The sequence below is a fragment of the Osmerus eperlanus genome, chromosome 2 (assembly GCF_963692335.1).
Source record: "Osmerus eperlanus chromosome 2, fOsmEpe2.1, whole genome shotgun sequence".
Taxonomy (NCBI): domain Eukaryota; kingdom Metazoa; phylum Chordata; class Actinopteri; order Osmeriformes; family Osmeridae; genus Osmerus; species Osmerus eperlanus.
The window spans coordinates 23,236,014-23,304,151 of record NC_085019.1 but is presented as its reverse complement, the minus strand read 5'-3'; the positions used below and the strand labels follow the sequence as shown (position 1 = coordinate 23,304,151).

General features: G+C 45.4%; 8 protein-coding genes, 1 long non-coding RNA gene and 1 other non-coding gene across 13 annotated transcripts in view; 5 read left to right on the top strand and 5 right to left on the bottom strand.

Annotated features, from left to right (window-relative positions):
* eif1 (eukaryotic translation initiation factor 1) overlaps positions 1 to 2,306 on the bottom strand; it is a 2,772-nt gene extending 466 nt beyond the window's left edge. The window contains exons 1-4 of the mRNA XM_062481977.1: positions 2,120 to 2,306; positions 762 to 925; positions 516 to 617; positions 1 to 364 (exon numbers count right to left, since the gene is read on the bottom strand). The exon at positions 1 to 364 is cut by the window's left edge and continues 466 nt beyond it. Of these exons, the coding sequence (XP_062337961.1) occupies positions 320 to 364; positions 516 to 617; positions 762 to 925; positions 2,120 to 2,150 (342 nt within the window). The 5' untranslated portion in view covers positions 2,151 to 2,306 and the 3' untranslated portion in view covers positions 1 to 319. The remainder of the gene's footprint in view (positions 365 to 515; positions 618 to 761; positions 926 to 2,119) is intronic.
* Positions 1,068 to 2,112, bottom strand: LOC134036922 (uncharacterized). The gene is made up of 2 exons (XR_009932463.1): positions 1,495 to 2,112; positions 1,068 to 1,450 (listed from the first exon to the last, which is right to left on the bottom strand). It is a non-coding gene; the product is annotated as an uncharacterized LOC134036922 (long non-coding RNA).
* Positions 2,307 to 5,195: 2,889 nt separating the features above from the next.
* LOC134038563 (keratin, type I cytoskeletal 19-like) lies at positions 5,196 to 9,036 on the top strand. The gene is made up of 9 exons (XM_062484019.1): positions 5,196 to 5,464; positions 6,095 to 6,223; positions 6,498 to 6,580; positions 6,746 to 6,902; positions 7,102 to 7,263; positions 7,393 to 7,518; positions 7,836 to 8,056; positions 8,189 to 8,932; positions 9,030 to 9,036. Exons 1-9 carry the CDS (start codon positions 5,249 to 5,251, stop codon positions 9,034 to 9,036), a joined length of 1,845 nt encoding a protein of 614 aa, XP_062340003.1. The 5' UTR covers positions 5,196 to 5,248.
* An 11,714-nt stretch (positions 9,037 to 20,750) lies between these two features.
* On the top strand, positions 20,751 to 23,348 carry LOC134036179 (keratin, type I cytoskeletal 13-like). Its single transcript, XM_062480998.1, has 7 exons — positions 20,751 to 21,252; positions 21,541 to 21,623; positions 21,739 to 21,895; positions 22,032 to 22,193; positions 22,469 to 22,594; positions 22,718 to 22,938; positions 23,132 to 23,348. The coding sequence occupies exons 1-7, from the start codon at positions 20,791 to 20,793 to the stop codon at positions 23,238 to 23,240; spliced, it is 1,320 nt and encodes a 439-aa protein (XP_062336982.1). The 5' UTR covers positions 20,751 to 20,790; the 3' UTR covers positions 23,241 to 23,348.
* Positions 23,349 to 25,045: 1,697 nt separating this feature from the next.
* On the top strand, positions 25,046 to 27,999 carry LOC134036269 (keratin, type I cytoskeletal 13-like). Its single transcript, XM_062481132.1, has 7 exons — positions 25,046 to 25,519; positions 26,113 to 26,195; positions 26,447 to 26,603; positions 26,858 to 27,019; positions 27,152 to 27,277; positions 27,496 to 27,716; positions 27,809 to 27,999. Exons 1-7 carry the CDS (start codon positions 25,145 to 25,147, stop codon positions 27,891 to 27,893), a joined length of 1,209 nt encoding a protein of 402 aa, XP_062337116.1. The 5' UTR covers positions 25,046 to 25,144; the 3' UTR covers positions 27,894 to 27,999.
* A 1,893-nt stretch (positions 28,000 to 29,892) lies between these two features.
* On the bottom strand, positions 29,893 to 30,083 carry LOC134015797 (U2 spliceosomal RNA). Its single transcript, XR_009929260.1, has one exon. It is a non-coding gene; the product is annotated as a U2 spliceosomal RNA (small nuclear RNA).
* An 8,059-nt stretch (positions 30,084 to 38,142) lies between these two features.
* On the top strand, positions 38,143 to 44,354 carry LOC134036170 (keratin, type I cytoskeletal 13-like). Its single transcript, XM_062480987.1, has 7 exons — positions 38,143 to 38,654; positions 38,793 to 38,875; positions 38,984 to 39,140; positions 41,039 to 41,200; positions 41,485 to 41,610; positions 41,929 to 42,149; positions 44,156 to 44,354. The coding sequence occupies exons 1-7, from the start codon at positions 38,181 to 38,183 to the stop codon at positions 44,262 to 44,264; spliced, it is 1,332 nt and encodes a 443-aa protein (XP_062336971.1). The 5' UTR covers positions 38,143 to 38,180; the 3' UTR covers positions 44,265 to 44,354.
* A 2,702-nt stretch (positions 44,355 to 47,056) lies between these two features.
* Positions 47,057 to 50,223, bottom strand: si:dkeyp-113d7.1 (uncharacterized protein LOC407709 homolog). The gene is made up of 2 exons (XM_062480849.1): positions 49,958 to 50,223; positions 47,057 to 48,767 (listed from the first exon to the last, which is right to left on the bottom strand). Exon 2 carries the CDS (start codon positions 48,606 to 48,608, stop codon positions 47,082 to 47,084), a length of 1,527 nt encoding a protein of 508 aa, XP_062336833.1. The 5' UTR covers positions 48,609 to 48,767; positions 49,958 to 50,223; the 3' UTR covers positions 47,057 to 47,081.
* A 3,149-nt stretch (positions 50,224 to 53,372) lies between these two features.
* On the bottom strand, positions 53,373 to 63,859 carry si:dkeyp-113d7.10 (myeloid zinc finger 1). 2 transcript variants are annotated; one of them, XR_009932389.1, is made up of 5 exons: positions 63,325 to 63,859; positions 60,828 to 61,136; positions 58,579 to 58,857; positions 56,238 to 58,076; positions 53,373 to 54,431 (listed from the first exon to the last, which is right to left on the bottom strand). XR_009932389.1 is itself a non-coding variant. In XM_062480892.1 (4 exons), the coding sequence occupies exons 1-4, from the start codon at positions 63,671 to 63,673 to the stop codon at positions 57,592 to 57,594; spliced, it is 1,422 nt and encodes a 473-aa protein (XP_062336876.1). In that variant the 5' UTR covers positions 63,674 to 63,859; the 3' UTR covers positions 54,988 to 57,591. The 2 variants fall into 2 exon arrangements, 1 of the variants encoding a protein (XP_062336876.1); XM_062480892.1 differs by lacking the exon at positions 53,373 to 54,431 and having other exon boundaries at positions 54,988 to 58,076.
* Positions 63,860 to 65,869: 2,010 nt separating this feature from the next.
* Positions 65,870 to 67,847, top strand: LOC134015487 (putative nuclease HARBI1). Of its 3 annotated transcripts, none has more exons than XM_062455039.1 (7): positions 65,870 to 66,173; positions 66,253 to 66,288; positions 66,387 to 66,666; positions 66,772 to 66,941; positions 67,011 to 67,126; positions 67,223 to 67,334; positions 67,429 to 67,847. In XM_062455039.1, exons 3-7 carry the CDS (start codon positions 66,470 to 66,472, stop codon positions 67,797 to 67,799), a joined length of 966 nt encoding a protein of 321 aa, XP_062311023.1. In that variant the 5' UTR covers positions 65,870 to 66,173; positions 66,253 to 66,288; positions 66,387 to 66,469; the 3' UTR covers positions 67,800 to 67,847. The 3 variants fall into 3 exon arrangements, with proteins under 3 accessions (XP_062311023.1, XP_062311017.1, XP_062311009.1); XM_062455025.1 differs by having other exon boundaries at positions 65,871 to 65,931; positions 66,000 to 66,173; positions 66,387 to 66,941; XM_062455033.1 differs by having other exon boundaries at positions 66,253 to 66,941.
* Positions 67,848 to 68,138: the final 291 nt, after the last annotated feature.

Genomic DNA, 68,138 nt, shown 5'->3' with positions numbered 1-68,138 from the left:
ACATGAAACTTGCACCCTTTGTGTGGCACAAGAACTAAAAAGGAAAAATTACCAAGAGGGGTGGGTGGGGGGGGAGGAGGGGGGGTAAAATAAAATCACCACTCATCGCGCATCATTAGTGGAGCTGTGAGTCCAAGTTTGTACAGGACTGCCCCCTGGCAGAGGGGAGGTAAACTGCTAGTAAAGAGTCTCAGATTAGAGGCGGTCATGATGGATGGCTTGAGGCACCGCTGCGGGTCGCAGGGCAGGATGGAGCACGGGCCAGCTTTGCCGTCTGAGGGGTGAGGACGGGGGGGAGGAGGGGGGGCACTGGACGCCTCTAGAACCCGTGGACCTTGAGTTGCTCCTCTTTGGCCAGGCCGATCTGGAGGGGGGAGGGGAGGGAGGGAGTCAGACAAAAGGCCAATCCACCCCAGTCAGCAGTCACTGCTGTGGTAGCCGCAGTGTTTACAAACACGAGGCGTTTGACAACAGCACAGCCGACCGCGTTCAGACGTAAAAAAAAAAAAACCTACCTCAGTCAGGAACTGGCAAATATTTTTGCGCTGGTCTCCCTGCAGCTGAATCACTTCACCATACTCTGGGTGCTCAATCACTGTCCCATTGCAGGCAAATTTCTAACAGAGACAAAAACACAATCACAAACATATCCTTCAATATAACACATAACCACCAAAAACTTCCTTAAACTGATAACCAGCAACACATCTGATCAGGTTCTGAAACCCTCCGAAATCGACCATGTTGTCATAGCGACGTACCTTCTTGAAGGTCTTGACTAGTTTCTTCTTGTCATAGTCCGCGGCTATGCCCTGGACCGTGGTCAGAGTCTTCCTGCCGTTGCGCTGCTGGATTCTTATGTGGATGTAGTCCTCAGTCCCGGCAGGGAGCCTGTCATCACCCTTGGTTGCATCAGCAAAGGGGTCTGCGCGACAAGGAAACGGTTAATTGACGTCAGATTTTAATGAACTTGAATGTAACCGCCAAAGTTAGTTAATAAAGATGTTGTGGACAATTTCGCTAGCAGGTCTGCGGCAACTCGCTACAATCACGGCTTAAGACGTCTCGGTTTCCGTTTAATTTCTTACACTGCTCTCGTTCAACACTCCTGTTCTTATTTTATTTTTTTATGTAACGCTTTGTAAATGGTATTTAATACGTTTTTAGAGGTCTGGAATTGATGCCATTTATGTATTATTTGAAGCACTTATAATTGTCCTGCTATACAAATAAGCGGAAGCAACCAGCTTGATGACCAAATATGAGAAGCTACTAGTAGCTAGACGAAGTCTGTCCTGGCTGGAGAGCGGGGCCTACACCTCGTGAACAACCGGTCTCGACTGGCCTTGTTTAACGTCGATGATTGTGTTCCTGTTGTTGATTGCTAGTTAGCTAGCCTAGCTAACGCTGAGAACGTCTGTAGCTAAAATAGACTACAATCGCAACTCTGCTACCTAGATGTGGCAAGACGACTCGTATTACTGAAGGGATTACAGTACTCAATTTACTTTCGCACTTTCCTTTTGCGATGCAGGGATACATTTATGAGCCAAGGCCACTGACTTGACGGCCTTCTGAATCTGTGGCCATAAGCCATTGATCGACGTGGTTATTCGACGTTAGCTAAAGCTAGCTTGTTGACTGCGTTTTTGGTAGTCTAGCCATTTTGCCAAATCAGGAATATCGCTCAAACGTATAGAAAACGAGTCTCCAAGACAGGCTGATGTCGAAATGACGATGAAGACGGGCTAGCCGTGCCAGGTTTCGTAACGAAGGCAACACTTGGCTCTAGTCCTAGAAGTTGGCTAACGACGTCGGCTAAGCTAGCGCTAGCTTTTTCTTGGAGAAAACCTTACCTTCGACTAACAGCAAATCGGTTTAAAATGTGATGTACATTTTTTAAATACCGTAAGCGTCGTTACGGCTGGATGAACTGAAACATCGATACTTAGTTTAGTGCTAGCTCGGGCAGATTAATGAAGACGGGAGATCGTTAAAAACGTAACTTTAGCCGGCTACCTCCTGCCCATCCCCCACCTCTTGTGTGCGCTAGCAACTTAGCTAGCAAACACTCGCTAGCTGGAAAGCTAGGCTAGTTGTTGTTTTTTTAAATGCTTACCGAAAGTTTGGAGGTTCTGGATAGCGGACATACGATAAGATTTGCTTTCCTTTCGGACAATAACGGGTTAGCGAGCAACTGGTCTGCAAATTTGAAGTGTACAATAGTCTTTTTGGATCCTCCGGTTTACGGGGCTCTTGGTGGAGCTGGAAAGGGTTTCACAAAATGGAGATTGCGAAGCTCGCAGAGAGGAAAACAACCTTTTATAGCTCCTCCCTGGTTCGGCTTCGATAGTGACGCGCGCCGCACCTACAAATTTCTCAAACTTTACCGGAAAGATTACGTCATTATGAAGTAGCTGAGAACATTATTATTTTTTTTGTTGCTGTTACCGTAACATCATAACCGATTTGTTGTAGTTACACTGGCGCTAAACCGAACTACGACGCGACTGGGTAAAACATTATCTGAAATAAATTTGTTTTTTATATGAGCACCCTTTTCTCAACCTGTAAAACCTATTTTTAACTACGACTGAATGGACATTTATTTTACTTTAGCTACTTTTAAAGGTCTCTCTCCTAATTTGAACAGAAATCCATGTGAAACTGTAGGGACCTTGCCAGAGATTATTAGGGGCCATTTAGGAAACAATTCAAATTGTCCTTACTGAAACACATGAAACATATACACATTCACATGAAACGTTCACACACAGCCAAACTACTGAAAACTCACATCCACATATGTGAAATGCTCGCATAGACATATGAAAAGCATTCACATGTGAAATGTTCACGTGTACACGCATTCATACTACTGAAAACTTACATATACATACGAAATGGCATTTCAGTATATCCGGAAGTCAGTAGTTTAGCAATTTTACAGAAAAAGGAGCAAAATAGCTTTAAGAAACAACAGCACAAACATTTTTTAATACTGGGTGCTAGAGATGGGAAGTAACGAATTACAACTCCTTTGTTACTGTACTTAAGTAGATTCTTCTGGTGTCAGTAGGCTACTTTACTTCACTATACATTTTTCTGACAACTTTTTACTTTCACTCCTTAAATTATTTACACACATCTGTATTTTATACTTCCTAAATGTTAAAGCCAGGCAATTTTTTATATGTGAAGTTTTCAAAGGTTGAAAAAATACTTTCTAAAAACGTTTGGAAAAAAAAAAAAAATTGGGGGAAAAAAAGTTTGCTTAATGAGGACTCTACTGTACTTTTCTCTGCTTTACTCAGTTTTAGGCTTCTCTGTTCTCATCTCCCCACTCCTCCTCTGTACTCTCCTTTCACTGTGTATGTGGGGAAAAAAGTTTAGATATTTATTTTTTTTACTTTAGAAAAAATAGTTTTGAAAGCTTGAAAAAATAATTTCAAAAAAATAATTTCACAAAAATAATCCAATAATGCATATTGGATTATATGCATATTTTTTTAGTAATTATAATTGACTCGAGTTTGTTTGAAACAGTTGTGTGGTGAGTTGGCCGAGCCCTGCATGCCATCTACATTTCCAAATGTAACTTCTAGATATTGAAGAATTCCTCTTTGGTCTAGTTTGGAAGGTTCCGGTGTGAATGATTGATGATTCAAAATTACATAGGGCCTACCAATTCAGTTTTACCCTAGTCTCAACACCCTCGATTTCGAAACGTTTACAAATGAAATATTCCCTTGGTTTGGATTGTTCAATGTAACTGTCTTTACGTCCTTTCCCCTCTGCTCTTCTCCCTGTACACCAACAGCTGCACCTCCAGTCATCCGTCTGTCAAACTTCTGAAGTTTGCGGACGACACCACCCTCATTGGGCTCATCTCTGACGGGGATGAGTCTGACTATAGGTGGGAAGCTGACAACCTGGTGACCTGGTGTAGCCAGAACAACTTGGAGCTCAATGCTCTTAAGACAGTGGAGATGGTTGTGGACTTCAGGAAGAATACAGCCCCACTCATCCCCATCACCCTGTGCGACTCCCCAGTCAACACTGTGGAGTCCTTCCGCTTCCTGGGCGCTATCCTCTCCCAGGACCTCAAGTGGGAACTGAACATCAGGAGGCGAGGAAGATTGTGGCCGACCCCTCCCACCCTGGTCACTCCCTGTTCCAGCTACTCCCCTCTGGCAGAAGGCTGCGGTCCATCGGGACCAAAACCTCACGCCATAAGAACAGTTTCTTTCCATCCATATTATAAGTCCATCTAATGGCAATTCAGTATGCATAAGCCACTTTATCTCAGTATCCGATTGCACTATGTTAATCATTCACGCTGCTCATTCTATTCTTATTTTTATATATATTTTATTTTATATTTAAATTGTTGTATTCTTAGATTGTTTAGTTCTTAGAAATAGTTAAACTTTTGTACTTTTACTTAATTTAAGATCTGTATATGTTTAGTGTTTTGCACCTCCCTGCCACAGTAAATTCCGTGTTTGTATAACATACATGGCGAATAAACCGAATTCTGATTCTGATTTAAAACACATTTTCTATGAGGTAAATGAAAGCTGTTGTATGAAGATTCAATTACATTAACTTAATTTGAAATGGTAAAACATACAAATTGGAAAATACCTTTGGAGTGCCTCCTCTGTACAGTAGTACCCGCCTGGTACCCATCCTCTAAACGTTTTCCCAAATAAAAAAGGAAACGTCCCTAACCCTTAATGTGGAATGGATACAACCACACTTGAACACTGTGTAGCCTAAGAACCACAGAAACAGACATGTTAACATGGTTCATCTTTTCTTTACCGCTCAGAGACAAGTTCTGAAGATCATCTGGGTCGGAACACATCCAAAAGGGGATTAACAACAGTTGAAAGTTAAATACCTGTTCAGGCCTGTATAGGTCAGGCAAGTCTGAAACTGTTCCTGTGTGATATTTAAATGTCACTCCACTAAAGTGAACAAACGTATGCTTGTGTTTGGTATGACCTTTTGAAGCAGCCTTATTTTGCCTCTAGCCACATCGACACAGTATAGCTACACCATAACCCCTCCACTCTTAAGACGTTTTCCCAAACAATACAGTTCATGTCTGTGGTCTGAGTTTCAACTTGTCTGCACCTGCTTTATAACGTTTTAGAAAAGCAAAACTCAAGCCACTCTTCACAAATGTCTCTACTGGAATGTTAGGGAGCTGACAGCTAGCTAGCATCGGTCTGCAGGTGACATGGCACAATGGCAGATGTTGCGTGTCGGAGGTTCCCTAACAGCTGAAGATAGAAGAAGGGGTCAGTCTCAGTATCCTCATGCTTATGGCACACAGGTCTCAATGGAATACCCACCAAATCCTCTTTTGAGGGACCACGCTTTCTCAGTAATGCCAGTAGATGGGAAGGTGACCTTGCAGGACCTGAATGAACGTCTGGCATCCTATATGGATAAGGTGAGCAAACTTAAACATCTCAGTGTTTTTTAAACGTATTGTATTATTTTTTTTACAGTAGCTCTAATACCACACATAAATGTTACAAATCTAAAATGTTACTTTTTTTTGGAAGAATAATTTTGTAATAGGTTTATATTTAAAACTAGGCCTATGTTTGAAAAAGTTGTGGTATCATGGTATTTATTCTTTACTGTAAATTCCATGTGGGGAAGAGATTAGATTTATTTTTATTAGGATATATCTTGGTGTTTTATGTTGGTGGGAAAAATAAATGTTGTATACTGTCTGCTGTGTAGTGCAGAGTTTACTTGATCTGGTGGAACATCCTATCTGCTGACACATCAAATATATTGCAGAATCCCTGTAGATTGTATATCCCTATTGTGAAAGCTGCAGGGGCCCCAGGTGCTTACCTGTGTTTTCATCTGAATACGCTGGTTTCAAATGTCGACTTCACTCTTTGATACTCTTATTATGCTGTGAGAAATTCATCACATTCAACACACTTTCACACGGCATGCAACACAAATAGTTGAAAGGTTGAAGTTGACGCTTTGTGAAAATGTTTATCACGGAACTCTTCTCATACAACACTAATGGACAATAAAAAAAATCAAATTCAATCAGGTCAAAACTCTGGAAGCAGCCAATCATCAGCTGACCCTGCAGATCAGAGATCATCTGGAGAACAGCTACCCTGCAGACTTCCGAGACCTGGACACCCACCTGAAGACAGTGGAAGACCTGAAGAAACAGGCATGTTAATGTCGTTTATCCTGGCTTCATGCCTTACAGACCAGGTGATCTGGTTCAGGGGCATATAACTGTTGAAAGTTAAAGATGGATAGGGTTTAGGTGAATGTAGGTCGGGCAAGTCTGTGCCTGCATCTGTGTGATCTTTAAATGTCACTCGACTCACACGTCAGTGCCTACATTCACTGCATCACTGACAAGGTTATAAACATGTCTGACAATAGTTCAGAACGTATGAGTAATTGGATCTTTCTGTCTCCCTAATCTCCACTCCCAGATCAGTGAGCAGCACATCTTTCACAGCCAGCTCAAACTGCAGACAGTCAATACGGAACGAGAGGCCCATAACTACAACACCAAGTTAGTTCTGTTTGGTCATTAGACGCTTTACATTACAGGTGAACACGTTGCGACTCAAACGTGCTCTACTTTTAAACATACAAACACACACTCTATCTCACACACACACGCACACTCTCTACACCTCACACACACAGTAGCGTCATGCTGTCCTGTGTGGTGTAGATATGAGGAGGAGCACAGGCGCTGGGTGGTTGTGTCTTCGGAGTTGGACTTCCTGCAGAGGCTCCAGGGGGAGCTTCTGTTCTTGAACAGACACCTGCATCTCCAGCTTGACCAACGTGCCGAAGATCTGGATCTCCTCAAGACCGACCACGAAGAGGTGAGGTCACTCTGGAACACGCTCTGTGAAAACCCATTTAAAAAGTCCAAACGATCAGTTTCAGTTGTTCCGGTAACAAATCATCACACAATCCAAAGGGTGAACCAGAACGTATTACCAGTACTGCTGGTGTTATACAGTAGACAGGGTTCTCCTGCCTGAGTAAGAGAGTGCTTACTGCGTGTCCATGTTCCTCCAGGTGGTGCAGGAGGTTCTGTCGTGGGTGTCTGAACCCGTTGCTGTTGAGATGGACTGTGCTCCTTCAGCAGACCTCACACAGCAACTGGATAATCTCCACACCACGTGTCTGGCGCTGGTCCACAAGAACCAGGCGGAGGCTGAAACCTGGTTCCACAGACAGGTGAGAACATCTGAGATGTTGTTATCTTCACCACCATCAATTCCAACATAGATATGTGTGTGAGTATTGAAACCTGTCTTACTGTGTCCGTAACCTCGGGCCGTGGTCTGTTCCGTCCGGGTTCCACAGGCAGAACTGTTGAGACACCAAGCGAGTGTCTGTCCAGCGGGCTCCGAGGAGGGTCTGGTAGAGCGGAGGGAGCTGAAGAGAGCCAGGCAGGCCCTGGAGGTCACCCTCCACAAGCAGCAGGCCCAGGTACACAACCCTACTTCACCTATCTTCCACAAGAGGGAGGGACTTTATTGTCATTGTATAGCTCTGCACCCAACGAAATTAGGACCACTTAAGTGCATTTACAGAGAAACAGCAAGGTCAACAAAGGTCCTCTCGAACAACAAATCAGGTGGCTGAGCGGTTAGGGAATCGGGCTAGTAATCTGAAGGTTGCCAATATCGTGTTAAACGCACAGACACATATCAGTCTAAAAGTATGGAACACCAAGACAGCGTCGGTCGGACACTGAGCTGTTTCTGTAACGGCTGTTTGGTCCTTCGCCTTCCCCTGCTGGACAGAACCAGTCTTTGGAGGCAAATGTGGCCGAAGTGGACGAGCGGTTCGGCCTGTTGCTCGGGCGCTTGCAGCAGTTCTTAGGCTCCTTAGAGGGGGAGCTGCAGCACATGCGTCTGTCTCAAGTACATCAGGCTGCAGACTACCAGATGCTGCTGGAGATCAAGACCCGGCTGGAGATGGAGATCGCAGAGTACAGGAGGCTCCTGGACGGGGAGGAAGACAGGTGGGGCGTTCCGTGAATCACTTGTATTTCCTTTCTTCGTCTTTCCTTCGTTCCCTTTCATGCAAAATGTTGACGATGTTAATTAATGTAAAATTGTCAAAGACAAAACAATAACACCACTGTCCTCAACAGAACCTTGACCTTCACCTGCAAGGCTGACGCCCCTAGTCTCTGTCTAACGAGTAGCCAAGGTGCCCTCATAAACAACGTTCTGGCTGACCCGAGCGGCCTTGTTTATGCAGAGGCCAGGGGCAGGGCGACCTCCAGCAGGTTCGGAGGTCAAAGACAGATGGAGGCCAGCAGGGAGCGCGTCAGCAGTCATGTGATGGAGACGCAGATGGTGGAGCCGTCTCGTTCCAGGCCAGGCGTGCCCGTCGCAGACAGGACGAAGGTGCTTCACACCACAACCACTGATGGCTGCCTTGAAGCTCCCTCGAACAGTTTGAAGAGAGATAATCAGAGCAGCCGCATGAACGATAAACAAATCAATTTGGATCGAGGTTCAATGCAGGCTAGCACTGTCAAGACCAGAGAAGCATGCAGCACTGAGAGTGTTGTCAATATAAACACACTATCACCTAAGACCGAAGCTGGTAGTGTGACTCATATCAGCAACACAGTGCAAGGCTTGCAGGACGATCCCACTCACCTGCATAGTGATGCTCATCTGCATAGTGATGCTCACCTGCATAGTGATGCTCACCTGCAGGTTGGGGAAGCAGTAATTGAGGTCATCAGTTCATGGAGTGTGAGTCCAGGGAGCTATGTGGGGACTGTGAAGGTGGAGAGGAAGGGGGGGAGTGTTGAGCCTACAGATGCCAGTGCTGAGACTGGGGTTCTAGGCAGTGCTGACGTGGCCAGTGATGTACAGGACAAGCAGGTCGTATCAGGGGAAGGAAACGGGGATGTCAAGGAGGAAGTAATGTTCACGTGTAGAGATGATGGAGGGAGTCACATCAATGTGGCTGTCCAGGACTTAAGTCCTGAACGAGGAGGTCTGTGTGTTGCAGAAAGGGTTGTTCAGTTGACCAGTGTAGAACATGGTGACCAGATGACCAGTGTAGAACATGGTGACCAGGTGACCAGTGTAGAACTTGGTGGTAAAGTGACCAGTGCAGAACAAAGTGAACAGGTGACCAGTGTAGAACATGTTGACCAGGTGACCATTGTAGAACATGGTGGTAAAGTGACCAGTGTAGAACAAAGTGACCAGGTGACCAGTGTAGAACATGTTGACCAGGTGACCAGTGTAGAACATGGTGACCAGGTGACCAGTGTAGACCAGGTGACCAGTGTAGAGGATGGTGATGAAGTGACCGGTGTAGAGCATGGTTACCAGGTGACCATTGTAGAACATGGTGACCAGATGACCAGTGTAGAACATGGTGACCAGGTGATCAGTGTAGAACATGGTGACCAGGTGACCATTGTAGAACATGGTGACCAGATGACTAGTGTAGAACCTGGTGACCAGGTGATCAGTGTAGAACTTGGTTACCAGGTGACCAGTGTAGAACATGGTGGTGAAGTGACCAGTGTAGAACATGGTGACCAGGTGACCAGTGTAGAACATGGTGGTGAAGTGACCAGTGTAGAACAAAGTGACCAGATGACCAGTGTAGAACTTGGTTACCAGGTGACCATTATAGAACATGATGACCAGGTGACCAGTGTAGAACATGGTGACCAGGTGACCAGTGTAGACCATGTGACCAGTGTAGAGGATGGTGATGAAGTGACCGGTGTAGAGCATGGTTACCAGGTGACCATTGTAGAACATGATGACCAGGTGACCAGTGTAGAACATGGTGACCAGGTAAACAGTGTAGAACTTGGCTACCAGGTGACCAGTGTAGAACATGTTGACCAGGTGACCAGTGTAGAACATGGTGGTGAAGTGACCAGCGTAGAACATGGTGACCAGGTGACCAGCGTAGAACATGGTGACCAGGTGACCAGCGTAGAACATGGTGACCAGGTGACCAGCGTAGAACATGGTGACCAGGTGACCAGTGTAGAACATGGTGACCAGGTGACCAGTGTAGAACATGTTGACCAGGTGACCAGTGTAGAACATGGTGGTGAAGTGACCAGTGTAGAACATGGTGACCAGGTGACCAGCGTAGAACATGGTGACCAGGTGACCAGCGTAGAACATGGTGACCAGGTGACCAGCGTAGAACATGGTGAAAAAACGTCTGGAAAACAAAAGGAAGAACAGCAACACCATTTGGAGAACAGAGGCAAAGCAAGCGCAGCAGAAAAGACAGCTCAGGTGGAAAGTAAAGTTGAGCTAGTCTGTCAGGGTGCTGATGCGGTCACTGTAACTGACAGGAGCAGCGCTGTGACACCTGCACAGGAGAACGGAGCTCTAGTAAGCATCACAGGAAGTAAGCTCACACGGAGTGGGGCTGTGATAGTAACAGAATCTGAGCGTCAAAGTCATATTAATAACAAGGAACCCGTGTTACAAGTACAGAGTGTCGACGGTAGAGTTTCCATCACAAGCTTAGCTGACGGCAGCAACACTGAAAGCCCCAGCAGTCTGGGTGTAGAGGCAGAGAGTCCCAGCGGTCTGGGTGTGGAGGCAGAGAGCCCCAGCGGTCTGGGTGTGGAGGCAGAGAGCCCCAGCGGTCTGGGTGTGGAGGCAGAGAGCCCCAGCGGTCTGGCTGTGGAGGCAGAGAGCCCCAGCGGTCTGGGTGTGGAGGCAGAGAGCCCCAGCGGTCTGGGTGTGGAGGCAGAGAGCCCCAGCGGTCTGGGTGTGGAGGCAGAGAGCCCCAGCGGTCTGGCTGTGGAGGCAGAGAGCCCCAGCGGTCTGGGTGTGGAGGCAGAGAGCCCCAGCGGTCTGGGTGTAGAGGCAGAGAGCCCCAGCGGTCTGGCTGTGGAGGCAGAGAGTCCCAGCGGTCTGGGTGTAGAGGCAGAGAGCCCCAGCGGTCTGGCTGTGGAGGCAGAGAGCCCCAGCGGTCTGGGTGTGGAGGCAGAGAGCCCCAGCGGTCTGGGTGTAGAGGCAGAGAGCCCCAGCGGTCTGGCTGTGGAGGCAGAGAGTCCCAGCGGTCTGGGTGTGGAGGCAGAGAGTCCCAGCGGTCTGGGTGTGGAGGCAGAGAGTCCCAGCGGTCTGGGTGTGGAGGCAGAGAGTCCCAGCGGTCTGGGTGTGGAGGAAGAGGGGACAGGAGGCCAGAGAACAGTCACCTTCACTACTGATCACGTAAAGCGTGGGGGCAGTGCAAAAACAGGAGGAGTTGTGCATAGCACAGCCAGTAGGAAATCTAGTATGAGTAGTGTTACCAGTGGAGGCATGCTAAGTAGTTCAGGTAGTGGAGGCAGGATAAGTCGTTCCGCTAGTGGAGGCATGCTAAGTAGTTCCGCTAGTGGAGGCATGCTAAGTCGTTCCGCTAGTGGAGGCATGCTAAGTCGTTCCGCTAGTGGAGGCATGCTAAGTAGTTCCGCTAGTGGAGGCATGCTAAGTCGTTCCGCTAGTGGAGGCATGCTAAGTAGCTCTGCTGGAGCTGAGGCAGAAAGTGAAGATTGTCAGGGCACCAGGGGAAGAGCGGGTCGCATCAACAGGGAGGGGAGCGGAGAATGGATGGTGTATGGCATGAGCACAGGAAGCAGTGCAGGAAGTGGAGGGAGACTGAGTTCTACAGGAAGTGGAGGGAGACTGAGTACTGCAGGAAGTGCAGGCAGGCTGAGTACTGCAGGAAGTGCAGGGAGACTGAGTTCTACAGGAAGTGCAGGGAGACTAAGTACTGCAGGAAGTGCAGGGAGACTGAGTCCTGCAGGAAGTGTAGGGAGACTGAGTCCTGCAGGAAGTGGAGGCAGGCTGAACTCTACAGGAAGTACAGGAAGGATGAGCATGGGTACCTCTGGACGGATGAGTGTTGGAGGGGGAGGAGCCGGGGTAGGTAAGACAGGAAGTGGGAGTGGCTGCAGGGTCATCTCCAGCAGCTCCAGTGGGGTGATCATCCGCAGCACCGGCAGTGGAAGCGGAACAAGCAGGGAGCGTATCAGCGTGTGCAAGATGGCCGTCATGAAGATGTCCGCGGCAGGGAAGGGGAGGAGTCAGGAGAGTCTTACGGAAGTGTTGGGTGAGTGTGTCTGAATGTCAGAGGACGAGTTTCCACTCAGAAGCCACGTTCTTTTCTGTGTCACTGTTATTAGTTTACCTTTCGTCCACAGGTTCAGATCCTCGTATCCAGAAGTGGATGAACACGATGGTCGGGGATCCAGTGGAAGACAATGACTTCCTCCATGTTACGTAATCTGCAATGATCAACATGCACTGTTCTACTTGCTAAATTCAAATAGTGTTATGTTGTTATAGTCCTGGGATTTATAGGGTAATTATATACTGTGTGTGTAATCAAAAAATAGTACTCAGTACTGATTTTAAGACTAGCCTACTGTGCAAGATTAATAAGATATGTCTTATGGATCATACATTTTTTAAGAGGCTGCTAAATGGTAAATCTTGTTGTATGCAGTGGTTTATCACTAGTGTGAGTAAAGGGAGATTTCAGTATTCACGCTGTTTCTAACTTTTCTGCTGAGCAATGTGCATCTTACAACTTTCAATGAAGGTGTGACTCTACATGTAGACAGAAGGTGGCAGTATGCACAAAGGTCGTTGTATTTGTTTGTTGGCTGTCGAAAGAGTTCACTTCACTATTTACTACAAATCTAAAATAATAAAAGTAAAATTGATTTATTGATCTTCAACCAGCCAAGAGTCTATTTTCATTCATGACATCGAAAGTTAATCTTTCATGAACTGCTAATGTCTTATTGTTACATTTACATTTACATTTATTCATTTAGCAGACGCTTTTATCCAAAGCGACTTCCAAGAGAGAGCTTTACAAAGTGCATAGGTCACTGATCATAACAACGAGATAGCCACAACATGAAGCACACATTGTGAACAACCAAAATAAGTGCCAAAGGGAAGAACCATAAGAGCATGTAGTTAAACAAGTTACAATTAAACAACATGAACTGCTATAAGTGCAAGTGTACCTGTGGAAAAAAAGGGTTAAGGACATGGAGAAGAAAAGTTATGATGGAGGGGGAGATGGTTTGAAAGAGAGGGGAGGGTATAGGATCAAGGGGACAGGAGGTGGGGCGATGAGAGAGAATGAGGTCAGAGATCTCTGCCTCAGACAGGGGAGAAAAAGAGTTTAGACATTTAGTCGGGTCAGTCATGGAGGGTGAGAGGGTAGGACAGGTGGGCTTAGGGAACCGACTGCTAATGTCGGCGACTTTTTTCTCAAAGAAGGAGGAGAAGTCGTCTGCTGTCAGGGTGGAGGGAGGGGGTGGGGGAGGTGGGTTAAGAAGCGTGGAGAAGGTAGAAAAAAGTTTGTGGGGGTTTGAAGCAGAGTTAATTTTGTTCAGAAAGTAGAGGGTTTTAGCACCAGTTATGTGAGAAGAGAAGGATTTGAGGAGGGAGTGATACTTATCAAGGTCCGGACCGCCTTTGGACTTGCGCCATCTCCTCTCAGCTGCCCGAAGGGTGGACCGTTCTTCACGGATAACATCCGTAAGCCACAGGCAGGAGGGAGAAGATCGTGCAGGCCTGGTTGACAGGGGACAGAGAGAGTCAAGTGATGCAGTTAAAGTGGTTAACAAGGTGTCAGTGGCAGTGTTAGTGGGGTGGGACGAGAACTCGTCAATGGGGGGGAGGGAGGATGTTACAATAGAGGAGAAATGGGAGGGGGATAGGGAGCGGAGGTTGCGCCGGAAAGTTACAAGGGGAGGGGAGGTAGAAGGAGTTGGAGGGAGAGAGATAGAGAATTGGATAAAGTAGTGATCAGAAATATGCAGTGGGGTTACAGAGGTTAAGTCAGTGATACAGTTACGTGTTAGGATGAGGTCTAGCTGTTTGCCTGCTTTGTGGGTCGCCGGTGTGCTCAGCAACGTCAGGTCGAAGGAGGTCAGGAGAGACAAGAAGTCGACGGCCTGAGTTCCTTGGAGGTGGATGTTGAAGTCCCCAAGGACTATCAGGGGGGTTCCATCATCCGGGAGGACGCTGAGGAGCATGTCCAGCTCCTCCACAAAGTCGGCTAGCGGGCCTGGTGGGCGATAAAGAACAATTAAGCATGCTTTGATAGGATCAGTTAGCTTGTTGTAGAGGGAAGTTTAGCCGGGGACAGGACACACAGGCACAGTCTCTCTCACACACACACGCACACACACAGACGCACACACAGACACACACACACAACCATGAGGGGTATGATAGTGGCGCTCAGCAGCTGTCATCCGACACCACAGCAAACCTTCAGTACTCGACACTGTCCAAGCCAGCTGAAACCTTCAGTACTCGACACTGTCCAAGCCAGCTGAAACCTTCAGTACTCGACACTGTCCAAGCAGCTCAAACAGTACCAGCCAAACTCAGAAAATCAAGACAAGTTCGTTCAACATATAGCCTACTAGTGGTGTGTGGCTATACTGATGTTGAATAACGAACATGTTTTAAGAACTTTAGTGAAGATTAATAAAAATATATCTAAAACACTGAACTGTTAGTCTACATACTTGTTTCAAGAAATGTCCCATTACGTAATGTAACTGTTGTAGAAAAGCAATTAAAAGGTGTGGTATATGGCTCAATAACCCATGGGTTGTGCTGGTTGACCGACCGGAGCACAACCCATAGGATATAGGTGATATACCATGCCCTCTCCTGGTTTACTGTTTCAGTAACGCGGTTAGTTTCTATGGCGTCCATACATACCTGCTGCTCTGACATAAATCTCCCTGTCTTGGGAACTGCTCTACATAACTCACTGTGCACCGCTCTGTTCCAGAAACGTCCATCCTTCCAGCTAGCGACACACGTCTGCAGCATGATAAGTGGTTAGGGAGTCGGGCTATTAATCAGAAGGTTGTTGGTTCGATTCCCGGCCGTGCAAAATTACGTTGTGACCTTGGGCAAGGCACTTCACCCTACTTGCCTCGGGGAGAATGTCCCTGTACTTACTGTAAGTCGCTCTGGATAAGAGCGTCTGTTAAATGACTAAATGTAAAATGTAAATGTAATGATAACTCACACCACTGACACACTTGGGAACAGGAGTGCTGCATGAATGTTAACGCATGTACGCAGAAAGATTCTCTTCAAATGTTTTCATTCGAGCATGTTAATATATATATATATATATATATATATATGTGTGTACTTGTATCCACACAGATGAAAACATAATTTGATCAAAATATAACCGACATTATTCAACAGAAAAGAAAAAAAAAGAAAGATTCAACAACAGCATTGACTAGTATTTCTACAAGTCTGCATGTCACTTAAGATACAACAAGGAGCCTTTACCGTACAACTGGCACATGGTTTGGACGTCCAATTTCCATACCAATACAGGTCAGGCTTCCAAGGAATTGTAAGTCTGAAGTGAGATCTGAGTCACTGCTCTAGGAGTACAGGCGCTTGGCTGGTGAGTACAGGTCGAACAGGGTGGACCATGGAGGAAGGCCAGGACGAGATAGACTGATTGTTTTACAGCTTGCCAATAAAACACAAGTAGCTGTTACATGACTCGTTGCTGTGCTGTAGTCAAGAGAACCCACAAAGCGAACACACGTTTGCACACACAACATGCATCATACCTGTGTGCTTGCGTAGTTGTGTTCACACATTGTAACTTTCCCATAATGTTTTACTGAGCCTCACTCTCCAACTTCTATTTGACTGAGTAACAAGATGGAAGCTGGACACTGGCTACATAACGTTAGGTTCATGTGTAGATTTTGAAGGCAAAAAAAGTACCAAACAATGCTAATACTCTCTGCTTTATTCCTCTTTAGTCAAACAGCTGAAATCAGTTAAAACAGTTTATATTGAGAATGCTTGACCATGAAAAACAAGAAAACGCAGTTCACAAATGAATATCAAACACGACATGCCCCGTCCAATGCTGCTCATCCAGCCAGCGTGAAGCTCTGCAGTGATAAACAACAATTAAACTAAAGAAATGACGGTCAGCTAAAGAGGGTGTCCTGAAATGCCTTGACGTGAGAGGGATACGAACAACAGTTCACCTGAGGCACATGCATTCTCTAAGGAAAGGGTGTGGAGGTAAAAACTTGTCAGGGTGGATTCTCTTTGTTCTGGAATATTCCAATGTTCTGCATCAATAAAAGACAAGTAAAAGTAAAACCATTTGTTTGATGGTCTGTGTCAGTGCAGGTACACTTCTGAATATGTAGGTCTACCTTTTAAATTCAGTTTAAGTTCAGTTTCTTTCAAATTATAAAGCAAAACCAACAGTGGGGTGACAGGTTGGATTTACCGGCGTGGTAGTTGAAGTCTGACATTTTCAGGCTATAGGATGCATGAATAGCACACATGAATGGACTTGTAAAACCGGGCTATCAGGATTTTCCCACCGGGACCTGTTCCAACAGCCATCTCCCCCTCCATCTTCAGGTCACATCTGCAGTCATGCACAGCTGAATTTCAGAGATATTATATATTAAAATATATACCGAGACATATTTAGAGACATCAAATGATTGGATTCTGCCTGAAAATGCAAGGCTTTGTCTCAAGTAAGTTATCTGATCATAGCTCCTAGTCATGCAGGTAGAGTATTCTGTTAGAGGAAGGGACTGCAATTGGGATAGTTGAAATGGAAAATTTGAGATGGAAAATACTAACCAGTAATAGAAACCAGTAACCAAACTTTATTAAAAACTTTCTTTTCTCGTTTTAGTCCTTAAGAGAAACCCTTTTTATCTCCTCTAATTTACATTACATTTACCCTAACTCTATTCATTTGCATAATCTACCTGAAACTGCAAGGCGTACTGCTTTGTTGGGGCTTGAAAGGTGTGCCAAGTTCATTTATAACAACCACATCAAATAAGACAGGTGTCAGACTGACTGAGTAGAAAACCCTTCATGGAAATCACTTTTACACTTTGCCACAGAGAACACCAGTTTTCCTACCAAAGGCTGCATGTAATGTTCTGCTCTGCAACCATTAGTTTTTTTATTGCTGTTTTAAAAACAACATCCAAAGACGTATGGTAGCATTCACCAACCCTGAGGGAAAAAAACAGGATCACTGCCGAAGTTTCACCCATTTATTTGAGCTTTTATAAAAAGCATGCTGACATTGCTCTTCCGACTAGGCCAAAAATGCCAGCAGGCTTTGTTTGACAGCTGAAATAAATGAGTAATACTGAGGCGCTGTCCCTGTTATTTTCTAAAAATCCGTGAGTGGCTGACATCTTTGGATGTTGTTTTGAAAGTTTTTTTTTTCGGGAGTTCAGCCCCACAGTAAGAGCTTGATGCTTTGCTCTGAGAAGGTGCGTCCAACTCCACTGCAACATTTACATTTTTATTTGACAAACGTTCTTAATTTTTTACAATTATTATTATTACACTTCTTGCATTGGCACAACAGGAACTACACCATAGCCACACACACACCGAACACACACATGCAGCGACGTATCGTGTTAGTCTTGACTTTTATCTCAAGGTTCATGTCTTATACCTGTGCTGGTCTGGTCCGATCCTCACTGAGCTAATCTGAGAAGTAGCAGCGGTTTGTTACTTCAGCTTCAGGTATCTGCCTACCTGCCTGGCTGCGACCATGCTCACTTATATAGCACTATGGCTACGTGCACAAAGAACAGGGCTGTGAAGCGTGAGACAAATACTACACTGTCAATCATATCCATCAGTTGATAATTAATTTTTTGACAGTGACATTGAGCTAAACTATTTTCCCTTGAACATAGAGGCACTCAGCCAAGCATGGGAACGTGTTTAACGTGCAAGTAGATGATACCTCCAAGCACTTCTAGTAGAGAAACTGGCTTAACATTCTTTTGTCTTGGACCACAGCCAAAACGTTTGGCCGGCACAGGAACAGGATTGCTAGTAACTGGGAGTCGTCCGAAGGGGTGTGTCTCCTTTACTTTCTTAATCTCTCCAACCATTGCAACATTGTACAAAGGTGCGACTGCTCTGTGACAGTATGTGTGCACAGGATCCCTGTAAAGGGGAGAGGAACAGCAAGACATCATCTTTTATCTCGTGCCAATTCCTGCTAGATGGCCCCGCGCCCACCTGTCTGAGCACACTTCCCAAAACGTTAACATTCCACCTGATCTCTGAGGCTGATTGGTGGCCTGTAGGAACACGTCCACGAACAGATCCAATGAATTTAGGTTGTAGTACATCGTACAGAGGTGTAAATAGTCCCACGCACACACCCACCCATAAAAGAAAATGATTAAACAAAACACTTGTAAAGAAAGAAGAAATGCAAAAGTCTTGTTTTTTTAAGTCTTCATGGCAAAGATAGAGACAAGGCCTTGTCAGAAACTTGCAGAACTCTTTCTAGTATGATGGGCAAGTTGGAACTGGAAAGTATTTCCTGAATTAAAATTGACCTTTCTCATTTGTGTACTTCAGATTAGACCTCGCATTCATCTAATGGGAAACTATGCATTTTCATTGTCTGCCTAAAGCAAGGAGTCACTGTTCTGTTAGGGCATGAAAATAAGGGTATGGAGTCAGAGAAGCCATCGCTTGACACAGAAAACACTATTCTAGAAGGATTCATCCATCAACCAATCAATATTCCCTAGTTTCGGCTCAGCGATTACAAATGCCCATCTTAGTTTGAGGTCTGACTGAAGTGTCACAGGCAGGAACCTAGCCTTGCAAAAAATATGATCTAATATCCCCCGGTAGCTCACCGGATAAGTACGGATACCCTGTAGGTTGAGGCATTACTGAATTGGGAGTCAGATGGCTGAGCGGTTAGGGAATAGGGCTAGTAATCAGAAGGTTGACGGTTCGATTCCCGGCCGTGATGGGAAAGTTGTGTGATGTTGTGTCCTCGGGCAAGGCACTTCACCCTACTTGCCTCGGGGGAATGTCCCTGTACTTATTGTAAGTCACTCTGGAGTGTCTGCTAAATGACTAAATGTGAAGCGGCCTGGGTTTCGACCCTGGCCTTTTAAAGCATGTCTTCCCCTCTCTCTCGCTCTCTCACTCCCTGGCCTTCCTGTCACACTTAAACACTGTCCAACAAAGTATGACTACTGCCCCAAAATATTTCAAAAAATATATATCTATTACGTTTACTAGTCTCCGCCTTTGAGGCAGATCCAGAAAGATAAACAGTGTTTGCTTGGTGGGTATATATATGCACTTTAGAGCCCTAATAACAGCACACATGCAGTTTTGTTGTTCATAAGTAAACACTGTTCTAAAGAGGAGGAAGGAGAGAGAGAGGGGAAGAGAGAGAGAGGAGGGAGAGAGAGAGGGGGAGAGAGGATCCATTTCCCTGAAACTAATTAAACTAAGACACTACAAAAAGGTCTACAATTACCAATTGCCATTTTTCTATCAGTGCAAGAGCTAGGGTTCATTACTGTCAGAACACACGATGCTGCACTCAACATTCAGTCGAGATCTCTCGCGGGTGGGAATAAAACAAACCCCATGAATCAGTTCAGCTGACAGATTAACAGGGGTCTGGTTGGAACTGGTTCTCTGGGTGTGTCTGGCTACCCTGGAGGTGCAGGGGCCCTCGCTAGCACAATCCCTGTCACTCAACATGCTGTCAGAGGGGTTCTCAACGCAGGTGAAATATGGCCTGTAGGAACTAAAGCAGGAACTAGCAGCTTCTGGTTTAGCTGGTCCAAGAGTAAAAACTGGTTGTTGGCATAAAGTTAAGTGACGATTTACATGACCAACGGGTAACAATTACGCAATAAAGAACACAGATTCCATGGAAGCGGACAATTTCGTAAGAGAGCAGGTTGAGTAATAATAATAAGACTTTATTTATATAGTACAGTTCATACAAGAATTGCTTTACATAAAATCAATAAAAACAATATTATAAGTAATAAAGGATTGGAGATGTGAGTGTTCAACGTGGGCTCTGTGTAGAACAGTGCTAACCCTCAGTTCATGCACCAGCGGCTTAAATCATACTTGATTTAGACCTCCTCAGTGATGCTTGTCAGCCACATGCCCTTCAGCAGAGGTTTGATTCTGGAGAAGGAGAACTCGCTTCCAGATAACATTCCACACAGGTCTCTTCTAGTCTAGCTGTACAGTAGCACCTGTCACAACTGTACAAGACTGTTCTGGCTTCAGCCATTTGAAATGATTATAAGGGACGCTGGCTCTTGTGAATTTGATTCCCCTAAGCTATTATGTCAAGAAATATTACACAACAAGAAAACTCATTAGAATGTCGAATATGATTTGATAACAGATATATTTATCGCAGAGCTGTTACTCAAGTTACCAAACTGACTTTTCTAATGAGTTTCCTTGTTAACACATCTGTCAAGTCAGTTTAAACGCAGAGCAAAATCATTGTGGACTTTGCAATCAGTATCTAATTTACATAAGCAGTTTACTTGATTTACACCTGATGTTTATGATGCTGTGGGACATAACCATATGTCTTAAGCTTTCTTTGAAGTAACGCAGAGCTTTCCTGTGTGACAAGGAAAACTGCAAAGTAAAAGCTATCTCTCAGATCTCAGTTCGTCTTCTCCACCACACCTCCAGTTTATTATCCCCATTACTGGTGTCACAAAGCTTTGAAAAGGTCAACTGTCTCCTCCCACGCCTGGCATCTCTCCACCCTGACAAGAGATATAAAAGCCAGAGGACTCCTCTGCTCCTCACTCTCTCCTCTCCAGTCAGAGCAGACCGACAGACGCCAGGCTCCATCAACATGACCTCCTTCTCCAGCAGCAGCTTCAGATCCTCCGGAGGATCCGCCATGGGCTCCTCTCGTCTCTCCATGTCTGGTGGGGGCGGAGGCCGCATCAGTGCCATGAGGGCCGGCAGCGTGTACGGAGGTGCCGGGGGCTCTGGGGTGCGCATCTCCAGCGCCAGCTCTTCCTTCTCTGCCGGGGGTGGAGGTGGTTATGGCATGGGCGGAGGAGCTGGCTTCGGGGCTGGTGGTGGCGGCGGCTTCGCCCTGTCTGACGCTCTCACCGTGTCGACCAACGAGAAGGCCACCATGCAGAACCTGAACGACCGTCTGGCCACCTACCTGGTCAAGGTCCGCACCCTGGAGAAGGCCAACGCAGAGCTGGAGCTGAAGATTCGTCAGTTCTTGGAAAGCAAGCTGCAGCCCTCCGCTCACGACTTCAGCGGGTTCCACGTCACGATCAGTGAACTTCAGCTCAAGGTATGTGACTGGGTCAGCCGGTACAAAAGTTCTCTGATTTCACCAAACAGATAAAACATGATAATGCAAGGCTCAGGGGATTGAGTTAGGGTTTTATGACAACACTGGAAAAACCTTCCCAGAGGATAAAGTCAATATCATAAATCACTGAATCTCTATTGCACAAGTCAGTGTTCAAAAGGGCACCTCAACCCTCTCCATAGCCTAAATACACTGTGATTAATTCAGCTGTCATGTGAGAGAGCGAGTGAAAACAATCAAGTCGTTCTTTATTCTTTCATCTTTCAGATCCAGGATGCCACACGCCTCAACGGTGGCATCTACCTCAGCATCGACAACGCTAAGCTGGCAGCAGACGACTTCAGGGTCAAGTGAGTGACAAGCGGCGCGTCCTATCACAGCAGCCTCGCCACATTCCTCTGCGCTTTGCTGAGCACGCCAAGAACAGTCAGGCCCCCTGTGATCATCCAGTGTGTTGTGCCCCAGGTACGAGGCGGAGCTGTCCATGAGGCAGTCTGTGGAGGCCGACATCGCCGGGCTGCGCAGGGTGCTGGACGAGCTGACCCTGGCCAGGTCCGACCTGGAGATGCAGATCGAGGGACTGAGGGAGGAGCTGGTCTTCCTCAAGAAGAACCACGAGGAGGTGCGTCGCTCAGACGATCAACGTCGGGGGGGCGTCTTTGCCATCCATCGGGGGTCGAATCGACCGCCCCTGGATGCGTGATTTTCCTTTTGCTTTGCCTTGTATTGATTGATATAGTTTCCCTGTGTTTCTGCAGGAGCTCCTGGCCATGCGCGCCCAGATGACGGGCCAGGTCCACGTGGAGGTGGACGCCGCGCCTCAGGAGGACCTGATGAAGGTCATGGCTGACATCAGAGAGCACTACGAGGCCGTATCTGCCAAGAACCAGAGAGACCTGGAAGGCTGGTTCCAGTCCAAGGTAAGAGCGCAGGCTCCTCCGTCAGAGGGAGTGTGGAACATGTGGAACGTGCTGTCAGAGGGAGTGTGGAACATGTGGAACATGTGGAACGTGCCGTCAGAGGGAGTGTGGGACGTGTGGAACGTGCTGTCAGAGGGAGTGTGGAACGTGCTGTCAGAGGGAGTGTGGAACATGTGGAACGTGCCGTCAGAGGGAGTGTGGAACGTGTGGAACGTGTTGTCAGATTGGACGGCCAACGTTGTTGAACGTTCGTCTGGGTTCTCCTTCCTCCTCAGACCGAGTCGCTAAACAAAGAAGTCTCCGTCAGCACGGAAGTGCTCGTCACGTCCCGGTCGGAAATCACGGAAGTCAAACGCACCCTGCAGAGTCTTCAGATCGAACTGCAGTCACAGTCCAGCATGGTAAGATCCGCCTTCAGGATCCTAAGACAAGCAATGAGTTCTGCGTTTGACTATCATGTCCAGGTTGCAGTCTATCTCCTCTCCTGCCTTCTCTGACTCCCCGGCTCCTCTCCTCCTCCACAGAAAGCGTCTCTGGAGGGCACCCTGTCTGAGACCCACAGCCGCTACTCCATGCAGCTGTCCGGGTTCCAGATGCAGGTGAGCAGCCTGGAGGTGCAGCTGGGTGGGCTCCGAGCCGACCTGGAGCGCCAGGGCCAGGAGTACAGGATGCTGCTGGACATCAAGACCAGGCTGGAGATGGAGATCGCAGAGTACAGGAGGCTCCTGGACGGAGAGGCCACTACGTAAGACTTTAACGACTTGTTAAACAGACACTTAACACTCTAGACTGTACCGTGTGAATATACACACGGCCTGTTGCATTATCATCAAGTTCAGATTGAAGTTGTTTGTTTTTGACTTGGTTGCGGGCTGAACCAGGCCTCTCTGGTTCTCAGCGAGCAGAGGAATAACTGTGTTGTTTCTTTGACCCGCCAGTGTTCAGCATTCGTCCACCACAACCCGCAAGGTGGTGACCATCGTGGAGGAGATTGTGGATGGCAAGGTGGTCAGCACGTCCAGTGCGGCTGTGAGCAACACCCTGTGAAGAGCATCTGGAAAGGAGATCCTCGCAGAACAGAACAGGGAAAACCTACAACTTTCCACAACCCTTGAGAGACGTACAAATAAAAAGAGTTCTGAGGTGTTTACATGACATTTTCTGTCTTGGTTTTTATTCCGTCAAAATCATTAATGCCTTCCAAACCTGCCTACCACATCAATGACACTGTGTGAATAAATAACATACAATTATAAGATGTGAGATTACTTTGATCATTAAACCAAAATACATTTGAGGTCTAACAGGTAAGACTGGACTCAGAAAGCACAATCATGGCACTGGCTCTGTAGACATAAAGGTGCAAGCCACACCCTTAAGACCCAACCATGAAGTGCAAATGTTTGGCCTACAGACACATTAACCTGTGGGACACAACACAAAGGAACCGGTCTGTCCCGCTCCAGGCCCTGCTCCAGGCCCCGCCTGACAGGTATGTCCTCCCAGGTCCGTTGGAGAAAGGTCTGTTTCAGCCCCTCACCCCCACACAGACCTGTGTGTGGACCTGTTCTCTTCTCCATCTACACCACAGTACATCCCCGTAGGGCATCATCCTTGCACAGGTCACACAGTTTCTCCTACCCCTGCTAGGGGGAGAACCACACCCCTCTCCCTCCCGCCCTCCGCCCTCCCGCCCTCTCCCTCCCGCCCTCCAGGTCAACGATCGCCTGTCCATCTGGCTGACCTCTCCACATGGATGTCCTCCTTCTTATCCTCTTTCATCCTAACCAGACAGAGCTGGGCTAGTAAGCTTTTAGGCAAGTCTTAACTCGACCTAGCACTTCTTTACTTTTTGAAGACTGCTCTCATTCTTGATATGGTGAATTGCAGCTCCCATGTCCCTGTTTGTGGCCCCTATGTTGACAACAAAACGATGCAGGAATACTTTTGTTCCAGAAGCCACTGCACTTTTCGACAAAACTAGTACGAGATGATGCACTTCGCTATGCATGGCACTTTAAGTTTTTCAGGAACTTTGTGTGTGTGTGGGTGTGTGTGTGTGTGTGTGTGTGAGAGTGTCTGAGTGTGAGTGTGTATCCTTTATCCCTCATCTCAACCACTACATTTCATTTCATTTATTTATTTGGCATTCTGAATCGTGCCATGTTGTGGTTGGGTGACTGCTATGTTTAGATGAGTTGAAAACATGGGTTGAGATGATGCTATACATTGTACTGACTTGTGTGAAAACAGGCCTTTCTTTGGCAATGAGCACTGCAACAATGTTAAAATATTCAACTTCAAGTCCCTGATTATCTGCTGCACTCACCATGTGAAATATCCGTCTATTGCTTTGTATAAAAGTGTCTGCTAAATGAATACATTTTACATTTTAAAGGAATTAAAAACAATTCAAATGAGACATGGGGCAAACATTCCCACAAAATTAAAGTGCTGAAGAGCATTCTGCTGTGTGATAGATGGAGATAGCAGCCTGACAGGTAGAGACAGGTTACTAAGGAATCTACAGAGGGGCTACACATTCCTTAAGTGGTGGTTGAGTCACTGGAAAACAAAGACCACCAACCGTAGAGAGTTTCATTTGAAAACCCAAATATTATTTGTGTGACTGAGACACCAAGTCGAGTGTCGACAAAGTCCAAACGTTAGTGTTTTTGCTCTGACGGTTCAGTTTCTACTCTGATAGTTTCGTTTTTGCAACAGTGTGTACTTAAGATTCCACACATATTATCCTGGACCTCAACACAGTCCTCACCATCTGGAGGCATGTTTACGATTTCTTTGTTTTCTCTTTGCTCGAGGCATTAGGGAGGGAAAACCAACACCCTCATCCCCCTCCTCCCTTATGTTGTGACATAAAAGCAGCTCTGACCACCCTCCTCTCACTCCTCTCAGTCCTCTCATTCCTTTCAGCAGCAACACAGATCATCATGAACTCCTTCTCCGGACGTGGCTACTTGACCCCTGGCGGAGGCCGCATGGGCAGCATGAGGGCCGGCAGCGTGTACGGCGGTGCCGGGGGATCTGGGGTGCGCATCTCCCGCTCCAACGCCCCCAGCAACTTCTCTGCTGCCGGCAGCGGCGGCTTCAACCTGTCTGATGCCATCGACGTGTCGACCAACGAGAAAGGCACCATGCAGAACCTGAACAGCCGTCTGGGCACCTACCTGGAGAAGGTGCGCTCTCTGGAGAAGGCCAACGCAGACCTCGAGCTGAAGATCAGACAGTTCCTGGAGAACAAGACCAAGCCCGAAACTCACGACTGCTCCATCTTCAAGGCCGTCATTGATGATCTCCAAAGCCAGGTAATGCCACATCTCACTGACACAACAACGACCTTTTGTGCAATGATTTAGCTGTGACTATAGGAAGAGACAGGGGAAGCTGCTTGGGGTTTTCAAATGACGTTTTATTCGTACAGCCCTTTTTTACAAGCAATGTCACAGAGGACTTCACATACGCCCATTGAAGCACACCTGAACTGACCTAAGCCCTCAAGCAAAGGTGTGGCGTGGACGTCTTCAGGAATGGGAAATGTTTAAGTTGTGGCTGGTATGTCCCAATGTATGGGACACACACACCATGACAAAATTTATCATCACGGAAGTTCAGCTATGTGTGCAGTTAGGAAAGAGACTTTAGCTGTCCTCCATATACCTTTTGTAACTCAAAAGAGCCCCGCCCAAACTGAGTTTCACCTGGGGACAGCGTGAACATGAGGAATGTGGACAGGGGTGTCGCCAATGCTTTGCTGTCTTCTCTCCAGATACTTTTTGTTTCTTCCCAGCTTTCACTCTCAACCTTCTCCATACCCACCATGCACTGCAAAACTATTGTTTGAGTAGCAGTTGGACTTTTCACAGGAAAAAGTGATTTATTTGTACTTTTCCTCTCCCAGATCGTTGATGCAGCATGTCTGAATGGAGGAATTTACCTGGCCGTCGACAATGCTAAACTGGCAGCAGATGACTTCAAAATCAAGTGAGAAAACCTAGACCAGTACAGTATATCATGATGATGATAGTATAGTATTAAGTATAGTATTATAATTTGATATTATAGCGTGTATAATACCACCATGAAGATAATTAAACACATCCTCTAGAGACTTTTCATCACTTTTTGTTGTTCACAAGCGACAAAGCAAAACTGAACACATTCTCTGTAGCACAAAGGACTCGTGTGACAACGCTGCTGTTCAGAACTTTACAGGTCTGTGATTGGTTGTTCAGGTTTGAGAACGAGCTGTCCATGAGGCAGTCGGTGGAGGCTGACATCGCCGGGCTGCGGAAGGTTCTGGACGAGCTGACGATGGGCAGGTCGGACCTGGAGATGCAGATCGAGGGACTGAGGGAGGAGCTCATCCACCTCCGGAGGAACCACGAGGAGGTGCGCTGGAACAGACCGCTCTAGAGGAAGCAGAAAGCCGAGTCATTTCATATAATAACAATACCACTACTACTAATAATAAGGCACTCGAGGAAAGCATAAAAACGTATGAATAAAATACAACGCAAAACACAAATCAAACATACAGATCAAGGAATAGGATTGTTTTGTCTTATCTGTGTAGAAGACAGGGAATATCACTGAGACAGGCAGATGATGATTGATTCACATGAATCTCAACGCGTCCCGTTCAGGAGCTCCTGGCCATCCGGTCCCAGGTGAGCGGCCAGGTTCACGTGGAGGTGGATGCCGCGCCCCAGGAGGACCTCAACGCAGTCATGGCTGGAATCCGTGAGCACTACGAAACCGTCGCTAACAAGAACCGCAGAGATCTGGAGACCTGGTTCCAGGCCAAGGTGAGACAACATCTAAACATGTATACGCAGCAATTACTTACTTTTACTGATTGTATCTGAAGTATTTCACTTGGGCCGCACAAAGTCTAAACCGGTAGACACTCATTGCCTTGGGGTAACTGTCATCCACAGACGGACGAAATCAATAAGGAAGTGGCTGTCAGTTCAGAAACTCTCCAGACATCCCGGTCTGAAGTGTCTGAAGTCAAGCGCACCCTGCAGAGTCTACAGATCGAACTCCAATCAGAACTGAGCATGGTGAGATCCCCTACAACACAACTCACCGTCTGCATTATTATAAATCAGCACAGTAGCTTCTCTGAACAATCTAAACTTTTGCATTGTAATCTAGTTTTTCTTCTGGTGGTTGCTGTTGTTATGTGTTTATTCAATCTTGTAGTGCTTTGAGTAGAATAAATATATATAGTATAAATAAAAGGTATTATAATAATAACAAACGGTCTCATTCCTAACAGAAAGCATCTCTGGAGGGCACCCTGGCTGAGACACAGGACAGATACAACATGATGCTGTCTGGCTACCAGAGGCAGGTGAGCAGCCTGGAGGATCAACTTTCCCAGCTCAGGGCTAACCTGGAGCGTCAGGGCCAGGAGTACAAGAGACTGCTGGACATCAAGACCCGGCTGGAGATGGAGATCGCAGAGTACAGGAGGCTCCTGGACGGGGAGGTTTACAGGTTAGCGAAGCTCTCAACAAGAAATCGAACTCTCTGGAAATGTTATGGGCCAAAACCAAACATCTAACCGTATTCTCTCTTTGACTCCACAGTCCCTCCAGCACCACGACACGCAAGGTTGTGACCATCGTTCAGGAGATCGTGGACGGAGAAGTTGTTAGCACAGAAACTAGCTAGTGAAATACTTCTACCACGCCAAAGACTGTCTCATCAGTAGTCTCAAGAGCTAGTGTCTTTTCTCTGAGAATTTACGTTATAAAGGCCCTCTGAGGAAATGTCTTAAGTTGTTGAGTTTGTGTCTTCTTTATATCAGTACAACTGTTTGCTGTGGCAAAAACCCTTCCTTAGGACAAATTTTTAAGTGAGAATTTGTATGACTTTGAAGGAAGATTTCTGTGTATCTTAAATAGGCTAACTGCAATTTAGGATGAGTGAGGATCATTTTGAAAAAACAGACAAAGTTGATTTCAAGGTCACAAATTGCCAGGGTCACATAGATTTCATACCATTTCAAATATGTCGGTCCACAAACCACATACAACTCTCTGTTACCCTAGGTATGTACTAAACATTTAAAATAGTTCAATACATATTTCCATGTCATATTTGATAGAAACAGAATTGCTATGTTAATGTTATTACAATAATTAAGTCAAAGGAAAAATAGTCTGTCATTACATCAGCCACATTGTGGCCTACCAAATGAACACAATACTTTGACCGCCTTATAAGCAGTCTGGTCCGTGTATCCGGTGGCCATCGGTTTTTCTATTTTGCAACCCGTGTTGACAAACGCGAAATAGGTCCGTCATCGTTTTGTCACTTTAGTAACTCAAAAACACATTTACGTTTAATGGCTTGTTTTGGCTTGTATCGTGTGTTTTTTTAAATGATGAAATGACCATATAACACAAATGGTATAACGAGCCATTAATCGTTGGCTTGATTATTCCATATCCTTTATGCTGGTATCTGCAAGAAAAAAAAGAAAAATTGGCTTGTAATGTCGTTTTGGCCATTTCGGATGTCAGATCCAGACTATGGGGAAATGCGTGGTTTACATTTACATTTAGTCATTTAGCAGACGCTCTTATCCAGAGCGACTTTTTCGGCGGTTTCCGTTGTTTTGTTTTATTTTGGAATAACCATATAACACAAATCGTATGACGGACCATTTACTCGTTTGTTTGATCGTCCATATTATGCAGCACAGGTGTAAGAGAGAGAGGGGGGGAGAGACGTGTAATGATTGGAGGTGTCATTACTTCCGAACACCAGAGGGCAGCAACGGCTAGCTTTTTTACCTGTAATTTATAGGCCTACTTGTATTATCTTGACAGCAGGTTCTTTAGTAGAAGACACACACACCAAGCACATGTTGACTGAGTTTGCTAGTTACTTGGTTAATAAATAATGATCTTTGATGAATACGTTTTTTAAAAGCCTATAACGGATGAAAAAACAACCAACCAGGAACCTCTAATGGCCAAAACAAGTCCATAACCCTGACAGAATCCTGTCCCATTGTGGAGAGGGATGAACCCCACATGAAGAAATAAACTAACATTGTTTAAGGGCATATTATAGTTTTTATGGATCATGAAACAAATGTCGTGTTAACAATGTTGATGTTAGTCTTTACCAGATAATCGTAAACGTTCGTTTGATAACTTTAGAAACTTTTTTTGTAAACCTTTTTTTCAACCTTTCCAAACTTTTTGTAGAAAATATTTTTCAAACCTTCAGAAACTTTGTTACTACAGCCACACCAAGAATTGTTAACCCCACCATGAAACAAGCAGGAAAATTGTGTGTTCTATTGTGTATGTATTCACATTGAAATTCACACATTGATTTGAGCCCCACGACTGTATAGATTAAATAGTGTTGCAAATCAAAGAAATATCCAGTCAAAGCCTTAACAGAAACCCACATGGAGATGAGAGGACCACAGAGCCTTGCTGACAGTGGTTGGACTTCCATATTCAGGGAAAACCCATTTCAAAAGAGGCATTTCTCTCTATGGCTCTAGGTTTGTAGTGTGAGCAAATCAGAGATAGTTTGGCATGACTGCCCTATGTGAAATACGCAGTACTGAGCGTGATCTACACACTAACATCTACTTATCCGCAGCGATACGAGAAGGTTTGCTTTAGACAATTTATTTTCCTCAGGAGGGGAGTGCACCGTTCCTGGAAGTACTGCTATACCAGGTCGATGCGTGGAGTGGACGGAGCAAGCCCCTATTCCATCTCCCTGTTACAAAAATCAATTTAATATATGGTCCCCGGGTAGGGGACGTATCAGATATTAAACTGATAAGAACAGATACTACACTTGATCTTAGCCAAAAGGCCGAGAAGCGATACCGATGTGCCCCTCGAGGGACCGGAGTCATTTCCAAGAACGTCATATTAATATACGGCGTCACGATTGTACTAGTGAGCTACATTGGGCCTAATCCGTAAAAAAACGAAACTGAGTAAAATAAACACATCATTAGCGAAGGAAAATCGCTTTAATCAACTTGTAGTCTTTGAAAACTAACGTGAAAACGTGGTGTAGCTGTCACGTGACACGGCCCTCCAATTGGAAATGAAATATAAAACTATCTAAAAATATCGCAGTTAGGCTACTCTTCCGAGAAATAACCAGCCAATAACATGTAGCCTACATTATGTATTGGTGAAATATTTCGTATTTTCGTGGTAGCCTATTTGAAGACTGTTTTGATAGCTCACGGAAGAACAGCCATTTCGCGGACTCTGGCTACGACAAAACCCTGCTATCTGCTGGGCATCATATAGAACTGCAGCAGCCACAGAAGACCGGTCCGTCACGCTGTTAAGCATAACCAACATGGGTGGATATGCATTTTGGCCATCAATTGGGACAGAAGGTCAATCTTGTCTGAATCATTTATGCAACAGTGGAAAAAGATCTTCAGTGTAAAATCACATTAGCCCTACTTTAGTGACCTACAAGTTAACAAGTTGCCTTTGAATTTGACACACACGGTCAGGAGGATAACTAGTGAACTATCATCATGCAGAGGCGTGTTTTGAAGCTGCGCATCATAAGCAGCCATTTAAACTGCTAACAAGGTCGATAAGCAAACGCGTGGTATTGAGTGAGCCTAATAGCGGGCGAACATTTGAGAGAGTTGGCTTTAAAGACGACTGTTCTATTCGACCGTAATTTGCGAAAACATGTATGCTAGCTTGCAGTTTGATGCCAGCTGGGTCGGCAACTCGCATCTCAAGCGTCTGCTAAATGCATAAATGTAAATCACAAGACGTAGTGCTAGAGCCTATTTGAAAGGCCCAGTGACCAAACAGCCAGGTAGGCTAACAAGAAAATAAATCAACGTAGGCCTTCCTAACTCTACATGCCAACTAACTACTACCTCTCAATGTGTCTTTTTTAAGCCAATGCCGGGATACACTTGCCGTGACACATTGCGCATCAAGTCGTTCTGTAATAAGGCCTGCTGCCAGGCCTGGAACACACACAGGCCAAGACGTTAACATCCCAAGTGTCCTACAACTTCAGCAAAACTCAAACAAAAACATATGTCCTGACTATAGCTGACATGACTGTAAACATTAACCATATACATTGTCACGCATTTGGTAGCCTAGTAAAAAACAAAAACAAGCGCTCTTTCCGAAAGACTTGGATCAATGCGCTGCGAGAGCCCTTCCCTCTCTCCCCATCGAAGCACTTCCACTACAACTCCTAAAAATAACTCAGAAATGTGCCATTTGCAGATTCCACAGAAGGCATTGTATTCTAGCTAGGAGGAAATGAAAGGAAAGATAAAATAAAAAGTAGCCTGCATTTTCTTTTAGCCTACAAGTCAGACAATTCAATTCCAATAGGGGGTCAGATGGCTGAGCGGTTAGGGAGTCGGGATATTAATCAGAAGGTTGCCGGTTCGATTCCCGGTCATGCGAACTGACGTTGTGTCCTTGGGCAAGGCACTTCACCCTACTTGCCTCGGGGGGAATGTCCCTGTACTTACTGTAAGTCGCTCTGGATAAGAGCGTCTGCTAAAAAATGACTAAACGTAATTCACAGCACATCTGACTTCAAACTAGATGACGTGATTTGCCACAAGACAAGCTAGAGCTAAATAACCATTTAGTCAACTGAGTCAAGAGACCGATGCCTCCGCAAAGCATGGCTGAGTTTTTTTTCTTTTACTTTTTTTCAAAAGAGGGCAGGTCTGTGCATTACAATGGGTTAAATCTCTCCCTCTCTCTCCAGACTTGGAAAAATGTGTTGACTAGGTCTTTACGACTTGCAACATGAGTCGGCTTACCATTAAACATACTCACAGTTGGAAGGGTTGCATGCGGAAAAAACGACAATGTCGTTCTTCACCGGGGCAATGATCCCAGAGCTCAATCAGAATCAGAATTCGGTTTATTCGCCATGTATGTTATACAGACACAGAATTTACTGTGGCAGGGAGGTGCAAAACACTAAACATATACAGATCTTAAATTAAGTAAAAGTACAAAAGTTTAACTATTTCTAAGAACTAAACAATCTAAGAATACAACAATTTAAATATAAAATAAAATATATATAAAAATAAGAATAATGAGCAGCGTGAATGGTCAACATAGTGCAATCGGATACTGAGATAAAGTGGCTTATGCATACTGAAAATGCCATTAGATGGACTTATAATAGTTAAATAAGTGAATGAATGTCAGTGCCACTTGCAAAAGACAGCGCCACTTGCAAAAGGCCTAATCCTGTCAGGGTTGGGGACAGGACTCAGGCGCAGAAACTGGAACTTTTGCAGAATGAGGTTTTTAATAAACAAAAAACAGACCGGGCTGGCATAAGAGAGAAACAACAATCCGGCAGGGAGAGGAAGGTCGGGCAGGTGTTTGTAGGTGGTTGATGAGCTGCTTGTTGACAGGTGCGCTGATGAGTGACTGGTGTCAGGTGCGGGGAGAGAACAGGAGGGTGTGTCCACAACTGAGGAACGTGAGGGTGACAAACAGAAAAAACAAAACCAGGTCACACCCACACCGGACTAACGCTGGGTGGGCGTGACAAATCCAATACAATGTGTTGACCTGCGCATACCTGAGAAATGTTAATGAGGTGCAAAACTTGAGCGTCCTGGGGGGTTGGGAGGTGAGAAGGTTTGTGGATCTCTTGTATTGCTGTGCTGTGTAGGTCTCATGTTAGCGTGTATTTCATTCCTTGTATTTTCCTTGCCAGGTCATTGGATTGAACTTTAGACACATGTTGTCACATTTGTAACATGTGTGTAATATAGTTATTAAATTATTCCCCAATAAAGCGAAACTACCAAAAAACAAGTAGTCTCTGGCAAACTACACTTAAATGTGGATTTGAGTTCCAAAAAGCGTTATTTTGCGTCTGTCAATAAGGGTTGAAAATATTGGACAACGACTTGTTAATATGTTGTTAGATTGTTATTTTGCATGCTGGCACACACGAAAAAGGAGAGACCGAGAGGGTCTGCCCCCCCCCCCCTCCTCTCTCTCTGTTTCTCTTTTTTCGCTCTTTTTTAAGAGCGAAATGTATACGTCATTTATTTCTGCGTTTATTTATTTGTATTTATTTATTTCAAGACAGGGACAGCGCCTGTATAAAAATAAATAAAAAGAGAGAGGAGGGGGATGGGGGGGCCAAGGGACTGTTTAATAATGCAGCAATTCAGTTGTTGTTTTTAACTTACTGGGGGAGTAGGATTTTGGTAAAACTGTTTTTCATACCTGCCGAACTCCTCTTGAAGGATTCATATATCTATGTGTCTATTCCAATATGTAATGATAGTATTCAATGACACAAATCTGTGTTCTAGAAAGAGTGGTCTGGAGTCGCAGAGGTCCCATAATATCAGCTTTAATGCAGCAGTTGGAAATCAACAAGTACAGAGCTCTGGGGTTGTCTACGTTTCCCTACCCGCAACAGAGTTTGGGCTGGTTCACGAAGTCCAACTGGCTATCTTTCCCTGCCCCAGCATATCATATACAATGCAATTGAAAACACAAGTATCAAAAAAGGGTTGAGCTTGTTCTCTCGTGCATCAGGGAGTTGTTCTTGCCTACGCGTCCCACCTGCTCGGGTGCCATCTCCACCCAGTTTCAAGGTTGTTTCTGAAAATGAAGAGATAGAGACACAAAGAACAGCCTGCTTCCCACACTCAGTGTGAGACCCAATGTTTAAGCCTGAGCACACTTCTAAGTTCATAACTTTAATAAGCACAATGCATAACTTTAATAAGCACAATATATTCTTTACTCTCCCCCATATCTTGGGACTATACGGTCTGATGAACAGCAGATGAACGAATCATTGATCCGAAGACTTGGTTGGCAGAAGAACGAATCATTGATCCGAAGACTTGGTTGGCAGAAGAACGAAACATTGATCCGAAGACTCGTTTGGCAGAAGAAACATTGATCCGAAGACACGGTTGGTGGTGAACAATTCGTTCATTTGCCAGGTACGAGTCTTTGGATCTTTTTTCACGTGACCTGCATAGGCTCAGTACTGGTCGCTAGAGGAAACAGAAATGATTTGTTCATTTTGACTGGGTCTTCGGACTCATTAATTAAGCAGTGGGGTCACATATTCTGACGGCTGCTGCTTGTCAGATATGGTGACCTCTGTAGTAATGGCTCTGTGATGACTCCAAATCAGAAAACATGCGTCCAGATTAGTGTGAAGGGATGACATAACATTACGGCAGCGTCTACAGGGGTGAAGGGGGCTCTGGACTACATCTACAGTAACACCTCCACCACTCTGGCCCAGATTCACCGACATGGATTAAACTATAGTCCTAAAGTAAGAGAAAAATTCAATGAAGATCTCCACTGGGATTGGGAACGTTTTTAGTCCAAGACTAGGCTTGATCCATGTCTGGGACACTGGGCCTCTGAGGTGAAGTGTCTGCCTGTTGCTGTTATGATTCAGAGTTCTACAGTCTTAGTACAGTCAGAGTTGTTGGGAATTGTATCCTTTTTTTACAACTTCAAAACATGGATGATCCGATGTTACAGTGAGTGTCTGAAGAGAGAGAAGAGAGCTTTGCTTTTTCTTTCCCTGACTGCTCATGTGCGCTGGGATCTCCACCAGAGGGTAATGAATGCACATTTATGTTTCTGTCACCACAGTGGTTGGAGCTATGTTTCCCTATGCTGTATTGGTCTAATTACAGTTTTACATTACATTTACATTTAGTCATTTAGCAGACGCTTTTATCCAGAGCGACTTACAGTAAGTACAGGGACATTCCCCCGAGGCAAATAGGGTGAAGTGCCTTGCCCAAGAACACAACGTCATTTTGCACGGCCGGGAATTGCACCAGCAACCTTCTGATTACTAGCCCGATTCTCTAACCGCTCAGCCACCTGACTCCCCCCCTCTCAATTGCTAAAACACAATTTCTGAAACCTTGCTCCATTTTGCACCTCTGACTCCTGATGCAAAATTAAACTTGACCCTAAAAAACTGTTTTACCTGTGCTCAAAATCAAACTTTCGCCTCAAAACAGATTTACCTGTGCTCAAAATCAAACTTTCGTCTCAAAACAGTTTTACCTGTGCTCAAAATCAAACTTTCGCCTCAAAACAGTTTTACCTGTGCTCAAAATCAAACTTTCACCTCAAAACAGTTTTACCTGTGCTCAAAATCAAACTTTCGCCTCAAAACAGATTTACCTGTGCTCAAAATCTAACTTTCGCCTCAAAACAGATATACCTGTGCTCAAAATCAAACACTGCTCTCAAATCATAAACAAAGTGATCACAATGATACACTATCAAGCAGTCAGTAAACAATACACAAAAAATCAGTCTTTTGATGAACGAAAACATGTTCTATCATCATAGCTCAAAATTGATCAGAAATTACTCATGTGCTTTGCTCTTTGCAATTTCTTTTTCTTCCTCCTCCTTGTACCCCTATACAGTACTGTACCCTGCATCTCACTACTCACAACTCACTCTTGTTCTTTGTTGATATGAACCTGCAACCAGTCAAAATCTATTGAGCAGTCAGTACTGTTACTGTAACAAATGGAAAGCACAATGTTCAGGGCCATACAATTTGTTTGATTTTGAGCACAGGTAAAACTGTTTTGAGGCAAAAGTTTGATTTTGAGCACAGGTAAAACTGTTTGAGGCGAAAGTTTCATTTTGCAAGAGGATTTAGAGGTTTTGTAAATAGTGCTTGAAGATGAGGTTTTGTGTTTACAGTTTTGAGAAAATGGGTGACTGTTTCAAGAATGTGTTTTAGCAATTGTGAAAAACTGTAAGTGAAATCCATTTTGAGTGGTTGTGTTTCATCAATGACATGTTTTCTCTATTTTTATTTGATTGTTGCCACTTGTGTTTACCAGTATGGATGACATGTGCATTAGAGTGCAGAATATGTTTTGAGAATGAGAATGAGTTAAGAGTTTTGCTGAAAAATCTAAGTGAGATCTGCAAATTGTGTTTTACCATGTGAAATGGTTTAAGGTATTGACAACAGACAGGCACAAGCTAATTAGCTAAATGAGTTCAGGCAACTGAGAACTTGGTTCAGCCAATGGGATTTAGTGTTTTAGCAATTGAGAAAAACTGTAAAAGGACATTTCAAAAAGTCTATCAGACACCTAACAAAGTCTTTTGATGTATTAGAGAGGGGAGTCAGATGGCTGAGCGGTTAGAGAATCGGGCTAGTGATCAGAAGGTCGCTTGCTCGATTCCCGGCCGTGCAAAAATGACGTTGTGTCCTTGGGCAAGGCACTTCACCCTACTTGCTTCGGGGGGAATGTCCCTGTGCTTACTGTAAGTCGCTCTGGATAAGAGCGTCTGCTAAATGACTAAATGTAAATGGAGAGAGAGAGAGAGAGAGAGAGAGAGAGAGAGAGAGAGAGAGAGAGAGAGAGAGAGAGAGAGAGAGAGTGTGTGAGAGAGAGACTGTACACTGTGTGTGTTTACAGTTGTTCTGCTTCCTGTACACATTAAACATTTCTTCTTCATTTTGTTTGTAAAAGTGTTTAGTTGTTTTGTTGACTGCATAAAGTAGCAAACCTCAAACCTCAGGAAGCCCCCTGGGGAGATTGTAAGTGGAAAGGTCACATCATGGTCTTTATCTACCTGACATTTATGCTTCCAATTCCCAAATAACAGTTTGAGTGCTCTTGGCTAGACACACCTCTTACAATATGCAAATTCAGATCCAATAAAAAAATAAATAAAATAAAAACCTTTCTATCTGCTAATCCTCGAGTTTCCCTGAGTAAGCCTTACCATTTTTACATGATAACATTTCTGATCTGGTCAAAACGTGCATTATGGAAAATGCTGTCCAAGTTCTTTTTTATGGAGAAATATAAGGTAAAATCACAGTTTCAATCGCTTTGTTGAACATCGTTGTTTACACAAGGCTGTTTGGGGCACAGTGAGAGAGCTTAGTGGTTAACCATCATCCATCACCACATGTTCCTGCCATCTTCTGCTGGGATTTGGACTTAAAAACATTTATCTTCTCTATTTCTTGCAATGAGTGATTTATTTAGAGCAAAGTAATTCAATGTATTTGTGTGACACTGCAGCCTAAGTTATTTGAGAATTTACAGAGACAGCACGTATAATAATGATTACAACATATAGAAAAATACATCTACACAGAAAAAAGTACAGGAACATTTGTTAACCCTTGTGTTATCTTCGGGTCATTCTGACCCATCAGCCGTGTGACCCACCGTCGTATTGCGACAAATTTACCGCATACAAAAACAAAGTGAAGCATTTTCTTTTAACCGTTGGGCTGTCGCAGACCCCCCACATTGCGAAGGTTAAAAGAAAATTATTTTTATTTGTTTTTGTATTGGGTAAAACTGGGTAAACACAACGATGGTTCGTTATGAACCTTTGGGTCATGTGACCCGAAGGCAGCACAAGGGTTAAAACAAGTGGCTGCCAATAAAGTCATTTTCACTTTCTAAAATTAATGTGTCATTTACCTCAATTAAGTCACCAGATAAACCATTTACATTTATTGTCTTCACTATTTTAAATTTAGTAAAAACTAGATTTAAAATCCAAAAACAAGATGATCACACTCAGTTTAGCGAGTTCGATTGCTTTTGCAGTGTAAAGGTTGTGAGTTCGGATGAACTCATCCAGTCAGGTGAATCTTTCCCACACTATTGCCAACATTCAGCTAACCTGTGGATTAACCTGAAAGTGCCTAGGGCCCTATGAATGATCTTAAAATGTCAACATAGTTATGTCTCACATTCAACCTTAAACTTAACCTTTTTGTTACAATAGCTGAAACGTGACCTTTAAGGACATGTTGCGGCATGATTCTTTTTTCATGATCATCCCACAGTTTAAAAGAGAGAGGACTCCTCTGCTCCTCACTCTCTCCTCTCCAGTCAGAGCAGACCGACAGACGCCAGGCTCCATCAACATGACCTCCTTCTCCAGCAGCAGCTTCAGATCCTCCGGAGGATCCGCCATGGGCTCCTCTCGTCTCTCCATGTCTGGTGGGGGCGGAGGCCGCATCAGCATTGGGGGCATGAGAGCCGGCAGCGTGTGCGGAGGTGCCGGGGGCTCTGGGGTGCGCATCTCCAGCGCCAGCTCTTCCTTCTCTGCCGGGGGTGGAGGTGGTTATGGCATGGGCGGAGGAGCTGGCTTTGGGGCTGGTGGAGGTGGCGGTGGCTTCGCCATGATGGCCTTACAGAGTGGGGTTATCGGCAACGAGAAGTTCAACATGCAGAACCTGAACGACCGTCTGGCCACCTACCTGGTCAAGGTCCGCACCCTGGAGAAGGCCAACGCAGAGCTGGAGCTGAAGATTCGTCAGTTCTTGGAAAGCAAGCTGCAGCCCTCCGCTCACGACTTCAGCGGGTTCTACGTCACGATCAAAGACATCCAACTCAAGGTAGTGTTCACTATTACTTTCACCTCAGCGTGTTTTTTTGTGAGAATGTTATTTTACAATTCTTCAAATGACAAATTATTCCTGTACATGATAATCATGGACCTTTTTTGAACCTTTTTTTCTTCTACTTCTTTTTAGTTCGCAGACACCGTCAACATCAATGGTCTTGTCCACCTGGGCATGGACAATGCTCATCTTGCCCTGGAAGACTTCAAGTTGAAGTGAGTTACCAGTTGATACATTCAAGCATTTAACATACTCGCAATCGGGATGAATGGTGCCACTAAGCCACGGTTTGGTCAGTTACAAGGTCCATGTTTGTGGTACAGGTATGAGAACGAGATGGCCATGAGGCTGTCTTTGGAGGCCGACATCGCTGGGCTGAGACGAGTTCTGGAAGATCTGAACATGTCTAGGAAGGACCTCACCTTGCAGGTCGGAGGGCTGCAGGAGGAGCTAGTTTACCTGAAGAAGAACCACGATGAGGTAGGCCTCTGTCCTAGACACAAGACTGGTACAGGCCTCTGTCCTAGACACAAGACTGGTACAGGCCTCTGTCCTAGACACAAGACTGGTACAGGCCTCTGTCCTAGACACAAGACTGGTACAGGCCTCTGTCCTAGACACAAGACTGGTACAGGCCTGTGTTCTAGATAGAAGACTGGTACAGGCCTCTGTCCTACACACAAGACTGGTACAGGCCTCTGTCCTAGACACAAGACTGGTACAGGCCTGTGTTCTAGATAGAAGACTGGTACAGGCCTCTGTCCTAGACACAAGACTGGTACAGGCCTGTGTTCTAGATAGAAGACTGGTACAGGCCTGTGTTCTAGACACAAGACTGGTACAGGCCTGTGTTCTAGACACAAGACTGGTACAGGCCTGTGTCCTAGACACAAGACTGGTACAGCCCTGTGTTCTAGATAGAAGACTGGTACAGGCCTGTGTTCTAGACACAAGACTGGTACAGGCCTGTGTTCTAGACTCAAGACTGGTACAGGCCTGTGTTCTAGATAGAAGACTGGTACAGGCCTGTGTTCTAGACACAAGACTGGTACAGGCCTGTGTTCTAGACTCAAGACTGGTACAGGCCTGTGTTCTAGACACAAGACTGGTACAGGCCTGTGTTCTAGACACAAGACTGGTACAGGCCTGTGTTCTAGACTCAAGACTGGTACAGGCCTGTGTTCTAGATAGAAGACTGGTACAGGCCTGTGTTCTAGACACAAGACTGGTACAGGCCTGTGTTCTAGATACAAGACTGGTACAGGCCTGTGTTCTAGACACAAGACTGGTACAGGCCTGTGTCCTAGACACAAGACTGGTACAGGCCTGTGTTCTAGATAGAAGACTGGTACAGGCCTGTGTTCTAGACACAAGACTGGTACAGGCCTGTGTTCTAGATACAAGACTGGTACAGGCCTGTGTTCTAGACACAAGACTGGTACAGGCCTGTGTTCTAGATACAAGACTGGTACAGGCCTGTGTTCTAGACACAAGACTGGTACAGGCCTGTGTTCTAGATAGAATACTGGTACAGGCCTGTGTTCTAGACACAAGACTGGTACAGGCCTGTGTTCTAGACACAAGACTGGTACAGGCCTGTGTTCTAGATAGAATACTGGTACAGGCCTGTGTTCTAGACACAAGACTGGTACAGGCCTGTGTTCTAGATAGAAGACTGGTACAGGCCTGTGTTCTAGACACAAGACTGGTACAGGCCTGTGTTCTAGATACAAGACTGGTACAGGCCTGTGTTCTAGACACAAGACTGGTACAGGCCTGTGTCCTAGACACAAGACTGGTACAGGCCTGTGTTCTAGATAGAAGACTGGTACAGGCCTGTGTTCTAGACACAAGACTGGTACAGGCCTGTGTTCTAGATACAAGACTGGTACAGGCCTGTGTTCTAGACACAAGACTGGTACAGGCCTGTGTTCTAGATACAAGACTGGTACAGGCCTGTGTTCTAGACACAAGACTGGTACAGGCCTGTGTTCTAGATAGAATACTGGTACAGGCCTGTGTTCTAGACACAAGACTGGTACAGGCCTGTGTTCTAGATAGAATACTGGTACAGGCCTGTGTTCTAGACACAAGACTGGTACAGGCCTGTGTTCTAGACACAAGACTGGCACAGAAGTCTGTCCACTGTATCAGAAATGTAACGCTCCCATCTGGCTTTTCCCCCAACGTCAAACTCATGTTTTTAATAGCGCTACATAGCTATTAAATAGCTCCTCATGCAACACATATGTTGACAGGAACACTCTGTGGTCCCCACACACATTTCGCAGATCCACCAACTCTGTTGTTGTCCAGCTCTTCGGTGTGACAGCCTTCTAAGCTGACATGTCACCGCGGTGACGTCTCTGTTTCTCCAGGAGCTTCTGATCCTCAGGTCACAGATGGGAGGTCAGCTGACAGTGGAGGTGGACGCGGCGCCACAGGAAGACCTGATGAAGGTCATGGCTGAGGTCAGGCAGCACTACGAGGCCGTCGCTGTCAAGAACCAGAAGGATCTGGAGGGCTGGTTCCATGCCAAGGTAGGTGGATGAGGAGAAGGCTTTTAAATGACAGATAGTAAAAAATAAAAATAAAATAAAAAGTTTTATTGTTTAATTCGTTTTTGGATCAAATGTAAGAATAAAAACAAGTAGGACTTCATAAGGATTGATTTCTCCCTACTCCTTTTCTGAAATATTCATTTATGTTGTTTATTGAGAGCTTGATGTGTTTACTGATATTCTTACAATACAAACATTTGCAGGAAAAGTTGTAGAATAAAGCCCAGAAGGATCTGATAAGGTCTTGTGTCTGTTTCCTGCAGACACAAGGTCTGAACAAGGAAGTGATTACTCAAACCACCATCCTGCAAACTTCCAGGTCAGAGGTCTCTGAGGTCAAAAGCACTCTGCAGGCTCTTCAGATCGAGCTGCAAGCCATGATCAGTATGGTAAGGAAGGGAACATCACATGCTGCAGCGTTGCTGAAATAAGAGAAAGTACTTCAGCACCACTTTTGGCACCAGACCCAAATTACATCATCATACTCTGCATGTTGATTTTTTTAAATGTATTATTATTGCTATTATTATTATTATTTGTATTATTATTATAAAATATATTCTCATGAATGTATCATATGATTATAATAATCAATGCATCACATACACAACGACACATCAGCATTGTCAGGTTCCAAATGTCTGAACCTCATGGCTAATTAATTTGTATATATTATTAATTATTTTCACATTTCTCCTCCTCCACAGAAAGCGTCTCTGGAGGGCACCCTGTCTGAGACCCACAGCCGCTACTCCATGCAGCTGTCCGGGTTCCAGATGCAGGTGAGCAGCCTGGAGGTGCAGCTGGGTGGGCTCCGAGCCGACCTGGAGCGCCAGGGCCAGGAGTACAGGATGCTGCTGGACATCAAGACCAGGCTGGAGATGGAGATCGCAGAGTACAGGAGGCTCCTGGACGGAGAGGCCACTACGTAAGACTTTAACGACTTGTTAAACAGACACTTAACACTCTAGACTGTACCGTGTGAGAGAGTACAGGAGGCTCCTGGACGGAGAGGCTTGCAGGTCAGAACATGGTGTTAAAGAAGACTTGTCCTTTTACAATGTTGAGACGTTTGTAAACATAAAATGACACCCCTGTGTAATTATGACCTTGTATTTCTATCAAATGAACACTAACCCTACACATATGCTTACCATACAATAACCCTACACATATGCTTACCATTCACTAACCCTACACATATGCTAACCATTCACTAACCCTACACATATGCTAACCATTCACTAACCCTACACATATGCTAACCATTCACTAACCCTACACATATGCTTACCATTCACTAACCCTACACATATGCTAACCATTCACTAACCCTACACATATGCTAACCATTCACTAACCCTACACATATGCTTACCATTCACTAACCCTACACATATGCTTACCATTCACTAACCCTACACATATGCTAACCATTCACTAACCCTACACATATGCTTACCATTCACTAACCCTACACATATGCTTACCATTCACTAACCCTACACATATGCTAACCATTCACTAACCCTACACATATGCTTACCATTCACTAACCCTACACATATGCTAACCATTCACTAACCCTACACATATGCTAACCATTCACTAACCCTACACATATGCTTACCATTCACTAACCCTACACATATGCTTACCATTCACTAACCCTACACATATGCTTACCATTCACTAACCCTACACATATGCTTACCATTCACTAACCCTACACATATGCTAACCATTCACTAACCCTACACATATGCTAACCATTCACTAACCCTACACATATGCTTACCATTCACTAACCCTACACATATGCTTACCATTCACTAACCCTACACATATGCTTACCATTCACTAACCCTACACATATGCTAACCATTCACTAACCCTACACATATGCTAACCATTCACTAACCCTACACATATGCTTACCATTCACTAACCCTACACATATGCTTACCATTCACTAACCCTACACATATGCTAACCATTCACTAACCCTACACATATGCTAACCATTCACTAACCCTACACATATGCTTACCATTCACTAACCCTACACATATGCTAACCATTCACTAACCCTACACATATGCTTACCATTCACTAACCCTACACATATGCTTACCATTCACTAACCCTACACATATGCTTACCATTCACTAACCCTACACATATGCTTACCATTCACTAACCCTACACATATGCTTACCATTCACTAACCCTACACATATGCTAACCATTCACTAACCCTACACATATGCTAACCATTCACTAACCCTACACATATGCTTACCATTCACTAACCCTACACATATGCTTACCATTCACTAACCCTACACATATGCTTACCATTCACTAACCCTACACATATGCTAACCATTCACTAACCCTACACATATGCTTACCATTCACTAACCCTACACATATGCTAACCATTTACTAACCCTACACATATGCTTACCATTCACTAACCCTACACATATGCTAACCATTCACTAACCCTACACATATGCTTACCATCCACTAACCCTACACATGCTAACCATACACTAACCCTACACATATGCTTACCATTCACTAACCCTACACATATGCTTACCATTCACTAACCCTACACATATGCTTACCATTCACTAACCCTGGGGTTTCTAACCCTGCTCCTGGAGAGATACCTGCCTGTAGGTCATCGCTCCAACAGTAATCTAGCACACCTGATTCTACTAATAAGATGGTTGATCAGGTAACTAGAGTTGAATCAGGTCAAATAAGACACAAACCTACAGGCGGGTAGCTCTCCAGGAACAGGAGACCTCTGCACTGAACCATCACGTGCAGTTCTAGGTTCTGGACGGGAACCTTGTTAAATCATGTATCGAAGACTCCTGCCTGAGACCAGTTTTCTGATTCTGTCCCACCCAGTGCCAGCTCAAAAAGCCGCACCAAGACGATCACCGTGGTGGAGGAAGTCGTGGACGGGAGGGTGGTGTCCTCCTCCTCCTCCTCCGTTCTGTCCTCCTCGCATGTTCACCTCTGAGACCGTGTGTACCAACCCGTGGCTCCAAGCCTGCATCCAGGGCTCTCTTCGTGTTCTCCCCTCTCTGGAGATAATAAATGGAGTCTAAAATACACCGACTTGTTTGTGTTTGATTTCGCACAGTACTCTGAGCTTGTTGATGCAAGCAGAAGAAATCCTTCTGTAGAGGATCAAGAGGGACACAATCAAATGTTATCAACAAAGAACTATAACCATTCTCGACACGATTCGTCTTTGATCAAGGGACATCTACTAACGGAAAACTATGACAACTTAAATTACATTTGTTTTTAATTTCCATACTTCTTGTTCATTAATATCTTAACTCAAAGTAATACCTAAATGGGAAAAAAGTATAGTTCGTTTACATAACATGTAGAGATTGTTTTCTGTCACAGAGAAAACCTTGGTACCCCCTCAAATAAGTTGTAAGGTAAAACCCACACAGGCTGTCTTCACTTCAGATCAGAATCAGAATTGTGTCTGATGGACCGCAGCCTTCTGCCGGAGGGGATCGGCTGAAACAGAGTGTGTCCAGGGTGGGAGGAGTCTGCCACAATCTTCCTCGCTCGCCTCAGGGTCCTTGAGATAACTGTACAGACATGACAGAAACTCCTCAAACTACATTTGCATCTAATGACATTCCTCCCAGGTCACAAATGTCAAATTTACTTCTCAGACTTCACACACACACACAGGCCTGGACTGGTAATCTGGCATACCAGGCAAATGCCCAACGGGCCTACGCACTTGGGGCCGATATGATATTTAATATATATATAAATCTTTATATAAATATACTGTATGTAGTATATTTTTTTATAAACTTAAAATGGGCCCATAAAGCAGGGACAGCGACCCATTGGTTCATTTTCCATACTGACACTGGGCTGGCCAAATCACATCTCTTTACAGGCTCTCCCCCTCTGTTTCTTGTGTCGGATGCAGTGGCTCAGAGACAAAAATCTGGAGAGTAGGATGGAGAAACAAAAGCACAAGGGGGGTGCGGAGAAGTTGCGGGACAAAAAAAGTAAAAGTCTAGAGGTTGTGCCAAATGACGTTGTGTCCTTGGGCAAGGCACTTCACCCTACTTGACTCTGGAGGAATGTCCCTGTACTTACTGTAAGTCGCTCCGGATAGGAGCCACTGCTAAATGACTAAATGAAACAGGATACAAACGGCTTCAGATGAGGCCCAGTGAGTTCCCAGTTCCAAATCGAACTCATTTTTCAACCAACTCATATTTTGTGTTGTCTTAACGCCTGGGGCTTTCTGACAGTTCTTGCTCTACTGACTCAGAACTCTGGCTATCTGTTTCCCTGTCCATTTGCAAATCTTTATTTTTAATCTCTACTCCTGCTGCATAATTGTCACCAGCAACGACGATTGGAGTATATTCAAATATACATGTACACCCGCAGAGCCGGCCCGCAGAGCCGGCCCGCACCTCGGCCAGATAGGTAACCAGTCGCCAAGTCAGGTTCTACATGGTGAACACTGAACATATCCAAAATACTATGATCTTGTCTTAGATTCTGTCAGCCAGGGGCATATATCTGTTTTCAAAAGTGAGTGGGCAGAAAACATTTTTACTGAGTATGTGGCCGTTCAATATGATTTTCTTAATAAAAAGTGGAGGACATATTTCCCGTTTCCAAAAAGGGGGTCCATGTCTAATGAAACCTACAAACCTGCCATCAATCACTCATGCGAGAAGCACTAGCTCTCCTGTGCACTGACAACACAAGACTGGCTCCTGATGACTTCAGTATGACGTACAGTTCAGGAAATCAGAGATCGTCGAATGTAGCAGCATCTCATCAGATGGAGAAGCTCTCCCTCTGCTGGTAAGAGTATGAACCAAGCCTGCACAAACTCACCTGGTCACAAACACACGCCTGCACAAACTCACCTGGTCACAAACACACGCCTGCACAAACTCACCTGGTCACAAACACAAGCCTGAACAAACTCACCTGGTCACAAACACACGCCTGCACAAACTCACCTGGTCACAAACACAAGCCTGCACAAACTCACCTGGTCACAAACACAAGCCTGCACAAACTCACCTGGTCACAAACACAAGCCTGCACAAACTCACCTGGTCACAAACACAAGCCTGCACAAATTCACCTGGTCACAAACACAAGCCTGCACAAACTCACCTGGTCTCAAACACAAGACTGAACAAGATGCTTTGAGGTTACATGGCATTTTGCAACAACTTATACATGTGATGTATCTTCTTAAAGATTCATATAGTCTGTACAATACCCATGTCGCCCCCTGTGGCTATTGTGCTTCCTAATAAAATCCTCCTCACTTAACAGATTCAACTCCTCAGCTCTGTACAGACAGCCAGAGTCGTGACAGTCTGGTTGAGGATTCGTGAATAAGGAACGCAAGACAATCAGAAGCAAGCTGCTGGTGTTCCATTAGTTTCTTTAATAATTCTTTCCAGTACATGGTTTAGGAATTACATGTTATCAATAAGTGTGTACACAGTGAGTGATTGACTGGAGGAAAGACACTGGAATGGCACTCACTAAAACACAGATCAGAGACGAGATACAAAAGTTTTCTACAAGACCCTAGGTAACTTCACTGATCCCAACACACATCCGGACACTTGCATAAGACCAAATCAGCCCCAAGTGGATCCCCCAAGTACATAATGCAAAAGAGCACAAAAAGGTATGAAAAGAAAAAAAGTGTAAGGAAATAACATATATATTTATATATAGTATTTATAAAAAACAAAAGAGGAATAATACTTTTGAGAGGTTAAGTTTTTTTTTTAATCTTGTTTTATTTTTAGCTACTATCGTTACTGCGCGTGCTGCTGCTGCTGCTGCTGCTGCTGCTGCAGTCCCCTCTCTCTCGTTTATGGATCAGCTCGTGTGCTTTTAAGTGACCTGACTGGCTGAAGTTCTTCCCACAGTGGGAGCAGGCAAAAGGCCGCTCCCCAGAGTGGATCTGCTGGTGTGCTTTAAGGTGTCCCAAGCGGCCGAAGCTCTTCCCGCACTGCGTGCAGCCGAACGGCCGCTCCCCCGTGTGGATCTTCTCGTGCGTTTTGAGGACCCCCGAGTTGCTGAAAGTTTTGCCGCACTGCGAGCAGCTGTAGGGCTTGTCCCCCGTGTGGATCTGCAGGTGGGAGCGGTAGCTCATTTCCTTGGTGAAGCTTTTGCCGCAGTGCTGGCAGCAGAAGGGCCTCTCGCCCGTGTGGCTGAGCTGGTGGGCTTTCAGCTCCTTGGACTGGCCGAAGCTTTTGCCGCACTGGAGGCAGCTGAAGGGCTTCTCCCCGGTGTGGAGTCGCTGGTGGGAGCGCAGGTCGTCTGCTTTGGTGAAGCCCTTGGGGCAGTGGGCGCAGGTGTAGGGCTTCTGGCCCGTGTGGATGAGCTGGTGCCTCTTCAGGTTGCCCGCCTGGCCGAAACTCTTGCCGCACTGCGAGCACGTGTACGGGCGCTCGCCCGTGTGGATGCGCTGGTGCGTCTTCAGGTTCCCCAGGGTGCTGAAGTTCTTCCCGCACTGGGTGCAGGAGAAGGGCTTCTCGCCCGCCAGGTTGCGGGGCTTGCGCTGGCCGGGGCCGTGACCCTTGGTGCCCGGGTGGGTGGAGGCGCCTCCGGGCTGCTTCCCCTCCAGGGAGGACTGCAGCTCGTACAGGCCTCCGGACGAGGAGAAGTCGGCCTCCTGTTTCACCATGCCGTCCATGAGGCCGTCCGGGCGCAGCTTGTTCAGCTCGGAGCGCAGCTCCGCCATGTGGATGGACTCCAGGCCGTTGCCCGTCATCTCCGAGCGCAGGTGGCTGGACATCAGGTTGGGCTCGTACTCAGTCTTGATGGCCCCGAGCTCTGTGGTGTAGTAGCACTGCAGGTCGGCGTGCTGCTCCGACTTGATGTACTCCAGGCTGTCGGAGACGTGGGTAATGTAGTCGAACACCAGACTGGGCTCGTAGTGGGACTTGTAGTCCAGGTCGGTGCCGTGGAAGGAGTGCAGTTCCCCGTGATGTTCGGACTTGATGTAGTCCAGCCCGCTGATCTCCATCTTGATCTGCTCGTGGCCCAGCTCTGCTGTGCTCAGGGGCTGGATCTCCGACAGGTCCACGGTGCGGATGGGGTCCAGCTCGCACTCGGGTTCGCTCTTCACGCAGGGCAGCATGACGAGGGGCTCCGCGATCTCGGCCGCCAGGGTGCCGAGGGTGGGGGTGCTGCAGTCGGAGGCCAGCAGGGCCAGGCTGGGGGTGGAGCAGTCCGGGTGGAGGGGATCCAGGGGCGGGGAGCCGCAGTCGGATGACAGGGAGCCGAGGCCCAGCGTGAGGCAGTCCGTCTCTAACTCTGCCATGGCTGAAGAGCCCCAGAACCTGTCATCCACCTGGTTCCGTTCGGAGGATATTCCAGCGGCCCCGAGCCCTGGAACGGACGATCACCCCCTCGACTGCGCCTCTTGACAGTGGCTGGACGTTGTCTCCTGGGTTAGGAGGAACACCGCTCTGCAAAATGCCTGGTGGGAGAGAGGGCAAGGTGAGAACTCAGTTAAGCCCAAGTTTGACAATAAAAACATTCGGACAAGGACTGCTGCTGAATTAAAAATGTTCTGGAAAATGGGTTATTTGCACAGGAAATTGTTTTAAGATGGAAATGGAGATTGGATTTGCATCAGAAGCTGTGTCATCACTTTCAGACGACTGCCCAAATACATCTGGGTGCATGATCTTTTCATTCAACAGATGCTAACTAGGACAATATGCAAGAAAGGCAATGCCTTATAGCTATTGTGGGTCTGTTTTTGTACGCTGATCAATCTGACCATTACCTTGGTTACGTACCCTACACATTGGAAAAGTTTGCATAATGGCCACACAAAAAAACTTGTCTGTCAGTCAGTCGTCAACCTAAAAGAGAAAAGTTCTAAACACTCCTTGTGGTGTTTCTATCACAAATATCATTGTCAATCAGGTTGTAGGTTTCGAAAAATAAACTATAGGACGGCTATAAATTCACTGATGCACTACAGCCATATTGGATAACGAGGTGGCCTTCCAAATTCGCCACGCACATCTTGCACTTCTAGTTGGCTGCAAGAAACTGGCGGTGATTTTTTTCTCTCTCCAAACACCGTCTTGGAATGAGGATGTCTATGCATGAAAAAGATCTAGGTAGCTAGTGCGCTTGAATCCAGACGTAAGTTTCGTAAAGGGCAAAGATGCCCCGAAACTCTGAAGTTACGAAAACGACGAATAAGACAACATTTGCGTTCTCGATTTTCTTATGTACAAAGACTGGGCAATATGCCATGTCTAGCTAGCTAGATGGCTAGCCAGTGGCCATCTTGTTTATCGCTCATTCTACTCGCATGCTACAACTAGCTAGCCGTATAGCCACCTAGCTAACTAGTTAGCACGCTAGCTCCCTGTCATTTACGGTAGACAGTTTGCTAACGTTAGCTCAGGCAAAGAAAGAAAGTGGTACAGGCCAGCTGTGCATCTACTTTTCTAACCTTACTTTAAGTTTGCAGCGTAGGTACCTCACGTGGTCGTTTCCTTTTTTTTTTAAACAACAAAGACAATGTGTCAAATTACGATATATTGTGGGCCATGCACATGCATTAACGCTGGCTTAACGGAATGTGAGAGATGTGGAAAGGAGGAAACCAATAGGAAAAAAAATATAGCGAGCACTAACGTACGCTACCTGCCGTTTCCCCGATTCATGATGGTTTTTTAGCCATCAGCTTGCAGCAACCACTGTTGCTTTGCTTGGCTTCAAACTCAACCGGAGCCGCCACGTCCTCCTCAATCGAACAACCTCTTGAGCCTCGGTTCCCTTCTTTCTTTCCCTACTCCCCCTTTCCTCTCCTCCCTCAATCATTGACTAATTCCGCTTCGTTTTCACTCCCTTTTCGCTTTCCTCGATGTTTCTGCACTTCCGTCGTCGGATCGTAGTCAGGTGCGCGCGCAGCACGCATTCATCTCGCATCACAGATTTATATCACATCTGTGGCACTCGCAGTACAACATCGCATCATTCATTGTGTTTACATGCTGCTCTTAAGGAAACAATCACAGCACAGTCTTTGAAAAGCTAAACCCGCGGGGAACAGCAAGACCACACAATTCTTCTTTGAATTGGCAATTAAAGATGTCAAACTGTAAAAAGAAAACAAAAGTTACTTAGTTCAGTAATGTAAGTCAAGTCGTAAACTACTAACAAATTGCTAGTCTGCCAACATTCACAACATACTGATATTTTATCAATTACAGTATGCATGATCACCCTAGGTCGAAATTGTACTGTATCTACCCATCTTCCAGATATCCTCAAATACAGTAACAAGCCATGACCATTTCCGTTAGGACACCAATAAAAAGTACAGCAGCCCGCATAGCTCTCGAAAGTTGTACGATGCCTTCAGAATATCTCCCGTCTCCGACCCTTAGAAAGAAAAGCACTTGGGGTGAGTCCTGTTTTGAGGCAGTTTGTTTTGCTCTTAGAAGAGAGATCACACAAAGGAAGGGGCAAATACACAAGGCCTGGTGGAGAACTGAAAGGTGCCTGGATGTGAGGTGGAGAACTGAAAGGTGCCTGGATGTGAGGTGGAGAACTGAAAGGTGCCTGGATGTGAGGTGGAGAACTGAAAGGTGCCTGGATGTGAGGTGGAGAACTGAAAGGTGCCTGGATGTGAGGTGGAGAACTGAAAGGTGCCTGGATGTGAGGTGGAGAACTGAAAGGTGCCTGGATGTGAGGTGGAGAACTGAAAGGTGCCTGGATGTGAGGTGTTCTAAGAAGAGGCAGATTCATTCCGTCTTTGTTTCTGTTCACCAGACATACCGGTAAACATCTTCCTCTTCAAATGACTCCAGATAAAAGGTTTAGTTTAAGATGCACACTGTAGGTAGTGCGTGGACTGAAACACGACGCACGCACACACAATGAAGAAAGCGTTGCTTAGTTGTTAACATTTATTGTATTTTTTCCACTTACACAAAGTACCCATTTTCATTGTCTAACATGTAGAAAACATTTTCACATTGCCTACATAATCATAGTATCTTGGCAAAGTTACCTTGGCATGAATGACATTCAGAGTGATATCAGGTTAAAAATGAACAGGTGCTTGCTTAATGCCAGAAACCAAAAGGGAAAACAATTTGGCATTACAAAGGGTAGATCTTAAAAAATCCAACACAATGGAATTGGGATAACTAAATCTACAACAATTACATATATTTCTGCGCTTGAATAACACAAATAAAATCTTGACCAAACAACAATTCTCCATTTGAATGACAAGGTTTTTTGGATAACATTGCTTGCTCTACATCTAAAATTTAAAAAGACAAAAAACAACAACTTAAAAGATAAATTAAATATCCCTTTCATTCCCTCATGAAATTTTGCATGTCAATTTCAAGTCTTTGGGATTCTAAATTTACACCTCTAAATTGATGGGTGAAGTTAATGGAATTGTTTTAACCCTCGTGCTGCCTTCGGGTCACATGACCCAAAGGTTCATAACGAACCATCGTTGTGTTTACCCAATTTTACCCAATACAAAAACAAATTAAAATAATTTTCTTTTAACCTTTGCAATGTGGGGGGTCTGAGACAGCCTAGCTGTTAAAAGAAAATGCTTCACTTTGTCTTTGTATGCGGTAAATCTATCGCAATACGACGGTGGGTCACAATGACTGATGGGTCAGAATGACCCGAAGATAACACAAGGGTTAAATGAATCTCAACCACTTTTCAGGAAATAGCCAATATTTACACAGATGAAAATTTTCTTGCTCAAGTTTATGAAGCCATTGTGTGAAGCAAAACAGACACCAACAATCTAAATGTTACTTACGATGTTCAACTGCTTCTCTCCTCCGCCAAATATCTGCTATTTTAATGAAGGAGAAAATGACAGGGTCAAATGGATGACCACAACACAAGAGAAGACAGTGGCCACTCGCTTTGGCTCAGAGATACATGGAATTAGATTTTTGCTAGTATTTCTACAGTCCTTCTTCAAGACAAACAAGGAAGTCCCTTTGTCTATGGTCCCATTAAACACAGCAGTGTGTGTCTATGGTCCCATTAAACACAGCAGATTGTGTCTGTGGTCCCATTAAACACAGCAGATTGTGTCTGTGGTCCCATTAAACACAGCAGATTGTGTCTGTGGTCCCATTAAACACAGCAGATTGTGTCTGTGGTCCCATTAAACACAGCAGTGTGTCTGTGGTCCCATTAAACACAGCAGATTGTGTCTGTGGTCCCATTAAACACAGCAGATTGTGTCTGTGGTCCCATTAAACACAGCAGATTGTGTCTGTGGTCCCATTAAACACAGCAGTGTGTCTGTGGTCCCATTAAACACAGCAGTGTGTCTGTGGTCCCATTAAACACAGCAGATTGTGTCTGTGGTCCCATTAAACACAGCAGTGTGTCTGTGGTCCCATTAAACACAGCAGTGTGTCTGTGGTCCCATTAAACACAGCAGATTGTGTCTGTGGTCCCATTAAACACAGCAGATTGTGTCTGTGGTCCCATTAAACACAGCAGATTGTGTCTGTGGTCCCATTAAACACAGCAGTGTGTCTGTGGTCCCATTAAACACAGCAGATTGTGTCTGTGGTCCCATTAAACACAGCAGATTGTGTCTGTGGTCCCATTAAACACAGCAGATTGTGTCTGTGGTCCCATTAAACACAGCAGTGTGTCTGTGGTCCCATTAAACACAGCAGTGTGTCTGTGGTCCCATTAAACACAGCAGATTGTGTCTGTGGTCCCATTAAACACAGCAGTGTGTCTGTGGTCCCATTAAACACAGCAGTGTGTCTGTGGTCCCATTAACCCTTGTGTTATCTTCGGGTCATTCTGACCCATCAGTCATTGTGACCCACCGTCGTATTGCGACAAATTTACCGCATACAAAGACAAAGTGAAGCATTTTCTTTTAACAGCTAGGCTGTCTCAGACCCCCCACATTGCAAAGGTTAAAAGAAAATTATTTTAATTTGTTTTTGTATTGGGTAAAATTGGGTAAACACAACGATGGTTCGTTATGAACCTTTGGGTCATGTGACCCGAAGGCAGCACGAGGGTTAAACACAGCAGATTGTGTCTGTGGTCCCATTAAACACAGCAGATTGTGTCTGTGGTCCCATTAAACACAGCAGATTGTGTCTGTGGTCCCATTAAACACAGCAGATTGTGTCTGTGGTCCCATTAAACACAGCAGATTGTGTCTGTGGTCCCATTAAACACAGCAGATTGTGTCTGTGGTCCCATTAAACACAGCAGTGTGTCTGTGGTCCCATTAAACACAGCAGATTGTGTCTGTGGTCCCATTAAACACAGCAGATTGTGTCTGTGGTCCCATTAAACACAGCAGATTGTGTCTGTGGTCCCATTAAACACAGCAGATTGTGTCTGTGGTCCCATTAAACACAGCAGATTGTGTCTGTGGTCCCATTAAACACAGCAGATTGTGTCTGTGGTCCCATTAAACACAGCAGATTGTGTCTGTGGTCCCATTAAACACAGCAGTGTGTCTGTGGTCCCATTAAACACAGCAGATTGTGTCTGTGGTCCCATTAAACACAGCAGATTGTGTCTGTGGTCCCATTAAACACAGCAGATTGTGTCTGTGGTCCCATTAAACACAGCAGATTGTGTCTGTGGTCCCATTAAACACAGCAGTGTGTCTGTGGTCCCATTAAACACAGCAGTGTGTCTGTGGTCCGGGATATTCCCTACACCAGGTGCTGTCCTTGTAACTGAGGAAGAATGATCATCGAGTACATCGGTGCTAAGATTTTTGTTGGCGGAGGTAACCTTTGGAGTTGTGCATTTAGCTTTGACCTGTCAAAAAGCTCTACAAACATAGATGAATGTCAACAGTTTCAATTGAGGTCTGGTATGTGGGATGAGGTATAGAATTCTGTAGTAACTTAAAATAGAAAGTGCAAATAAATTGCATGAGGAACACGTCAGTATGTATTCAGACTTGGCATTTGCAGAAAAGCGGTTGGTAATTCATTAGTCAAAGCAAGAGGAGGAAACACCTGAGAAACACACATTAGTCATCATCGCTACGTCTAGCTTTCCAAAAGGTGGATTAAATCTAAGTAGTAGTGCTCAACTGTGCATGCTAAAGCGTTAGGAGGGAAAGTCTCTGAATATGAGCAAGGAGGACAATACTATTTATTATCCAAAAGACCCATTTTCCCCAATCTAGATTCAAAAAGCCATACAAAGGAAAAAAATGATATTTACAGTATACAATGAAGTTCAGACATTTGGAACGTGACAATACTGATGTATCGTTTCACATCAGAGTAAATTGGAACGTAGATGCTGGATGTAAACCAATATGGCAGGTGTCCCTCTCTAGGTATTCAGCACAGTTTAGGCTTCTCTTACCACCAGGCAACAAGTTGTTAATTTGAGCGGTGGTGATGTTTTTTGAAGACACTACTTTTAGTAGGAATGAAGTGCACTTTAAGTCCGTTCGATCAATAGGACAGTTTGCTAAGTAAGCTAAACATCTGTAGCAAGTGCACAGCACTGGCCACAGATACAATCACAAAAAAAAAACCAATCTGATTTCACCACAAAGTCTATGACTTCTCTATGCAGAACCAACAACCCTGAAATTAGAGGGAGCAATATTGTTTTTTAATATAAGTATATATATATATATATATATATATATATATATATATATATATATATATATATACTTTCATATGTTTATTATATGAAAATTGTAATACATTGCATGCAATGTTCTTTTGTTATGGTTACAGTCTAGAAGCAAAGATGTCCCAAACCATGGTTTGATGCGTGCCGACGTTATGTAAACCGTTGCTGATTTGACCTGAATTCAAATGATCACAGTTGCGGACATCTCAAGTCTCCTGCCTGTTCAGGAAAAAACGAAACCCCCGCACAAACAGAAAGTGGCGCCGATAAAATCCCACACTACGTTGACGAGTTCTGAGACGAACAACAGTCAACTGAAATGTGATGCGCTCGGCTACAACGAGCCAGAAGGGAAATGACACGGGTGGAAATTCTATCCTAACTGGTGATTGGTCTAAATCAGACCAATGTCCTCATATACCAGTGTGAAGGAAAGGATGGGTGCCTGTCCTGTCTGACACGCTAGCAGAGAAACACGCTAGCAGAGAAACACGCTAGCAGAGAAACACGAGACGGCAGGTCGAAGCCCATCATGTATTCCTTCCATGTAGACACTGATGATCTGCATACGCGATCTATACACCAGCTTTCAAATTCTTAGCACGTTGTTAGGAAGTGCATCTACCGTGCCTCACATTAACCACTGCATTTGGAGTCAGTTCAAGTCATTTCACGTTGCCTACAAAAGAATGTGATATAGGATTTCACTTTTCATTACTTTTGAAGCACTGAATGAATTTGAGTTTGACTTGACCCCAACCGTGTACTGAACAGGCAACGGCCAGTGGCGATAGGGCACTTTAAAACGATGGATTGGAACAGCATTGTAATTTCCTCTCTGGTAGAGCAGGGGTTGTAGGTGTAGAAGTCATTCTGAAACTCAGCCACAGAAACAGCCTTCCCTGAGGAAGACACTAGAAGTCCAGTAGACTCGCGGGGGACTGATCCGCGGTGCTCCTCTACCGAACGTTGTGTGAAGTACCAACATCTCCAAACAGACTGGTAACTCACCGACATTGCCACTTGTACGCAGCAACGGCGTAGTCTCAAGGTTCACACACACAGTATTGCTTGCTGGTCATGCTTTGTGTTGCCACAAGCTGCAGAATAATCTACAAAAAGACAAGCACAATCAAAATAGGAAGACACAATGATACCCAAGATATCTGGCACAGGACTTGGAGCCGATTGCCTTTTGAACATGTATCCAAAGAAAGGCAGAAAGCGTCACGTAAAAAATCCTGGAAATCTGTACACCCAGCCCCCCCCAACACACACACACACCCTCGAACACATACACACCCTCCTTTACTGGAATCCCCTCTCCCTTCAACCCATTAACAGAGTATATTGTTTCAGGCAAACGCTCGCATAAGGAGAGCAGACTAATAATTATGCTTTTCATTCATTAAGATGTTCCCTAAATGTACTGTAGACAAGCTGGCAAGGGAAAAAGAACAAAACAAAGAGAATAAACAATGGTGGTATTGCACCACTTACTAGGACACTGACAATGATTCAGACTTTCTACGAGTCAGGACATGAGTGAGGCCATTTCCCTTCATCATCCTCCTTCTCCTCAGTCCTGAAGGTCCCTTTGAGGAGACGGGTTATTTGGTTGTTGAGGCTGTGACCAGTGTGTTCAGCTCACAGCTTGCCTCTAGTCCATCGTGAAGGAGGAAGTCCTGTGATTCTGGAGAACATTGCACTGTAATATTGTGGATTTGTGTTACATTTACAAAAGGGCTACCCAGGTAACAATCCCTTTGTTGAACCAAACATACGCGAATCTGTGTAAAATGAGGTATTTGTGTTGAAAGGGGTAAATACTGTCAGTAAAGACTAAGATTGTGAGTTGCATGAAGGTAGAGAAATCACTGGTTCCACCAGTTTCACATTCAGAGGAAAACACTAAAGACCAGGCTCTGACAGTCTATCTCTTCCCAGGCACAAAATCCCTTTTTAAGTCTCTAAGTCACTGCTGCAGCGAAAGGAAAAAAACAAAAAACAAAGTTGTGATTCACATTCAACACCTATGCCAATGAAAGGTCAGATTCTCGCTGGTCAGCGCCACGTTTGTGTTTGTATTAGACGCTACGGGCCAAAAGAGGTATCCTGGCTTTTGGAGTACAAAATGCTCTCGATGTGAAATATTACAGCAGAAAAAGATCTACTTGATATTCCGAAATGTGTAAAAAAAAAAACAAGAAACAAAAACAACAAAAGTCTAGTTCGAGAAAACTGAAAGAGCACTTCATAAAAGGTCACTTCATGTCTTGTAGCAAGTGACAGGAGTCCCACGACAACAGAACAAACACTTCCTACACCGCAAAAAACCATGACAACTCCAGCCAGATTCATCCGAATTTTTGATAAAGCATCCAAATGGAGCCAACAACGAGGAGATATAATACGTACTAACAGGCTGTTAAACTATCCTTGTGTGTCTGGAAAGAATTTCTTGTATCAAAGTACCTTCAGAATCAACAACAGGTCACGTAATGCCTTGTATTCCCAAATCCAAAAGTACTTTAATGTGAGCTTGTGTGCGGTGACGACCTCCACTGATATGCTGCTGTGTGTGATGAGAGCCGAGAGCCAGACCTGAGCGCCTACCCCGCTGGGCTCACTCATGTCTTCTTCCCCGTGTGGCTTTTCAGGTGCGCCTGGAGCCGCGAAGCCTGGGAAAACTTCTTCCCGCACTCGGAGCAGCGTAGCGTCGCCGAGGCGATGGAGTGCGTCTGCTGGTGGGCCTTGAGGAGTTGCGGTCGTCCGAACTTCTTGCCGCACTCCTTACACCCCAGAGACTTCCTGCCCTTTGAATTCCTCACCTTTGTCCCTTTGTCGTCGTCTTCCTCCTCCTCCTCCTCCCCTCCCTCCTCCTCCTCCCCTCCCTCCTCCTCCTCCCCCTCCTCCTCCTCTCTTCTGGTGGGGGGGGACAGGAAGCTCTGGCTCGGTGACTCGACACGGATTCGCAGCGCTGCGCAGGGCGAGGTCTCTGCCAGCGCCGGCAGGATCTCCATGGCGTCCGTGTCCTCGTCGTTCTCCAGGAGCTGGGCGGGGAGGGTGAGCAGGCGGTGGAGCATCGACGGGGACCTGAGAGGAGAGTCGTCCGCTGCAGGAGAGAGGGCAGAGTGAGGGGAGGGAGACAAGAAGGGAGGGGGGGGGGGAGACAGGCTTTGCATCCAAGCGCCAATCCATCCTGGGGGAGACTAGTGTAATACGATATGTCCGTACGCTGAAAGTACGCTTTCAGACATGTTTGGGTGGACTGGCGCGTCACAGAGAATGTCTCGCACCTCCTGCGATGGGCCCGAGCCTGCAGCCAGTCATGCAGAAAATGTGATTGATTTGCTGAAACTCTGCTGCGTGAAATGTAAACTAACTAGCTTGGTGAATAGCTGGCTAGCCTAGAAATGAAGGGAGGTTCGGAGGGTCCGGGAAACAAACAAGAAGTTGACTGTGCTCCAGCTCATTGTGTGGCTTTCAGACTCTGGGCAGGGACAGGGACGGCTGTGGAGACACAGCAGAGGATGGGAGAGGAGACATGGGGGGCTGCAGGACCGGGAAGGGGAGTGTACAAGGGGACAAGAGCGTACATGGGGACGGGATCTTACCTGAGGGGGTGCGTGGAGGGGCGCAGGCAGGCGGGGGCTCAGGGGTGGTGGAGAGAACCTCCATGTCTTCCAGAGGCATCCACTGGGGCTCCTGCTGAGGGGAGGTGGGCGATGGCTGCAGCTCCTCGACCCGGAGGAGCGCGCTGGAGCCCGAGCCCCTTCCGGGAGACGCCAGCTCCTTGATCTGCCAGAGGTCGCTGCACCACTTCTGACCAAACACCTTGTCCAGGATGGGCACCCAGTCCTGCGCCACCGAGAGCACAGCCGGCTTCTCCGGGTCTGCAGGGGGAGGGAACACGGGTCACTGACAGGCTCGCGGACGTGTTGCAGCCCAGGGTACAGCCGGCTCGGTCCTCGTGATTCTACTGGGCTGGGCTGTGGTGAAGGGACAGTTTCCGAGAGTGGATTTCTTTTGTCATTTTTCACGCTCTTCTGGGTCGTTTTTAAGTGAAGTGTGACAGGAAAGGTAGGGGGAGTGAGAGACATGCAGCAAAGGGCCAAGGTCGGATTCAAACCCAGGCCGAGGCTGGGTTTGAATCCTTAAAGCTTATCTGGAGAACTACTGAGGTGCCCCCCAACACTGATCTGTAGTACATTTCTATTAGGCTTCAATATATTGTGTAAGAATTTGCGGAGGAAGTGTGGTCGTTGTTGGAAGGGCAGATGTAGTCCAATTACAGTCCAGACAATACTGTGATTACGGTAAGAGACAGCTGACCTTCTCAAAAGCTTCACGAGAAATGTGGGCGCGTGAAATCATTGTTCATCATCTATATGACTGTTTCAACAAGACAAAATGTGGGTCAGTATGGCTTACACTGCTACAGGTACAGGCAAAGACAATATACATGGATGTTGAGTCATGTTTGCTTATAGCTAACCTATAGTATAGTAACCTAAAAAGATTCCCTAACCAGTTATACAACTATGACAAACCTTGGGGTTGAGAAAGAAAAACTAAAAACAAGCACAGTCAGTGTGTTTTCACCCGTCCACAGAAATGGAAACCACAGAATGTGGTCCCAACAACTGTCCCTAAAATATTCTTGAAACTGTAAATCAGTTTTTCACCCAGTTTTGAAATACTTTTTTTTTTTTTTATCTGCACATGCAGTTACGTCATCTACAGTAACAAACCTTAGAGACGTAAGATACAACTATCTGCCAGAGTTATTTGTTAACTAAGACTTGACAGGTTAAGCCTCTGTAGTAGTCCGACGTCAGGCACTTTCATTACCGATGCCTGTCTACTAGAATACAAAAAGGTCCATTACTGTCAAATGACTTAAATATAAGCATTATAATCTGCTGATGGATGGACACCTACATTACCTTTAATTCAATCAGCAGACAATTGTATCCAACGCAACATAGAAACAGTGCATGTAGACAGTACAGCAGGAGATCTAGTATCAGAAGTATGTAGTTCTACAGTGTTATGGTGGTCAGAGTTGAGGAACGGTCTGTGTCCTGGTTACGTCACAAAGTCACCACATCTTAACTACCAGGCACGGCCAACGAAAAGAATATTACAGCGCTACAATAATATCTCAATTACTGAACAACCGTGCAACAATATCTCGACACCTGTACATTATTTATTTCCACCAAACGTCTGGAAGGCAAGTTGACTTTTAAAAACCAAATCAACTTAGGCTTGGACTTAACCTCCATTCACTCATCTCAAAAAAGAAATGTTCGACTCCAAGACAAACTCAGAGAGCCAGTGGCCCTTTGAGCTGTTCCTTTAACAAACCACTCCTCGTCCTCCTTGTCACCCTCACAACTCTGCCTTTTCTACAACCCCTCCACACAGCACTGCTTCTCTCGTCAGCAGGGCGCAAAATTGGTCAGGTGAGTCAAGTGGCTGAGCGGTTAGGGAAGCGGGCTAGTAATCAGAAGGTTGCAAGTTCGATTCCCGGCCGTGCAAAATGACGTTGCGTCCGTGGGCAAGGCACTTCACCCTACTTGCCTCGGGGGAATGTCCCTGTACTTTACTGTAAGTCGCTCTGGATAAGAGCGTCTGCTAAATGACTAAATGTAAATGTAAAATTAGCAGCATCCACCAGCCAAATGCAGGTAAATATGCAAGAGGCTAGTAGATATTCTTTACTCACCAGCCCAAAGAACTATGGTAATCTATTGAGAGGCTGGTGACATTTTAACATGCACTAGACATTTGTCCGGTGGACAAAAAGGTAAATTCTGCACTCTGCTTGTCAGACTCAAAGAGTTCCAAAAACACAGACCATTTGTCGCCTCGTCCTCCTTCCGGGCGATCTTGGCCCCCGTGACGTCCCCCGCCTCGTCGCGCGCTGCGTCCGGGCTCCCGGGCGAGGCGGCGCCGGGAGAGGCGGGGTCGGGCTCCGAGCAGCGCCGCCTCGCCCGACTCTTCCCGTTCTCCGGGCGGCTGCAGCGCAGGCGCTCCTCCAGCTCCTGCTGCTCGCGCTCCTTCACCGTGATCTCCAGGAGCAGGTCCTCGAAGCTGGCCTCCACGATCTTGCCCAGCTCGCACACGGCAAAGTCCAGGACCTGCTCCATCACAGACTTCAGCTGGCCTGCGGACAGGAGGGAGGGAATGATGATGGCGTTGTTTTGTAAAAGACGGTAAGTCATCTGGATGAGATGGTAAACAAAGGGGGCCGCGAGGAAGCCGGGTTGGAACCCGCCTTGCCGTGGCCACAGAGGAAACAACTAGATCAACACTTAAGGAGAATACAAAAGAATCACTATTACCGTTTTGTTTGTTTTTTTGGCAGCATAAATCACGTCAACGCACACACTAGACAGAGAAGTTAACACATGACGTAACATTCTGATAATTGTGGATTTGGTTTATTTCGAGTTCTGAAGACGGATGTTCTGAACTGTGTGCAAGCCTGACCTGGTAGGTGCATCGGAAAACACACACACACACAACTGAGACCCTTTTGGAGGACCCAGCTGTGATGCCACACATCTCAAACAGTAATCCCCTCATTCTAATTTAGCAGCCATTCTCGATGACCCCATTTTAGACAGTCTGTGAGAACCATTTCTTTTCACACTGCGAGTGCCTTGCCTCTATGCTCATCGTTCCAACCTCAACCATTACATCCACGAATCCTTCCCAGTGTATTTCCAAACACGTCTGTGAGATTTAAGACATGGCAATCATGCGTCACCCAGACCAAGCATATGTGCAGAAAACTGTTCATTAGGGATGAGAATATCACCAGCCGTGTCTGGTTTAAATACAGACGCTCCTTAGCACTAACTTCTGAAATACTGTAACAACTAGACCCTTCCAGACCTTGATCACGCTGTACTTACTAAAAGCATTCTCGTACGTTGCTTTGGATAAGTGTCCAAAACACATCCTAAACAAATAACATGTTCATGTAATGTAAATATGTGGCTGGTTTATTGAGCTTGAGTCCATACGGCACTGTTTCGCTCAGACTGACTGAACCACTATAATCACACCGGTATTTTATTACCCTGTAAAGTTTTGAAGGTAATCACTCTTGTAATACCATGGAATGGTGGAACTGCCTCCTAGATTTCAGCTTCTCCCCCTTCTGCGTGCATATAATTAGAGTTGGTAGATGCTACCCTCAGGTCATTTGAAACAATGCCATTGCACACTTGACTTACAATTTATGGTTTTGTCGTTGAGGTCCATAGCCTAAATGGTTATAAAAATGGGTGTATTTTTGACAGGCCTAAACAAATGAGTGTGTCACAATCTACAAATCAAATGATTTGCCACTTGGCAGGGCAAAACAGGTGGTGGTGCCACCTCAGAAAAGAGAACTGACATCCGCAATGCCACCCAAAGATTCCCAGCCATACATGAGAAGCCCGCTGTTCACCGTTCAGGCCTCAAAAATGTGTTTTGTCCCAAATGTGCAAATGAAGCCCTTGTCAGAGATCTCAGGCTGGAAGTGTTTAGTGTATAACTCGAGTAAGGGAGGGAGGGGGGGGTTAATCCCTGATATGACTCCATTGACATGGTCTCTAATGGTAACGCCAACTGGGGCATTCTGGGGGGAATGGCATGGTTTGCGATCATGTCAACAGCGTGATTCTGGGGGAGGGCCGAGGAGAGGGCTAAACAACAATAGCGTCACCACCTTGCCAGCCACAGACAGTTTGCATCCCTGTATAGAATATGTTGTAGCCTGCAACATGGAAGTGTAGGCTACATTGGTGCGGAAGAATCATCTCAATCGCAAGTCTTTATGCATGCCCAAAAAAGGATGGATTTAATACAACCAAATATGTGTAGTTGAAACAAATACAAGGATTGGTGTTTAGTGTTGTGGCTGAAGTTGTAGGCTTTCATGTAACATAACTAATGAAACAACGTGTGAGCAGGCCACTATGAATCGCATTTAGTCTTACATCTTACGTCTACATATAGAAGAAATACTTTCGTGTGTTGACAAATAGCTCAAAACCTCCAGTAGAATAACAAACGGTTTGTTAGCCCCATAATTTAATAAATCACAGAGAATTACCATTTATGTTGTAATCTGCTATTATAGCTCCCAATTGTGCCAAAATATGGCTTTCCTAAGATTGCGTTGTTGCATTGTCTTGTTTACAGATTTATACGCACACAAGGCTGAACGATTGCTAGCCTTTTTAGCAAACACCCAGGCACGCACACCCACTGAACTGGTCAAAATGACTTAGGGACTGCGCAATTACGTAATGTTTTTCCCCCCAAAGGTGTTTTGTGCATTGAACTGGTAACCTTACCCACGACACGTCCTTTTTGCTCAAGTCTTCGTGTGTCTGCGGACACGCCGCGCTCCAAGCTTAGGCTGGGGGTGTGTGAGTCGGGCTTTGTTCTGTCTATGGCCGCGTTGTCTGCCTTGCCACCGTTGGACAGAGACCCATTTTCGATGCCTTTACGTTCAAACTCCCGTTTTTGCAGCTTTAACCTGAGTCGTTGGTTTTCTTGTTCTTTGACAGCCGTTTCCATTAACATTGAATTCAAGCTCGCCCCAACAGTCTTGCTTATTTCCTGGACCGCGAGTTGAACTACTTGCTCCAGAACAGATTCGAGCTGGCCTTGGAAAAACGAAATATACACGGCACCGTTCATGATTTCGTCCGTGTTTTTGGAAGAGCTCTTTCATTCTCCCCCCACACCCCCTTAAAATTGTACAACAGACATAAGTCAGAAGCCTACCCAACTGATTGAAACACAGAACTACCTTCTCTATCAACGCATCATGTGTACACCCCTTGGATGCTACCGTACTGCCGTCTGTGTACACGCAAATGTATTTCACCCATCTCATGGCAAATTAGACGTTTTGCAGTGCCCCTGTCCATGAACGCCATTTTGCTGAATGATATTTAAGGCAAACAAATCCATGTGAACCATCAGGCTCACGAAAAGATTAAGTGGAAGACACGTCGTTGATTTGTATGTTTACATGCAAATGTGCCCAATCAGTAGGCTTAGGCCTAATTCAGTAAATGTATCATACTTGAATATAAATAATTGAATATAGCATAATTTTATAATTTGGTATTTTAACTGGACTTGTAAACTGGAAAACAATCAAAGAGTGACACTCCAGTCCAATCGATATGGTCTTTATTTTCCATCTTAAACTCCCAGGTGTCAAACATGCATCCACTTGTAGTATTACAATACAACTTAGACCATTTGCTCAAGCAAATGCACCTTAGTCCCCTGTAATTCACCAACATCTACATTCAAATATTACATCCACCTAACATTTCCATAATAATTTATGTAAAAATGGCACCATAGAATAAAGGCCCACGTGAAAACATTAAGTTTTGCTTGAGACTTGAACACCTCCCACAACAGGGGTGTAGGGGACGAACAAACTTCGGGCTGAACTGAATTCACTGAAAATGACTGTAGCTCCTGGGGCCTGTTGCACAAAAGTAGAATTAAGACATCCGGGATAAATGACTCAGCTGAGCTCAATGAAGCCAAAACATGTGCGTCCAGGCTTAATTGGTTGCACAAAGACCAAGCCAGGATGAGCAGACACGGATTCATTAAGCCAGGTGAAACCAATCCTGGATAGGTGCGCGCTCACGGCTCACTCAAATAGACCCCGCCACAGATCACAGATTAACTGATTTACCATGGCAACTAGAGCCGCGTACTTTTCCCCGTCGGAAGCACAAATCCTCATGGAGGCATACGAGGAGGTAAAAGATATAATTAAGAAGAAAGGCAACACCGCCACAGTGATAAAGCAAAGAGAAAAAGCGTGGCAAAGTATTGCAGACCGCCTGAATGCGTAAGTAGTGCACAATTACACACTCACCGCTCCGCTGAAACATCACAATTACAATTCAAATATTTAATTCACATCTCCAAAAATGCAGTTGTACTGTAATTATGAAACGGTTAAATTTTTAATTGAAATGCACTGCAGATATGAGTGAAATTGTGTAAAGTAACTCCATCACACTGTATAAAGCTATGATAAATTTTTGGATATTTTTACTGAAAACAAGACAAAAATACCAAGTAATTTTTTGCAGTGTGACTCCATTAAATGTGTGTGTGTGTGTGTGTGTGTAGATTAAACATGAACGGGCCAAAACGGACATGGCAGCAGGTCAAAATCAAATACAAGAACATTCTGCAGAATGGTATGGTCCCTGACTAATATTTAACAAAGCACAAGCATATATTGTACCCAGAAGGTGCCTGCTCACACATTGTCTGTACTGTTTTAGCAGTGAAAAAGAATACCCACAGACAAGGCACGGGTGGTGGGTCACCAAAGGCTGACCTTACCCCAGCAGAGGACATGGCCTTGGAGCTAAATAAAGGCAGGCCCGTCTTAGAGGGGATCCCTGGGGGGAAAGAGACGAGCATAGGTTCCTCCCAAGATGCCACCCGCTTCATTCAAGGTATGTCCTTCCATCTCTACATGGGATACAACCACATTCATATTGAATCAATTTGGACTGTCTGACTTTGGTTTACCTATTGCCTTGCAGTGTCTGGCAGCACTGTGTTCCTGTTAGAGCCACCAGCACAAGCACCAGACGATGCTGATCCAGTGAGTACTCCATCAAAGGCATACTGTAGGCCTGGCATGTCTTGTCTACTAGCTTCAATATGAATCCGATTAAATGTGATAGGGTGAAGGCCCCAGTGCAGCAGCAACAGCACATGATGGAGACGATGATGAGGAGGAGACCATCTCTCTGGACTGTGATGAGGAGGAGACCATCTCTCTGGACTGTGAAAGTACTATTTACTCTACAATGGTGAGGAGTCCTCATCAAAATCAAAAAATCTAATTTCTTTTACAGGACCCAGATGCTATACAGTGGGAAAACCAGCCTGGCAACATAGTGCGTATTAATAAAAGGACACCACATCCTGCCAAATTCCAGCTGCGCTAATTGTATTGTGTTCACAGAGCTCACAAGCTATCAGAAAGTTGTATGGCAACCACCTCCGGCGCCAAATAGAACTGGCAGACATAGACATTCAGTACAAGAAGAAAAAGATGGAAAATCTTGCACTGGAGTCCGAAATAAAAAAGAGGACAATTAGGAAACTGGACCTTGAAATAAAAAAACTTGAGAGGGAGGTGAGATATGCCTTCAATGTACACTGTATGCTAACTGTAACACAAATGTATTAATCATTATTTTTCTTTCCTCCCCCAGCTCCAAGAAGATGACACAGCTGAAAATAAAAATTAGGTATATTCTCGTAAAGTCAAGTGAGCCATGACATATGAGCTCTTATTGTGAGCACACAGGACGGTGGCATCTTTCTAAGGTTTTTTTTATTTTCCCAGCAATCAGTACAACCAAGTCATCGTTATAAGGCATCGCCCTCTTTTGCCCACCCCCCCAGCACCAGGTGTGGCCACTAGCCTATATGAAGGCCCAAAATTGTGTGTTCCTTTCTGCTCTGACAATGGCATGCCCATTCGTGCGAGATGTGGTGGATGAAGAAGCACTTGTGCTGAGGAGAGCCTTCAGGCGAGAAAGGGTCTTCAGGGACCGGTTGGACCCACTGGCCTTCCCTGATGACCATCTATATGAAAGATACAGGTTTTCTGCAGATGGCATCAGGTATCTATGCAGACTACTGGGTCCCAGGATTAAGCACCGCACTGCACGGAGCCATGCGCTGAGTGTGGAGCAAATGGTTTGTGTGGCCTTGCGCTTTTTTGCTAGTGGAGCCTTCCTGTACTCAGTGGGGGATGCAGAACAGCTGAACAAGGCCACAATTTGCCGCACAATAAGGAGTGTGTGTCTGGCTATCAAAGCATTAGCAGATGTCTTCATCTCCTTCCCTGGCCACAGAAGACTCTGTGACATCAAAGAGGAGTTCTATAGGATTGCAGGTAAGAGGATCTACAAATAACAGGACAACTGTTAACACATAGTAGGATACTCATTACTTTGTGTGACAGGTTTCCCCAATGTCATTGGTGCAGTGGACTGCACACACATAAGGATAAAAGCCCCCTCAGGTGCCCATGAGGCCGATTTTGTGAATAGGAAATCCTTTCACAGCATTAATGTTCAGGTGAACATAACTTTTTGATATTGTCCATTGACGAACACTCTGCATTGCCAGTGATGTGCATTGATTGGTGTAATATTCCTCATCTTATGATTTCAGATGGTCTGCAATGCTGACTGTGTGATCAGCAATGTTGTGGCAAAATGGCCTGGCTCAGTCCATGACTCCAGAATCTTTCGGGCCTCTGAAATCTATCAGTGCCTATCACAAGGTAAGCCACACAACCCCTATTTATAACCATCATGGCTGTGTCAAGAATATCACTGTGTTTATGAGGTAGTAATGATGAGATTTTGTGTTGACAGGTGAATTCTCTGGTGTGTTGCTGGGAGACAGGGGGTATGGCTGCCAGCCTTTTCTCCTGACACCTTTCACAGACCCCCAGGAAGCACAGCAGGCCTACAACCATGCCCATGCCAGGACCAGGGCCAGAGTTGAAATGACCTTTGGCCTCCTGAAGGCACGCTTTCACTGCCTTCACAAATTAAGGGTCAGCCCTGTTAGGGCATGTGATATTACTGTGGCTTGTGCTGTCCTCCACAATGTGGCCTGCCTGAGGAAGGAGAGGGCCCCCAGAGTGCCACCAGCCATGGACTGGGACAATCCGGCAATCTTCCCTGATGACGACAGTGGTCGGTTGCTGAGGGACCAATATGTGTTGAATTATTTTAGTTAGTATGTGTGCTTTCAATTTTGGTTAAATATGTCCTGCGGTGGCAGAGGAATTTGGTTTTTTTGGGGTTCGTTTTTTTACGAATTTGGCCTCTTATGATGTTTGTGCGGTATACTGTGTGTAATACAAGGCTGCAGGGAGGCTACTGCATCCATTCATTTGTCTGTTCAGTTGATGTGTATGGATTTGTCCTGCATTTATTTTAGTGTGCAGACATGCAGGGTGTGTTATATACAGACCTTTGAATGTGTATGTATCATTTTGTATAATATGCTTGGATTCTGTGCTTTCCATCTTGTAGAGTCACTGTGACTTCAGTTTCGAAAGGAGCTGATGGTTTAC

Bases quoted from the DNA above. Each gene is read 5' to 3' on its own strand.
- LOC134036170 (XM_062480987.1), top strand. From the start codon at position 38,181: ATGACCTCCTTCTCCAGCAGCAGCTTCAGATCCTCCGGAGGATCCGCC. The intron at 39,141-41,038 runs GTAGGCCTCTGT...CTGTTTCTCCAG, and splicing joins TGAAGAAGAACCACGATGAG to GAGCTTCTGATCCTCAGGTC. The intron at 42,150-44,155 runs GTAAGACTTTAA...ACCCAGTGCCAG, and splicing joins CTGGACGGAGAGGCCACTAC to CTCAAAAAGCCGCACCAAGA.
- LOC134015487 (XM_062455033.1), top strand. From the start codon at position 66,470: ATGAAGGCCCAAAATTGTGTGTTCCTTTCTGCTCTGACAATGGCATGC. The intron at 66,942-67,010 runs GTAAGAGGATCT...TTTGTGTGACAG, and splicing joins GGAGTTCTATAGGATTGCAG to GTTTCCCCAATGTCATTGGT. The intron at 67,335-67,428 runs GTAAGCCACACA...TTGTGTTGACAG, and splicing joins CTATCAGTGCCTATCACAAG to GTGAATTCTCTGGTGTGTTG.
- LOC134036179 (XM_062480998.1), top strand. From the start codon at position 20,791: ATGACCTCCTTCTCCAGCAGCAGCTTCAGATCCTCCGGAGGATCCGCC. The intron at 21,253-21,540 runs GTATGTGACTGG...TTCATCTTTCAG, and splicing joins TCAGTGAACTTCAGCTCAAG to ATCCAGGATGCCACACGCCT. The intron at 22,939-23,131 runs GTAAGACTTTAA...TTGACCCGCCAG, and splicing joins CTGGACGGAGAGGCCACTAC to TGTTCAGCATTCGTCCACCA.
- LOC134036269 (XM_062481132.1), top strand. From the start codon at position 25,145: ATGAACTCCTTCTCCGGACGTGGCTACTTGACCCCTGGCGGAGGCCGC. The intron at 25,520-26,112 runs GTAATGCCACAT...TTCCTCTCCCAG, and splicing joins TTGATGATCTCCAAAGCCAG to ATCGTTGATGCAGCATGTCT. The intron at 26,196-26,446 runs GTGAGAAAACCT...TTGGTTGTTCAG, and splicing joins GCAGATGACTTCAAAATCAA to GTTTGAGAACGAGCTGTCCA.
- si:dkeyp-113d7.1 (XM_062480849.1), bottom strand. From the start codon at position 48,608: ATGGCAGAGTTAGAGACGGACTGCCTCACGCTGGGCCTCGGCTCCCTG.
- LOC134038563 (XM_062484019.1), top strand. From the start codon at position 5,249: ATGGCACAATGGCAGATGTTGCGTGTCGGAGGTTCCCTAACAGCTGAA. The intron at 7,264-7,392 runs GTGAGAACATCT...CGGGTTCCACAG, and splicing joins AAACCTGGTTCCACAGACAG to GCAGAACTGTTGAGACACCA. The intron at 7,519-7,835 runs GTACACAACCCT...CCTGCTGGACAG, and splicing joins TCCACAAGCAGCAGGCCCAG to AACCAGTCTTTGGAGGCAAA.
- si:dkeyp-113d7.10 (XM_062480892.1), bottom strand. From the start codon at position 63,673: ATGAACGGTGCCGTGTATATTTCGTTTTTCCAAGGCCAGCTCGAATCT. The intron at 61,137-63,324 runs GTAAGGTTACCA...TCCTGTCCGCAG, and splicing joins GCAAAAAGGACGTGTCGTGG to GCCAGCTGAAGTCTGTGATG. The intron at 58,077-58,578 runs GTAAGATCCCGT...TCTCTCCTGCAG, and splicing joins CCCTCCACGCACCCCCTCAG to CGGACGACTCTCCTCTCAGG.